Raw genomic sequence first — 72,089 nt, 5'->3', positions numbered from 1 at the left:
AATTAAATTTATAGTGACAATTTTGACATACTGAAAAGATTTTAATATAATCTTGAATTCAAATCCAGATAACTTTTTTCTAATGATGAAACAGTATTTTAATGAAATTTTAATAAAATATGGAAAGTATTTTAATGAAAGTATTTTAAGGACCAGTAAAATATATCAGAGTTTTATTTGAAGCATGAATTTTGACATAATTAAAAGATTTTAATATAATACAAAATTCAAATTCATATCACATTATGTAGACATTAATTGTAATTTAACTGAAATTTTATTAAAATCTTGAAAGTATTTTGAGATTGGAAAACTTTTAATGCGACATTTTTAACTTCAATTTGTTAAGATTTTTTTGTGTTAAATAATATTAAATCATAGTTATGCTATTATATGCATAACTATGCTTAAATTTAGCACCAGCTAGTTGTAATGAATAATTATGATTAGAATTAGAAAAAGAAAAAAATAATTACTGACATATACCAATATGTAGTTCATTTTCTGATGATTGTATAACACAAGGGCATCTAGAAAATCATTTGTGGTAGCTCTATTGGATGAAGTTTTAACTGACCATTTGTTATCACATTCACTTAAAATAAATATAGTCGATTGTTTTCGACGAACATGCAATTCAGCTAGTAGTTCAACCAATCCATTTGCAAAACATACATTTTTATCACATTTTGTTAACAAAACATTAAAAGACGATCACTTTATGATGTTGAATTCGAAGTGTTTGAGGCATCTTTAAACTTGTCACTATTACTTTCCGCAAATTCATTCAGAATTTTGTGCAAAAGTTATTATAATATAAAATATGTAAAACCTACCTAAAATATTATAATTCATTATAATACTTACCAGAATTTGAAGTTTAGGATCCTGAATTATTATGTAGAAAGAATTCATCAAATTCAAACAGTTTCAAACAACCTCTATGACAAAACACAAAAAAATTAATTAACAATGTATAAACAAAATATAGATGAAGATGATAAAAATAAAAAAAATGATTAGAGAAACGGGATTGAATGAATAAAAAATTATTGTATAAACCATAAATACTATATAAACAACAAATCGATTAAAGAAATGAGATTTAATGAAAAAAACCTAAATTATGAAGAAATAGACAATGAAAATAAAAAAAAAGCAAAATATGAAAATCTCATAATAGTGAGAAATGTTTTGATACCTGAGAAACGAGAGATGATCTTTATAATTTGATAATAGCTAATATATCCGTAAGAGAAATTGATTGACGGTAAGTTGGAGAGAGATACATGAAAGAGTTGAATGTGGATTAGGGCTTCTTAACAATAGGGTTTAAATAAGAGGAATTAAGTGAGTTGACATTTAGTAATTGGAAGATGGTGACATGGCATCTAGGTGGACATCCTAGAATGATGTCACGTGAACAATTTATGTTGCTTTAATATATTAGTAAGATACTCTTTCTAGTCGAAATATATTCGTCATAAACCATTAATGTGAGTCAATAATTGGATTTTTAAAGAGCGTACATTTATAATTGTAAACCTTGTATTAATGTCATTATTGTTAAAAAAACTCATACTCATAATAATTATGTAAATGCTAACCATTTTAGAGTGGGGTTATTACTATAGATATAAACCTTATGTAGAGGCCATGTAAAGCTATAGCTTTAGACATGTTGAAATTCAAACCTTGTTTAGATTAAACTAATACATTAAAAAAACCAGTTGTGACACTATCCGGCCTAATTAGAAAAACACAAAAGTTGAAAACACTCATACTATTGTAAAGGATGCAAGAAATATAATATAGTTTTGAGGCTCAGATATGTTGTAAGGCTGAGGGGTGTGGGGGGTTTTAATGGGGGCTTTAATGGGGGCTCCAACCAATAATATTATGACGTGTTGCAGAGAGAGAAACTGGATAAGGGGGGTGTTGGAGCCCCCGTTGGAGTCTCTGGCCCTGGTGTGGAGGGGCTCCAGCGAATTTTTTTTATTTTTTTTATAAATATATTCAAACAACGTATTATTAAAAAAACTCATAAATTATTAAAAAAACACACATTAATAAAAAAACACATTAATATCTAAAAATAAAATAAAAATTAAAGTACTAAAAAAAAACATTCTTCTTATTCTTCGGCTTGGTCTTCTTCGATCAACCTCTTTCGGATACGTTCCTTTTGCTTTTCCATTAGCATTTGATCGACCGGATTTAGGTTACTGAAGTCTCTAGTAAGAAAGTCCAAATCTCTCATTCGACTTTTTTCCTTTTTGTCATAAGAGACCACCTCCATGGTTTTGTTGAATTTATTGAGGGATTCAACAAGATTGGCGATGTTTACGGCTTCCCCCTCAGCCGGTTTTTTCCCCTTGGCGTCCCTTCCCAATGGCCACCTCCTCGGCGGTGAAGACGTTTCCTCCTCCGCAATGTTTAGGTCGAATCCAACGCGGCAATCCGACCCGGTTGAAGTGCTATACGCTCCAGACAAACTAGTTTTAGTCCGTTTCGGCCTTACTTTCGCATCAAAGTCCGGCGCCACCAGCTCAACCCACTTGGAACACCTTTTCAACCTCTCCCACAACTTTAAATCGTCCCACGTCTTCACCATCCCATACCTCCACAAACACTCCTGCTTCCACTCTTCGACCGTGAAATTGTAAACCGCCAAATCATCACTGCCACTTGGTCTCATACGACCGCTGTTCCTGTTGAAAAGATTAGTAAACAAGCCGACAAATTTTCTGATTTCGGACCACCGACCCGAAATCATATCGGCGTTCCGCTCTGTACTCCCAACGAGCATGTAGAACGTCTCCCTAACCTTTGTCCAAAAAATCTTGCTCTTTTGGTAGTCGGCTGCAAAATGACTAAATAAATTAGATTTCCATTTAACTTTTTTATTTAACTTTTTTATTAAAAATCATTTTTAAAAACGTTAAAACAATTACTGCAACGCCGATCCTCAGAAATGACTATCCAAGCCCGACACAAGGCTTCCTTCTCATCCGATGACCACGGAGTGGCTTTCCGTTTCGTCCTCAGAGTCGAAGCCGGTCCCGACCCGTCCGTTTCAACTTGTTTTTTCCGGTGGACGCGTCTTTTTGGTCCCGTAGCCTCACCGTGTGATTTTTGTGTCTCCGGAACAACAAAGTTAGGAGACGGTTGTGTGTTGGATGGTTGAAAGCCGGATGATTCTTGCGGCTCCGAATAAAACATCGGTTGGTGCGGTGACGACCATAAATCATCGTCAAGATAATCTGAATCAAGGTTTGGGAACCAATTTCCAGCCATTTTTTTTAAAAAAAAGTTGAGAAGATGAATTGATTTTGGGTGAAGGTTTGAAGTTTTGGTATAAAAATGGGTGAAATGGGGTATAATTATAGGAAAAATATTTTTTTTTTTGGTTTGTTCGGCTCCCAACGGTCAAAAAACCATCAAAAGTTGTGCAGCCCTCTCTCTTCTCCCATTAACCGGCCACGCCTGCATTGTTTTTCGCGTTAGCGCCCCGTTAGCGCCCCCGCTAGCGCCCTGGTGGTGTGGTGTTAGCGCCTGGGGGCGCGAGCGGAGGGGCTCTAGCGCCCCCGTTGAAGCCCCACACCCCTCAGTCTAATCAGAATCTATTGTCTAAATCCGGCATGGCTGCAATAGCAGTTGCCCTGCCAAGATACGGATGAGATCTGTAAATTCTGAGTTTGCTCAAATAAGTTCCATCATCACAGCCTTTTTAACAAGAACAACAACAACATAAGCTTGATGATCAATAGCATCATCTCATCATCCTCATAAAGAAGAGAGTTGTTTGTTTAATCATTTTTCGAAATCATAGGCTCATATTGTTCAATCAAATGGCAAGAGATGGGCAACTCTCCTCTTAATAAACCCATGTCTCTTGCCAGAGCCTCATTCCTCTTAGCAAATTCAACCGTTGGTGATTTGGTAAAAACAGAGGCTCAGATCTGTTGTAATCGGGTTCCACAAACCAATTTTGACTTTCGTTGACCCAACACTGGATTAGGCCAATATAAAAACTGGTTTTGTGCATCTCTTGGGTTTATTTATGAGGCCCAAATCAGCCATGGCTGCAATGACAGTTGCAATAATTTAAAATTGCCATCTGGATTGCCCAGCCAAGATACTGACCAGGTCTTCATGCTCAAAACTCATTTTATCGTCACCGCCTCGTTAACAAATTTACCAGCAAAGGCGCCAGATTAAGTAATGTGTATGTTTGGTGTGTGTGTATAAATATCAATATAAAAAGAAAGAAAGAAAGAAAGACTTGAAGGCGTCGAACATCGGCTCGTAGCTGATCGGATGATCAACCGGCAAGTAAGTAAGCTACTCTCACCCTCGCCTGAGCAAACAACAACAACATTCATTATTAACGCAGCCTCATCTTCCTTTTTCACCTAGGTTTTCTCTACTTATATTTTACACTTTAATTAATTGGGCCCGACCATGGTTTTCTTACTGGACTTTGTGTCAACAGTTGCTAAACATTACCAGGTGTCTGTCAAATGTAAATGTAAAAGGATTGATGGGTTCATATTTATTTTTTTAGTTAATTTTATCTCAACTTATTAACACACCAAACATAATGAATTATCTATCAAACCATCCTTTCATGTGTAGAGCGTGAATTGAAGAGAAATACAACGAGTTGAGCCCAACCCTTTTTGGTATCTTCTTGTTAGGTAATGTGCAAGCATTATAAACATAGAGAGCTAATATCATATCTCGAATAAAGTTCGTATCATTTGAATATGCTTTGTATGTTGATAAAATACTAGATTGGCAGCTAATAAGTACAGTAGAAACTCGATAAATTAATACTCGATTATTTAATAAACTCTCTAAGATAATATTTTTTGCCGGTCCCGACTCGGGGATAGGGTGCTAAATTAATAATTCGCTAAAATTATAAGATAATACATTTTTGATAATTTCTTTAGACCCCATATAAAATATAAATTAATAATTCCTTAAATATAGCATATTACATGAATGATTTATGAATGTTTCTTGAAAAATGACTCAATTGTCTTTTGTTTTTTGTTGAAATCAATTTCCCCTTGAATCTCGTCTCTAATTTTCCTTAGCATGGTAAGAACTTCTGGTGTTGTTTTCTCATAGCTCAACAAGAAGTTGTTCAATGTGATTGCCGCTTTAATAGCTTCGTTTCGCGAAGGGGGCTCAATTGTAGAACTTTCATCATCTTCTTCATCGATATCATCTTTATTAATTCCAATAACGCTTTCAATAATTTTTTCACCAGTCAACAACTGTGCAACTACATTTTTTTCTGGGTGAGTCAGAACATTCTACTATAAATTAATAAAATATTAACTAATATATAAATTAATAATTATTAATTTATCGATTAATTAATAACTCTTTTAATTAATAAATTTTGTTGGTCCCAAGTGTATTATTTTATAGAGTTTCTACTGTAGATTCAATACTATCATTTGAATATGCTTTTCGTTCGTGTGGTGATATGCTTCTTTTGTATATGTAATAATCCCTATTGACTGGTATTGGTCAATAATAATCCCTATTTATTTTATCATCACTGGCGGTCCCAAATTTAAAAATGTTGGCCCCCAATGGCCCACCATTAAAAATGACTTAACGACGTTATACTTTTTTCCGAATTTCAAACAAATGTTTTGGGGCTTTTGATCGGAAGGAAGATACAGGTCGATTGATGTAAAACTTCGTTCGAAACGGTGATCCAAAACGACGAAACAATGCTTTAATTTGGGTGTTTGAACTTACAATTTACAAAAATCAAGTCGTCTGGATCACCGTTTCGAGCTAAGTTTTACTTCAATCGACTCGTATCATCCTTTAGATCAAAAGCCCTAAAACATTAGTTTGAAAAAAAGTATAACGCCGTTAAGTCATTTTTTACGGCAAACCATTGGGGGCAAACTTTATTAAATTTGGGACCGCTAGTGGTGATAAAATGAATAGGGATTATTATCGGCCAATACCAATGAATAGGGATTATTAAAAGGGATTACTCCATAGAATAGTAACAAGGTTTCTAAATTGTTCCAATCAAGTCACTCATAATATCTTTTGTTCCAATCAAGTCACCAAAGTTTCATTTTTGTTCCAATCCTACATATTTTACCTGCAGCATAGTAGGTAATCTAGGTTTTTTTTCATTTTTAAATTAATTAAATAAATATAATATAGAAAAACTACTATACATCAAGAATACGTACATCGTCGTCTTCAATACACGATTACAACTTCCCCTTCAAATCCTAACAAAACTGTAGCCATCGTCTTCTTCAAGCTACCATCTTCACATACATCAAGAATACATCTTTATCAATATTGATGTCGAATGAAGAACCAGATTTAACAACTAGTGTTGAGGAGGAAGTCGACATATCCATCAACGATCACAACATGGCTTCAGTAGCAATCGGTCAACAGGTGGGTTTATTTTACCTTTACTTCTTAATATGTGCACGCCAACTGCTCGATAAAATGCCTATTTGAGAATTGTGTGAAAAAAACAAGTATATTGGAAATTTATTTTAGTTGCTAAACTATATGCTGTTATGTTTTATGAAATTGAAAGGAGACTTTCTTAATATGTGATCATGTAACGTATACACGTATGACTCGGACTGTCCTGGACCGGAACCGGAACCGTTTACATGGAATTCTGAAACCAGGAACCGAACCATTTACAAATGGGCCGGCCCGGGTTTGAAACGGGTTCTACGAGACGGGTTGGCGGTTTTCACAGGTTTTACAAATCACAAAAAACCAGGTTTTAAATGGGATTTCTAGAATCGATTTACGCCACAACCCATGTTGCATGCATTAATGGTTTATTACATAACAAAGGTATTATTAATAACAAAATGCAAACTGTATATACAATATGTTGGAAATTTTGGACTACATGATCCAAGCAAGTCAACAAAGTTGACAACAAGTAGTTTCGGGATCGGTACTTGCAGTTTTGAAATAATTAGTATTAGATCTTAATTACTTGCAGTTTTTGAAATAATTAGTTTTTGAAATAATTAGTATTAATGCAGTGCCATTTACACTCTATCAATATATATACATATATATGGCTTATAATATATGAAGAATTATTGTAAGTTACTGTGGTGGCTGACCAATCATTGCAGTGATGTTACAGTATTCTGATGGTTATATTAGATAACATTAGGTATGATATTCAACCATTTCAAATCAGTGTGTAAACCACCATTTTGTAGGTAGTGGACTGCAGTTGACCCTGTTAACTCATATAATAGAGTGTAAATAGCACTACACTAATAACAGCCATTTTTTGGTTCAAACTTTGGAGAAAAAGGAACAAACTGAAAATAAGGATGAACCTCATGTACAAACAATCAAAACTGCAAGTGACTTTCTAACTTTAAATTTATTATTAGACTAGTGACAATGATGGTTATGAAATAATATTATTAGCTTTTCAGTGAATAATTCAGTCAACGTCTTCAATCATATTTTAATTTTCTTTGTGATTCAATTTTTGAATTTTGTTTAATGGTTATAGTTTAAAAAATCAATTAATTGATTTTTAATCTAAAGATAACAATTTTATATTAGTTGTTGAGATATTTAGGGAATATGATATTTTAAAAACTTGTTTCATTCTTTTAATAACCGTAAATTTACTTCGACAGGTGAACTTAGAAGATACTATATGTGATAATGATGATGATGTTGATGTTGATGTTCATGATCCTTTCTTGGATTTACTTTGTGTTTGCCAACGATGATGGGGATGAAGTTGACCTTAGTTCTGTTGAAGATTGGAGTGGAAGTGAACAAGACTATGAAAAGGATGTTGAGGATGAAGATTATGAGGATGTAGATGTTGTGTATCCTTGTTATGTTCCTAATCTGGATTGGAAATTGGCAAAGCCTGTAGTGTCAATGAAATTTGAGAGTCCCACGCAACTGAAAGACATGCTAATTGATTATGGTGTTGCAAATGGTCACCAATTAGTGTTCACGCTAAAGGACCACAATAGGTTGTTAGTAAGACGCGGGACCAAAGAAATTGAAGACGATGTGAATGGGAGGAAAAAGAATGTGTGGAAGTGTCCATTTAGGCTTTGACCCATTTGGGCTTATCAGAATCGTTTGGATTTATTTTAGTTTATTTTGACATGCTAAGATTTTTGGTGTATTTTGATCGTTTGAGCATTTAAGATGTTTTTGTATACTTTGGTTTATTTTGACATGGTAAAGTTGAAATTTTATCATTGTTTAGTCATGTTCTTGGATAACAATATAATTAAAAGGTTCGTAATTATTCATATTTTTGTTAAAAATGTAGTATTGTTTATAAAAGGTTGTAATATTTATAGAGAAAGTGTTTTTTTTTGCCATTAAAAAAATATTTTTTGAACATTTTCGCAATTTTTAAAAAATTTCTCAATCTATTGCAATATTTCGAAATATGTTTTGCAAAATTTCAGAATTTTAAAATTATTTTTCATAATTTTTACTAATTTTCTCAACCTTTAAAAGTTATTATGCAGGTCAAATTAATTTAAAAATGAAAAAAAAACCTAGATTACCTACTATGAAGGTAAAATATCTAGGATTGAAACAAAAATGAAACTTTAGTGACCTGATTGGAACAAAAGATTTTATGAGTGACTTGATTGAAATAATTTAGAAACCTGGTTACTATTCTATGAAGTAATCTATTATTAAAATCCAATAAACCTAATAATTTTTAACTAGCATTATCATTAATAAAATGTTGTGTAGAATAGGATGAAGAATCAAAGCCTTATTTAGAATGTCTCGGTACATTTACACTGCATTCTTGAGTTTTTTATTTAAGGGTTTGGATAAGGGGAGAAAGGAAAAAAAATTATACACTTAAAAGGCATTTTCGAGTTAAAATAAAAGAAAAGAAAAAAAAGTGTTAATTACATTTTTGAGTTAGATAGGAAGGAAAAGATAGGAAAAAAAAATTGTAACTTTACAATTATACCCTCATTCTTGAGTTAGATAAGAAAGAAAAGATGGGTAAATTAGTAATATATAATCTTTTCTTCACAATCCGGCCATATTTGGCAGGAAAGTTTTGGAGAAAAAAAAGCCTAATTTTTCTTTCCATTCTCTTTCTTTTCTTTTAATAAAAAAAACTCAAGAATGAAACAAGAAAATTTTTTCTATCTTTTCTTTTCCAAACCCTTAAATAAAAAACTCAAGAATGCAGTGTAAATGTACCGAGACATTCTAAAGAAGGCTTTGATTGCAATTCTAGATTAAATTACAAACTACCATAGCCAACTATTTCTTGAGTAGATTCCGAACAATCATACTGATGCGCCATTACAATCTACTCTAATTCACAGTAGTGAAGGGTCTACTTGTGAATTAGAGTAGATTGTAATGGATACCTTATGCGCCAATGAACAAAGCAAACGAAGTTAAGTAAACGACCATAAATGAACTAATATGACGTGTTCAAATTTGTCCATTTAACTAAATGAACATAGTTTTGTCCATTTTCGCTCGCTTATTAAGTAAACAAAGGTAAACAAGCTTCTTACGGACGGTTCATCAAAACTTTTGATTCATTTACAGGCTCTATACCATGTTAGTTCTGAAGACCACATTACATGTTCAAAATAGGGCGTCAGTGTCACCCCCTATAGATACAAGTTCATACTTCTTTTAAGTTTTTTTTTCTTCTAAGGACTCCATTTAAATTCAATAAAATTCGAAATTCTTTATTGGTACATGAAAGATTGTAAAACTAGGGTGAGCAAAAAACCTAAAAAATACTGTAATAACCTTGAATCCTTGATAATTACATTGATTGAGAAAGCGAAGGATTACATCAAAATAGAGTTGAGAACGCGAAGGTACATGAAAGAATGTAAAACTAGGGTGAGCAAAAGGCCTAAAAAAAATACTGAAATAACTTTGAAAATTACATCAAAATAGATGTATTGGTTGAGAAAGCGAAGGATGGTTATCATTTTAAAACAGTTTTTTTAGTTTTTAATTTTACAAATGCAACTATGTGGGCGGGTTTGTACTTCATGGATATAGCTCCTTGCCACTATCCCATGTATTTGTAAACAGTCTCTCTAAAACTTTTGGTATGAAATATTTTCTTGTGATTATGTCAAGAATGATACAGCCAATAAATACAAAGAATTACGACAATCACTCCACTAAAATAGCTCTATACAAGGAAGGAAGTAACTATCAATTAAAAGAGAATATTGACTAAATAATTGGTTCAAAAATGATGAGGTAAATTAAACGTTAATTTAGAGTCTCAACCAACACCAAAGACCGTAAAAGAAAATTTAACTACCGTAAAATTGTTTGATAAGCTTAGACCAGTACGGTGAAAGTTCTAATGCTCTTAAAATTGTCAAAAACATAGAACCATAAACACATTACAAACGATTATACAGTTGCGGAATCATGCATGCCATCATTGCAGATGGTGTAAGTCTTAATCAAACTCATACATTTAATAAACCACGACTTAAGCGATGATCAAATTTGATGGCCTTGTTCAGACAATGTAATCATTTTAGAATAAACGGCCAACAATAAAACGTCCGGGGTGGACAAAAAAAGATAATCAAAGAGGCTCATATATGAAATTCAGGGGGGGGGGGACAAAAACCGGTTACGCCATGGCTGCACATACGTACGGTTGCGTATTAATATTATGCCATCCGGGGCTTGCCCCGCTAAGATATGACTAGGATCTTAAATGTCCCGGTCGGAATGAATACACCGATCGTCATAGCCTATGTAGAAACTACAGATAATATTAATCACCATCATCACCACCACCACCATCACCACCTTAGTATTATATGGCTGTTTAAAAAGCTCGCGGCTGTAAGCTCGGGCTTGTAGCTTGCTCGATAAAGCTTGAAAAAAACTAGATTAAAAGAAACTTGATTTGAAACGACCTGAGCTAAGTTGGCTTATTTTTGTAACCGAGCGGAGACCCAAGCTCAGCTCGTTGGCTCAATCCTAGGCTCGTTTAACTTCAAGAGTTGCCTCGTTTATTTTTCAGCTTGAGCTCGAACCCATCTGGCTCGACTCGTTAAGGCATTAAGTATGAAGAATAAGAGGAAGAAAAAGGGTTGTTAGGTTGATTATGGGTGAAATCATTGGCTCATATTGTGGCAAAGGAGGGCAACCACCCTTTTTGAAACTCCCAATTCTCTTTCGCTGGAGCTTCCTTCATTGTCATCTCCCCAATTTTGGTGTTTCTATACTTTATTGTAGGGGTGTTTAAAGTCGGATATCCGAACTTTGGATGTTGCTACGTTTCTGAAAAGAGTTCAGCAGGTCATGCACAGTTACTTATCGATGTCAAAGAACGATAACTTTGTATTTAGTAGGATCGGTTTTCTCATTCAAAAGGGGGTGGCGGCGCAGCTTGTTGCCCGCTTACCTATCTCTCTATTATAATTGGATCATTTCATTATAAATGTGGGTTGTTTATTAAAAAAAAAACTTCAGATAACGGAACCTTTCGGATAGTGGATTTCATTGTCCGAATCAGTTCGAATATCTGAAATTGACATCCATTCGGACGGTAAACCAGATATCCGAATTTCAAATATCTAAAAAAGAAAAAACAAATAGATATAACTCTTTAATATCTTAAATTTAACAAAGAAATGTGCGATACACAACACAAATGATTTCATCTTCCATGCTGTAACATTTAATTAAAGTTCATTCATCCAACATCTTATCTCTTCACCATTGTCATTAACCACCACCAGCTACCAGACATCACCGCCATGAACTACCATTTCCACAACTCCTTCATCTTCCTCTCCTTAATATATGAGTTTCAATTGCAGATGGTTCATTTTTGGAAATCGTAACATGGATCTTGGTTGCGGTGGTGACCAGAGGTGCCAAGTGGTGCGACGGTGGCCGTAAGGGATCCGCAAGGGAGGTGGTGCGATGGTGGCCGGAAGGGGTGGAGAGGGAAATATAGAGAGCGACTAGGAGTGGATGGATGTAATTGTAGGGTTTCAAAAACATGAATTGCAGATTTTTTTTAATAGCATAACTACTACACTGCCAGTGCCGAGCCAGTATAGTCAGACACGTTCGTGCAGTTTCTGAGCATGATCGTGCACTTCCGAGAAAATGGAGTCAGTGCCGCCAGTGCACCAGCTAGTGCCGAGAGTTGACCCGGCATGACCGTGCACATTGCTGGGCACGACCGTGCTAGTTCCCCAAGACGAGCAGACCATGCATGATGGTGCATCAGACAGTGCCGACCTTGCACGACCGTGCACTTTAAGTGCATGACTGTGCCAAACATTCAGAGCAACTGCAAATCTGGTGAGGCGAAAATGAAACATTGACTTACTAAATCGGTGAACGACCGTGCACTTTGTCCGGACAGCTTACAAACATTAATTTCTCTTCATTTTCAGTGTGTGGAGCCTTGGTGATTCTCTTTCAATCTCTCCAAAATTTTTAGTGTGTTTTCAAGAGAGTTTAAAGGCTTCCACCATCCTTAAGATCCTTCATTCAAATCTTCAATCCTTGTTTGATTCTAGTTTGCATTCCTTTGTTCTTGAACATGTTTAGTAGGCTTACTTCTAGTTTCATTGTAGTTGTATCAAGCCTTATAGGCTAAATACTCTTGTTACTTAGATCATGTTGAAGCTTTTACTTATGTGATAATTATCTATGCATGATTTTGACAATTTTGGTGTTCTAGTTTTTGATGAGTTCTTGAGTAGAGATTAATGGTTGAAATACTTATTATCTTTCAAAGTCTTGTTAATTTTATGGATACCTGACCATATTATGTTGGAAACCATGAGTTGAGTGCTTGTTTATAAACTTTTTTTTTTTTTTTGTATGCGTGCCTAGTTTATATCACTTTGTTAGGAATATCATTTTGTTAGGAATGACTAGTGGAAATTAACTTGGTTATGAGATTTTGCCAAGTATGAAAACCTAGCAAAGACCAACATATAACTCTGTTTAACCGACCATTCGGTTATGCTACCAATCTTCTATAACCAAAACTCGGCTATGGTTAAACCCCGTAACCGAATCGTATTGACTTTACACACCCCTGTGTCAAATATAACCCACTTTTATAGTAAATAACAACTCACTTCTCTCAATTATAGATATGTGTTCCTAACAACATATAATCAATACCCAGAAAACTTTTTTCATACAATAAATAAATACAAAAACCCATCAAAATAATCAAGATCATAAAAACATCCACGAAAATATTAAAAAAAAACTCATCATTTAAAACAAAATCATATAACGTTGAAGGAACAGAGGCTCAGATCTGTTGTAATCGGGTCTGATAAACCAACTTTGACTTTCCTGTTGACCGTAACCAAACACTGGTTTAGGCCAAATAAAAAAACCGGTTTGTGCACCTCTACGTTAAAGTTAGTTTATTTATGATGCCCAGATCCGCCATGGCTGCAATGACAGTTGCAATAATAATAATAATTTAAAATTGCCATCTGGATTGCCCAGCCAAGATACAGATCGGGTCTTCATACTCCGATTTTGCTCAAAAACTAATTTCATCATCACAGCCTCATTCGAAAACATAGAACAAGATCAAGATCAAGATCAAGCAAATGCATATGTTTTGACTTTTGAGTGTGTATGCGTGTGTGTATGAATATAAAGAGACAGTCATACAGAAGCAGAGTAACCATGGTCATGTTAGAGCGTATCGGCATCGAAATCATCGACTCGTACTTGATCGGAAGGATCAACCGGCAATAGGCACTTGCACTCACCCTTGCCTGAGCCTCATTCGCTTGAGCAAATACCAACAACATTAATGCCTCATCTGCCTATATTCACCTAGGTTTTTGTCTACTTATAATATTTTACACCTTTTTTCTATTATTTATTTTTTAAGTTTTTAAGTGAGTTTTGAAACGGGCCAAACTATGGACTTGTGTTTTCATAAAAGGAGAAAAGTTTGTATGAAAAATTGTTGCTATATATCGCCAACTAGAGGTGCACAAAAAACCTGAATCCGGACCAGAAAAAAACACTCGAAACCGGTTTTTTGATACCCGTACCCGACTCTACCCGTAGGGTACGGATAGGGTATGCATTTCAGTACCAGAAACTCGTACCCGGAGCCGGACCCAATTTATACCCGGTAATACCCGAAAACCGGAACTGGTTCCATACCCGGAATCGGGTTTCTCCAATACGCGAAACCGAGTTTTTCAAATACCCGATTTATATCCGAAATTACCCGAAAATACCTGAAAAATACCTAAAAAATACCCAAAAAACCCTAAAAAGTGCAACCTCTTAAAAAATCCAATCGATACCCGAAAAATATCCGGGAAAAAGCCCGAAAAAACCCAAAAAAAAAACCTGAAAATAGGGTTTATTCAATACCCGGAAATAGGGTATTCAAATACCTGGTTTTAGAATACCCGGTTCTATACCCGACTCGAACCCGATGCAGGGTATGGTTTTTAGAGACAATACCCTGACCCGAACCCGACCCGGGTATTGCTAATACCCGATTTTCAATACACAGTCTTACCCAAACCCGGTTCCATACCTGAACCCGGGTATTTGAAAAACCCGATTTGTGCACCTATATCGCCAACTAGAGGCGCACAAAAAACCAGAACCGGACCTGAAAGAAAACCCGAAACTGATTTTTTACACCTGGGTTTTTAATACCCGAACTCGTACCTGACCCTATCCGTAGGGTACTGATAGGTTATGCATTTCAATACCAAAACCCGTACCCAAACCGGACCCGATTTGTACCCGGTAATACCCAAAAACCGGGTACAAATCCAATCTATACCCGAAAACAATTTTTCAAAAATACCCGAAAAACCTGAAAAATTCCCAAAAAAGACCCAATAAATAGTGCAACCCCTTAAAAAATCCAATCTATATCCGTAAAAAAACCTGAAAAAACCCAAAAATAGGGTTTTTCAATACCCGTATATAGGGTATTTAGATACCCTGTTTTAAAATGCCAGGTTCTATACCCGACCCGGACCCGATACATAGAGTATGGTTTTTAGAGAGGCAAATTCTCAAAATAGGCCAAATGATGAGAGAGAAACTTATTTTAGTCCAAAATTCTAAAACTTTCAATAATGATCAATTGAAAACTCACGGAGTCGTGACATTTGGTTCGTGCCGTGAGTTTTCGCTAGCCACTAATATTATGCCACGTGTTATATGTTTGACCTCACCCGTGGGATTTCAAGCCAAATCCGTCTGGCCTGTGAGTTTTGATGCCAAAACAGTTTCCTTGCAAACCATTTCCTCTGTAATGTTTCACCATGCTTTTGTCTCCTCCGTGAGATTTGGAAAAAATTTGAATTCACCTCATTCCACCATTGATTCATCACCACCGCCACCTCTTGCCGGAAACCGGAGAAGACGACGAAGTTGATGCAGATATTAAGAGAATTAATAGCCTCGGTATCAAGAGCCCGAAGGGAAATCAAAGCGGGATATGGATCAAATCTCCCCCCTAAAAATGTATCAGACTCTGTTTGCATCCCTGAGTGGACGAAAAAAGGAAGGATTTATCGAAGCAACCCCCCATGTTCAAAACCCAGGAGTCAACTTTCCCGTAGGTCGCCGGAAAATCGGTAGGAGACAAGGGGTGAAAACGAGTGGATCGGAACAAAGATGATTAACGCAAGTGAAACGAGTGAATATGAACAAAGAAGATGATGGTGGTTGGCAGGAAATGGAGGCTAGCACGAAGACAAAGGTGGCCGGATATGGTGATGTTGGATGGTGAAGGCAACGGTGGCTGGATATGGCGAATGCGACTGTGGTCGGAGATAGTGTAGCGGACGGTGGCCGAAGATGGTGACGAAGATTAATCAGGATTATTTCAAAGAAATGAGGTGGTGGTGGTGGTGAATCAATGGTGGAATAAGGTGGATTCAAACTTTTTCCAAATCTCGCGGAGGAGATAAAAGCATGGTGAAACATCACGGAAGAGATGGTTTAGTTTTAGCATCAAAACTCACGGGTCAGACGGATTTGGCTTGAAATATCATGGGTGGGGTCAAACATATAACACGTGGCATAATATTAGTGGCTAGCGAAAACTCATGGCACGAATCCAAATGTCACGGCTCCGTGAGTTTTCAATGGATCATTATTGGAAAGTTTTAGAAATTTGGAATAAAATAGGTTTCTCTCTCATCATTTGGCTTATTTTAGGAATTTTCCCTTTTTAGAAGCAATATCTGGAACCTAACCCGACCCGGGTATTGCCAATACCCGATTTTCCAATACTAGTCATACCCGAACCCGATTTCATACCCGGAACTGGGTATTTGGAAAACCCGATTTATGTACCTTTATCGCTAAGTGTAATTGTAAAAAGATTGATAGGGTCTAGGGCCGGCCTGTATGTATATGAAGTTAAAACTAGGGCTTTAGGTAAGAAATTTTTAAGGCCAAAATTTATAAAAGTACAAAAATGACAAAGTGATATATAATATGTATATAAGTTTTAAGTTGTTTTTGATAACAATGAAGGATGCTATGGTCTAGTGGTTGGGCCGTCACTGTTACGTCACTGTTAGGGTCATATTTTTTTATATATCAATTAGATAATTAAATGTGTTTATTTCTAATAATGTTGTTTGTTTTGTGTTTAGTGTTAATTAATGTTTTAGTAAGTTTTGCGGATTTGTCTTGAGTGTTAAACAAGGGTTAGAATGTGATATTCGTCATTTTCATTTTAATAAATGTATTTGCTTAATACCCGTCTTGTAATCGGATCTTATTTATTACGTCAAAGTATTAATTATGTCACACGATTTTGTCTTTATTATGTTTTACGCGTTAACGTTTTCATATATCGTTAGAGTATCAAATAAATGCATTTTTGACCCTAAACTAAGGTTTAATCAGTTGGAATAACAAATTCAGGCTTCAAGATCAGGTAGTGTTCATCATTGAAAGCCACTTTGTATCCTTTATCACAGACTTGAGAAATGCTGAGCAAGTTGTATTGTAGTTCTTCAACATGCAGCACATTCTCAAAGGATACTTTGCCATTTGTGAGTGTTCCTCTTCCAACAATCTTTCCTCCAAATTCATCACTCCCAAAGGCAACTGGCCCTTCATATTTCTTTTCATAGTTTATTAACACACCCTTATCACAGGTCATGTGCCTGGAACATCCACTGTCCATATACCATGAGTCATTTTTGTTCAAGGACTGTTCCTGCACATACACATAAAACAGAATTAGTTTGAATCTGATTTACAAACTGCATCAGTTTGTAATTCAGTGTCCGTGGAAGATTCATCAGGAGTTGGAGTTGGAACTGGAGGTGGGTCTTCATACACAATTTCACTATCTTCTTCTGTGTCAGAATCTGCCCCATCCTTCACAACTTGTGTTTTGAATACTTCTTCTGTCTGCTCAATCACATAGTTCTTCTTTTTAGTCACCTCCTTCTTAGTCTTCCATTGGAACCCTCTTGGTTCAAAGCCCTGCTTCATCAGAAATTTCTCATCTCCATTAAGAACACCAGGTCTAATTTTCTCTTTTCCTTTATCACTTGACCTTTTGTTCTTTGCAGGTTTGCTAGACACACTTGGTTCATCTTTGATCTTTAAGACTTGTTTCAGTCTCTTTTCAAGCACTGACATTTTCTTTTCATCATCTGAACTGCCTTTTTCTTCATTTAAATATCTTTGATACATTTTCTTGTATCCTTTCATATCAAACCCAAAAATCACATCAGGAACTTCAAATTCTCCCTCTTCAAACCAACAAGAGTCAGTGTGATGACCATATGCATCACATTTCTTGCACCAGATCTTTGCATAGCTTCCCATGTCTTCAAGCAATTGCTTGTCTTTAATTTTGTCACTGGGTTTGGGAAAATCAAAGCCTAGGGAGGTTTTAGGACATAGTGAATTGCTGACGTCCATCCTAATTGGTTTGTTCAGATCAGGCTCCAGATGATATTTTTCTTTGACAAATACAACAGGCTTGAACTTGGAATGGGTTCTTAAACTGCTTCATTTTTCATTTCCAACAGATCTTCTCATTTGAACATATTCCACATCTCCAATGTCAAAAAGTTCATGGTTTGAGAAGACTGGATAGATTGGAGGATGCGACTGATCATAGGAAGATTTCACATTTTCTTCTGTTCTTATCTTGATTTCAGTATGTGGTCTTGCACAGATGTCAAACACCACATGTTCTCTTCTAATATTCTCATAATGCCTTTTCATCTTTGGAGTCATTTTTGGCAGAAGAGGAATCTTTTCACTTTTCTTTTTGCTTGATCCTTTTCTCTTCTTGCCCTTAGATGACTTTGAGCTTCCACAGATGCAGTTACTATCTTCACTGGAGTACTCACTCCACTTCTTTTTCTCACCTTCCTTGTTTTTAGTCTTCTCAGTCTCTAGTTCCTCAATCTGCTTTACTGCAAACTCTCCATTCTGGTCTACATACACATCAACATATTGCTTTACAAACTCTTCTTTGTCATCAAAAACATTCTTGAACTGCTTAAGGTATTCACTTCTACTCTCCTTGTCTACTTTCAGTGGGTAGCTGTCGCAAAAAGGCGGTGGTACATTTTTGTACTTCTATTCTTCAGTCATTTTATCAACATATCCCACAATATTGCCAGTAGAAACAAGGTTCTTCAAGAAATCCATTTGAATTAGCAATTCAGCATTCTTCATCTTTTCTTCTGCATACATCTTTTTCAACCCTTCAATTTCAATGGTCATTCTTGATTGGGTCTGGTATGCCATCATCCAGTCATCCTCAAGTCCTTTGATTTGACTTTCATAGGTTGCCTCACTTGTTTCATACACATTCAAAAAGGCTTCCTTCCTCCCACACTCAGTTTTCCATTTTCCAATCTCCTGATTAAGTTGATCAATAGTAATAAGAAGATCAGAAATTGAGATATCAGTTTGTACCTGAGTATTCGAAGAATCAGCCTGGTTATGCACCTTTGCCATAAATGCAACATTTTCCCTCTCAATTTCAGCAGCATGATTGCTCCAATCAAATTCCCCATCATGTGGCACCCTGGTAACAGCAACATTTCCTTGGTCTCTCTGCTGGTTCACATTGTTCTGATTTGATCTGTTCTGGTTTGTGTGAGCCTGCAAATTATTGTTTCTTTAAGGTTGAAATGTTTGTTGTTGGGGTCTGTTCGGATTTTGGTAGGGGTTCTGGTTGGTAATCTGATTTCTTTGCTGCTGGAAATTTTGATTCTGGTTTTGGTAGAATTGATTTTGATTCAATTGATTTCCAGCTTTCCTTGGCATGTTACATTCTCTTGCAAAGTGTCCAGGTTGTTGACAGTTATAACAGATGGCCTTTGATTTGTCAAATCCAATTCTTTCAGTTGGACCATTGAAGCTTGTTCTACCTGTCCTGTTGTACAATCTTTTGCTCCTCATTGCTAGCATAGCTGCTTACCATTTAATGGCTATATCTTCTAAATCATCAGCATCTATCTGTTCTAGGTCTTTTTGCACAATGCTTGTATTTATCAGATTCTTGGCCACAAAGGCATGGTATGACTCAGTGAACATGGAGAACAAGGCCTGGTAGTCTGTTCCTTGAGTTGGGTTGTGATTCATGAAACTAGTTTGCCCATTTGCTGGAGATGGTGTCATCTTCAATCAGCTGAACATTAAATCTTGATTGACTACTGCAAGATGAGTTGGTTTCTGATGGTTCCTCAACAATCGGCTGTTGATTCTTGATTGAGAGGCTGCCCATGGGTGCCACAAGAGCATTGTTCATTTGAAAGCTTGGCTTGTCCTCTCGAATCATATGGTTTTCAATCATTTCATGTTCTGTAGCCTTGAGGAAGGCTATCACATCATCTAATTTGAAATTAGGAAAGCCGGTCTTCTCTTTGATGAACTTGCTGGCAGTGTACCACTCACCAGACAGAGATGATAGAAGTTTCTTGTTCAGGTCAAAATCAGATATCTGAAGGTCTGTTTTTCTAATTTCATTCACAATCATCATGAACCTTTGCAGCACTGACTTTAGTCTTTCTCCTTCCTTGGTGAATCTGTCAAGCTGCTGTTTCAATTTGTCTTTCTTGATGTCTCTCAATTCTGTATTCCCCTCAAACATTTCAATGACTGCATCATACATGCCCTTTGCAGTCTTGTGATGATTTACGGTTGTCAGAATTTCCCAAGAAAGCCCTAATTTCAGCATAGACAGAGCTTTATCATCCCTCTTCTTCATTTTCAGTTCAACAGTTGCGTTGTTGTTTGGAGCTGTTGAAGGAACGTAGTTTCCTTCAATGATAGACATCCACAGCTCTGGGTCATTGTAGTTCACAGCCGCTTCAAACAGCACTTTCCATTTTATGAAGTTTTCTTGTCCGAGTAGCCTTGGAATCTTGTTTGTTGAAACGTCTTCCATATCATTAGATCTGGAGTTTGCAGTAGTGAAGACGGAGTAAAGCTTCAAGCTTCTTCACAACCTTCTGTCCCATGGCCTTCTAGAGGTTGACAAGAACACACCGACTCGATTACCCAAAAGGCCTGTTGAATATCCCGGCGGAATCAGGATATCCAACAAGTGGGAACGAAGGAGTGAAAGAATAACAAACACAAAACAGTAAAAAATGGTCAATAAACGCTCATTCAATAGACAAAGATTCACTGTAATAAATACATCATTAATGGAACAGTTAAAGGAATGTCTAGGGTTTTGTGTGACGGTGGCGGCGATTGTACGAGAAAACAAAGAGAATATTCTTTGGAATGTTTTTCGTATTCAGTGCGTGCCAGCCTGTATTCCGTCTGGAAATCCGTGTCTAAAAGGTATCCTAGGACCCCTATTTATAGACCCTGATATTCCTTCTAGAAGTTCCTAATCATTACATAATGAAATAAAAAATAATACAAGTGTTGAGTCCTCGAGCAAGATAACAATCTTGCTCGAGCAAGCTCACTTGGTATGCTCGATGAGTATCCTCGAGCATACTTTACTTAGAATATATTCTCTTTCAGAGAATCTATTCTCTTCCAGTAGTCTTCATCCTTCTTGACTAGTCCAAGCTTTGCTCGAACCAATCCATCGAGCAAGCTCATTCTTCTTGATGTCTTCAGTTTTTCTTATTCAGCAATCTTTATCATGCTCGGATGTAAATCTTGCTCGGGAACTGAACTATGCTCGAAGTCCTTGCTTCATCTTCTTATTGCATCCATACTTGTCCCCATGTGCTCGATCATCATGTGCTCGTAACACTTGGTTAAAACTTGTATGATCAAGCTATTTGCTCGATTGGCAATCCATGCTCGATAGAAGAATACTCTTGCTCGTTGAAGTGTAGCTTGCTCGAAGCCTTAACACTTAGAAGAATCAACCATTTAAGGTTCAGAAGACCTTGCTCGAAGTAGTAAAACCATGCTCGATCGTCTAGGCTTGCTCGAAGTCCATACTTAGCCGTTTTCTGAGGAGGTTGAGAAGATTCCAATCTTCCTTATCAAAAATCCGACCCAACACGGTTTTATTTATTTTTGTAGTTAATTTGTTTTTCTTGCTTTAATTAAAATTATTAACTAAATTATATGAAAACCCTATATTGTTTACACTCGTTAAAGCGAACCGAACCCTGATAAGTTTCTAAAATAAAATTTCAAATTCATATATATAAACATATATAATCTTTTATATCTATACCCTTTTTTACCTATTCTGTGTCAACTACAGACTGACTAACCGGTTAAACCTTAGGCATCCACGCTCGCTAACACACGGCACTGGTTATCAAACGGTCCCTGCCAGTGTGACTCAACTAAGGGCAAACGTATGCTTTCTTGCAATTAACAGGTCAAAACAATCCTAAAAGCAATTATCATAACAACTGGCACACTAATCGTTCTGATCGAAATAAACCTAAACTTACGTTGTGCACAATCATACTAGACATAAATACTCATAGATTAACATCAACGATAGCTACAATCAATTCGTTCTTAATACATGAGAAAAAATGAAAGATACAATACTCTACATCCCGGGTATGACTCGAAAGGATTAGTCGTGATTCGTCATCTCTCGGTCTTCAATCTTGATGTTATAGATCATATAAGTGAAGTAGAGATGATTGGAATTGATGGTTTTGTCATTTTCTTCTCTCCAAATGGTCTGGTAACTGCTTCCAAAAAGATCCCCTCTCAAACCCTAACTTTTTCCTTATATAGGGTTTTAAATTTGCGATCACATTGTTTTATTTGGTCTAGCATATGGTGCTCTAGTTTCAGCAAATGGTACTCTGGCTTAGCAAATGGTACTCTAACTTTAGAGTATGATACTCTAAATCAACAAACCATACTTTAAAACTTCCTGATATGCGTCCCTTCCCTACATAGCATAAGATACTCTGATTTCAGCAAATGATATGCTAAGCCAACTTTTACCCAGATTCTTCAGTTTTGATCATACACTATCACACATCATCCGGGTCTTCATTCCATGCTCGTACAGGTCCAAATTAAGCGCGTTAAGTACCTGTGACCTGAAACACAATAAACATGTATGGAGTACCAAAGTTCCTAAACTAAACGAGTAAAACGACTAAGTTAACAGAACATCAACTGATACATATTATTTTAAATCCCGACTCGTCCTCGAGTCTTCACTAGTACTAATTCATATACATATATATATACATATACATACGCATCCCCATTATTTCATATCAACTCATTTCCACAACTTACCCATCATCTTATAGGGTTTCATCTTTGGTCCTCATAGAATGTCTTTCCCTAAGAATCCATCGTCATAATCAACGTCGTTCATTTGCTTCTCACGCTCGCCGTTCGACTACTAGAATCAACAAGGAGTTGCTATTGTATACCATTAACCGACCAAACGACCGTCAACCTCAACAAAACTAAAATACACCGAACAAGAAATCTTATACTAACTCATATCCGTTAAAATATTAGTTAAATTATATTTTCTTATTTATATCCATTTCCTCAAACTATAAATTTCTAAGTACATTTAAAACCTTATCCTCAACTTTAAACTATAAATATTTTATTATTTCTTGTTTTTCCACATGTTACTTTTCACAACTTACTTTCCATAAGTCTTTATTATTAAAATTCAAATATTACAAATTTTATCAATATTAAACTAAATTTTTCATCATCCAAATTTTCAAATTAAATTTTTCATTAATTAAATTTTTACCATTAAAATTGAATTTTTGACAAATCTTCATTAAAAACTCATCACTCACTTTGTTTATTGATTAAGTTCGTTATTTAAAACAAAACGTTTGTTCAGAATTATTTCAACTCCCTACTTTGACTTTTGATACATTTCGAAAATTTTGAATGTTTTAATGATAAATTCGTAGTGTTAGAATAGTCATGGTGGTTCATGCATTTCTAGCCTCGCGTTTATCTTATATACTTCACGTCTTATTTTTTGAATCTCGATTAATTTAAAAATTGTTATTTACTTGAATTTCCATTTTAAACATCAATAACTCAATTTACTTATTTCCTACTATTTATAACGATTTTGTAAAAAAATAAATAATAATAATATAATAATAAAATAAATAAATAAATAAATTCACGAATTCCAAATTTAATCTAATTTAATATCTTCAATTACCTACTTTATATTTTATCTTATTTTAAAGGTTTAATTGGAATAGGACTATCTCGGTGATTCGGGAATATCCGTTTCCCAGTTTAATCTATTAACAATTTAATTCAAATACGTATATTTTCGCATTATCATTAATATTTAAATTATTAATTACCAACTGTTATAATATTTTAAGAATATCTTAATCGAATTAATCTCATCTCAAAATCACAACTTGAAAAGCTATAACTTTATATTAATTTCTCTTTAAATCTCATAAGTTCTCAACTAGCTAAGCTTTACTCACCAAAATCTTCGTTTAAATTTATACTCTCGATCTTAAGAATTGTTATGAATTAAACTTTTGCGCATATCATCTCGTAAATCAAGTTCCTTTATCTATCACGGTTAACTTTATATTCCACTCTTAGCTAATTCTCAATCATCATAATTCACTTCAAATGTCTGCTTCAAGAAATTCATTTCAATCTCCAAAATTTGTAACTTTCCTAATCAAAAGATATAATAGAAATCACCTGGTTTTATTAATCAAATCCGAACGTTTAATAAGTATCTCTTGAATTTATATTTAAAGTTATCAAAACGTCTGTTTCTTACAAAATGATGATTTTAAATGTTTTATAACCGTATGATGGAACGAATTATGCGGACCATCCGATGATCTAAGTAATTATGTGTAACAGCCCAGCTACCGCCGTATCATAATATTGTCCGGTTTGGCCAGGACGTACCACCATCGCTTCACGGATATGCTTTTGGTTGCCCAGGTGAAGACTTCCCAGTAGGTCACCCATCATGATACTGCTCTCACCTGAGCACGCTTAACTGTGGAGTTCTCCTCTCATCCACTAGCATTAAGCGCCCAAAACGGGTTATGATGGGGAAGGTATCCATCTCCTTATAAAGAAGACTTCGTTCTCCTCCCCAACTGATGTGAGATATCACAATCCATCCCGTTAGGGGTCCAGAGTCCTCACGGGACCTGGCACCACCGGTCCGGCCCTGGCTCTGAACCATTTGTAACACTCATAAATTTCATTAATCGGCTTGATCGTTTATGAATGTTTGTTTAAAAGCCGGGGTTTCATCTTTCTAATTTAGAACCTTGTAGTATGTTGTAAAAGTCCATTTGTCAATCCTTTTGCTCAAGACATCACCTCTAGTAACTTAAATGACTAGATTAGTTTGTAGCACCCGCTAATTTTCGTTTAACGGCATGCACGTGTGTAGAGTTTGTATGTTAAACGGGATTTGATCTTTCAACTTGAGGGGTCTCCTGGTAGTTCTTTAAAAGTCCATCCTTTAAGCCTTGGGAACAAGTCATTACTTTTGCAATTAGAGGGACTACTTTTGTGAACTATCTAAAGATGATAAACTTTGGCCGCCTCCCTTTTTTATTACGATCGAAAATCCCAAGCAGGCCCAACCACGTTTTACCTTTCCAAGCAATCCAAACATGGTTCCAATCAATTGAAGGTTAGTATGATGCCAAGGAACTTCTTTTTCACCATTAAATCGTTTATTGAACCCTAGAGATGTCATAAACATGTTAGGGTTTGAGTTTTGATTAAAACAGTTTCTGACAGATTCGTACTCATTTATTGTTCGGTCTGCAAATCGATGAAAATTTATTGTTTTTGATCGATTCTAGTTTCCATGACGTTCTACTTTGAGTCTAGTTTCCAGAAAGGTATAATATGTAATTTTTGGACGAGATTTGAATGGTTTTTATGATTTTATAAGATCGTGTGTCAAAGCTGATGCGAGGTGATGGATTCTGGTCTATCTTCCCGACATCATAACTCTTTTTTGACACGTCCAAATTGGTTTATTCCACATCTAAAAGTTCATATTTTGAGTTGATATTATAACCCAATTAGAATCGTATAATTTGGTTTGGTAATGATTTTTAAACAAATAAAACACTTTTCCTGCTCACTGTAATAGCTGCACGTACTTTTCTGTATTGGAGAAATTTTTATGATTTTTGTGTGAATTAGAAAAATATAATAAAAATATTTTTAGATGCCCAAGGCATTTATACAACTCTAGTAAAAATTTCATAATTTATTCCTTCGATTTTACGATGTAATAAAATACATCTTCGCATGCTAAAATCGGCATATTAAACTCGTTATTGATCGATAAGTTCGTTTTAGGCTTAACCGGTGGCTGCCCTTTCGTGCACCTTTCGGGGTTGTTTTGTTTAAGGTTCTTGCTCCATCATCTTCTTAGGCGTTCAAGTCGTGGGAATACTTAGGGACTCTCTAACTCGTTGTGATTGTGTGCCTCGTATCAGGTGTGTTCATGATGCCCCCCTTTTTAACTCTTTTTATGTTTTGGGCTAGCATACACACCTCCGTACGATTTTATCCGTTTAAACGTTCTGGACGATATTGTGCAGTTTCAATGGTATTTGTATATTTCTAGAATTATGTTTAGATTATACTATGCCGTAGGATATTTTTAAACCCGTTTATGATCTTATAATCCTGAAACTTATATATATTACCTATAGTCTAGGCTTGAGGATATTATTGGGCCTTGTAATAGTTCCTAGACTACTCATTATTTATAGTTTACACGTGGTGATGGTGTTTGGTTGATCGATTGGCAAAGGTTTACATTATTGATAGTCCATGCTTAAGGGCATTATTGGACTCGTTTATTGTTTTATATATTCCTGAAAAACTATATATTATTGATAGCCTATGCTAGAGGGTATCATTAGATTTGTTTATAATTATATATTTCTGAAAATTATATATTAATTATATTCTATGCCTTAAGATATTTTAGACTCGTTTTGGTCATAAACTCCTTAAAGTTATATATATTGTTTATGGTCTAGACTCGATGATGTTATTAGGCTTGGTGTTAATTGAATACGAGTAGACCTACTTACTTTGGTTCTTATTTTGGACTGTCTTATATATATTACCTTATAGCCTACGTTGTTGATATTATTTAGTTCTTTGTGACTAAGATTTATGTGAGTAGGCCTATTGATGTGCGTGTGCATGATAATTTTGGCCGGGCCAAACTTACGATTCAGGTTCTTAAATCCTATGGCAGGTTCTTAAATCTCGTGGGGGGGGAGGCTCGTGTGGCATAATCATCATTATAATAAATTCTTTGTGTGCATGATGATTTTGGTCGAGCCAAACTATACGACTCAGGTTCTTAAATCCTGTGGCGGGTTCTTAAATCCCGTGGGGGGAGGCTCGTGTGGCATAATCATCATTATAATAAATTCTTTGTGTGCATGATGATTTTGGCCGGGCCAAACTATACAACTCAGGATCTTAAATCCTGTAGCGGGTTCTTAAATCCCGTGGGGGGAGGCTCGTGTGGCATAATCATCATTATAATAAATTCTTTGTATGCATGATGATTTTGGCCGGACCAAACTATACGACTCATGCTCTTAAGCCCTGCGGCGGGTTCTTAAATCCCGTGGGGGGGAGGCTCGTGTGGCATAATCATCATTATAATAAATTATTTGTGTGCATGATAATTTTGGTCGGGCCAAACTACATAACTCAGGTTCTTAAATCCTGTGGCGGGTTCTAAAATCCCGTGGGGGGGAGGCTCGTGTGGCATAATCATCATTCTAATAAATTCTTTGTGTACATGATGATTTTGGTCGGGCCAGACTATACAACTCAGGTTATTAAATCCTGTGGCGGGTTCTTAAATCCCGTGGGGGGAGGCTCGTGTGGCATAATCATCATTATAATAAATTCTTTGTGTGCACGATGATTTTGGCCGGGCCAAACTATACGACTCGGGTTCTTAAATCCTGAGGCGGGTTCTTAAATCCCGTGGGGGGAGGCTCGTGTGGCATAATCATCATTTAGGTGGGTCAAATATATTATTCGGGTTTTTAAATCCCGTGGTGGAGAGGCCCGTCGTTTGTTAAACCGTGATCGGGTCAAATATATTACTCAGGTTATACTCATGGTGGAGAGGCTCGTATCACGTGTTTAGGTTTGTAAGCCATGAACGAGTCAAATATATTACTCGGGTTTGACTCATGGTGGAGAGACTCGTGTCACGTGCTTATGTCTTACCGTGTCCGGGTCAAATATATTACTCGAGTTTTGACTCGTGGTGGAGAGGCCCATGTACGCGCGTTCGACCGATGATATCTTATTTGGAATTTGTGTATTTAATTATTATTATTTCCCATAATGTTTTATACCTAGAACTTTTGAAATGAATTATAAATGTTGTTTATGAAAACTTGAACTCACTCAGCTCTAGCTGACTTTGTGTGTATGTTAGATTGATTTTCAGGTTGAGAAGTAAGGAACTATCGCTTGGACGTGCTCGAGACTACTCGGACAGTTGAAGGCATATCTAGTCGAAGAATAATAACGCAAACTTTTTCTTTTCATTTATTACTTTAAGCATTTGAATTTTGGTTTTGGGCACTCTTCCCAGTTTTTGGGGATTTTGATATTTACTATTCCGCTGTTTATTACTCTGAATTGATTTGAATAAGTTGAACTTGTTTGGTTTTAAATTTTTATGAATTTTGGGCATGATTACCAACTGTAGGATTTCCGGGATTTCGGGGTCTTACATTATGGGTCGACACGTAATTACCAAAGTCCTCGCATGGAAAGCATAATACGTACAATTATGTGTCATGATTTAGAACCTAAGGTAGCTTGGGTAACTGTACAAATGATGAGATGAAAAGGACATAGTGGATACGCCGCTGGTACATCCTATATATAAGTGTCCTTATCGGATTGCCATTTGAAGCGTTGCTTCGGTTATTAGAAGTTCTATGTTATGATATTCCTTAAAAGTGTAAATTGTTTTCAAAACGATGATGTTTTCGTTTTCCTTAATTTCGAGACGAAATTCCCTAAAGTAGAGGAGACTGTAAGATTTCGGATTTATTAAACCTGTATTCGTGTACATTTAACCCGACTGAAACATTTTTAGATCTTTGTTGATAATCAAAAATCAAATAATTATAAATATTTAAGTTTCTAATGTTCACCTTTGACCCCTCATACTCTATATAAATGTCCATTCCTTAAATATAACATAAAAGATTCAACACTTGTCCAATTCTCAAACAACAAGGTCCTATTTTGTCAAAATTAAAACTTGTACTCCTTGTAGGCTGGAGCGCCGCGTGACCAGGCCCTCCTCTTGCCGTCGCGCGCCGCTATGGGCTAACTGGTCAGATCGCTTAAGTTTGTTTACTTCCTAGTTCGTTTTAGCATGTAAATCGCTTATTTTAGGACATAATCGAGTGAATTAAGGTCCAAGAAAATGATAATAACTAAAATACAAGTCTTAATTCATTTCTTACAGCCCAAGATCAAATCTTATTGATTATTTCATTGATTCTCTCATTAAAACCATATTTACTTGCCTAAACGAGTTATATGTCCAAATATAGTTCTTTCTTGCTATTCCTATATAAACACATCATAATTCCCTGCTGTAAACTTTAATCTAACCCTAATACACCTCCTCCAGCCATCACCTACCTCTGGTCATCCCCAAACCCTTCGGTTTTTGCATGTTCGTTGAAGATACAAGACTTGTTCGTTGACTTTGCTTGCTTTAGGACATTTGACTTCCGTTTCTCATCAATCATTTCACTTTCCGGGTAAGTTGTAAACTGTAAAATCGTTCATACATATTCCCTAGTCGATAACCTTCAATCAATTTCTGAGATTGAAGGGTATTGACTGGTCAATTGCTTTAAAACCCGATAAAGGGTAAAACAGTCAACAACTTTGACTTATATTTTCTCATACTTCTGGCCGGATTCAACGTTCGGCCAGAAGACTTTTATTCTCTAAACGAAATTTTAAGGCTACTGACCAAAACCCGACTTCCGAATCTCTATTCGGATTTTGGTCAGTACTGGCTCGCTTAAACTTTTAATTCAACATAACTAGAGTTCTACCCATCCGTTTGGATTGATTCCAGAGGCATTAAGTTCGTTTTTATTTATAGTTTCATATCTCAAATTTTCAGGTTCCGATCATTAATCTCATTTGACGCGTAGCGGACGATTCTCTTATTCGTTAACTCGTTTATCGTATTTATTAATCACTTGCCTTCCATCTAAGGTGAGTTTTATCATTCCTCTATTTTACTTAATTTTCTAAATGTTTTAGGGACATATGCGTATATCGTACTATACATACATATATATATATATATATATATCAAAAATAACAAACGTGTAATTGTGTGTGATTAATCAAATCTACTTATTATATGCTTATTTGTCTTTGTATTCAATCGTTTGACATATCCCCTTGGAGAGGGTTCTCATTGACCACCGCCCGATTCCTTTAGCAATGGTTTAGTCGACAACTTATTTGCTTATGGTTTGATTTCATTACCGCATTTATTACGTTTTGCTTATTTATTATATTAACATTATTTTTGGTAACAAAATTGGTGATAAACTCACTCAACATGTTTGTTGACAAAACTCCATTTACTACGCATATGCAAGTTGCTTGTATTGAAGACTGAAGTTTGGACATTTAGAAAGACCTTAGGGTTATAATGAAGACAAACATGGATTTAAACTTGTTATATTTATTTTTTGAATTGTTTTGTTATATTTGGATATTGTGTGTATTATTTGAACAAAATAATTAATTAGATATTGTCATTTATATTTATGATAGTATCTTCGAGCTGTGAGCAATCAGATCACGCTCCGGCATTTCCGCCTTAGGTTGGGTGTGAAAATTGGCACCACCGACTTGGTCACCCGAGACAAGATTTATTGAATTCTCTTAAACGTTCTTGTTCTATTATTTATAAGACAATGAATAAAAATGTTTGTTCTTCACGTGTGTTTGGTAAAAGTACCCGTTTACCGTATGTTGATTCTAATAATTACACACATTTTCCCTTTGATATTATGCATGGTGATTCATGGACATCACCCATTTTAGTGCCAGCGGTCATCGATATTATATATTATTTTTGGATGATCACACCAATTTTTTGTGGACCTATCCCCTCCCCAAGAAATCTCAAGTCTATTTGGTTTTCTGTACCTTCTATAGACTAATCGAAACACAATTTGAGCGTAAAATAAAAACCCTACAGTGTGACAACGGTAACGAGTATGTTAACAACCCGTTTAAACAATTTTCTGCCGCCAATGGCATGCTCTTTCGCCTTTCGTGTCCACACACGTCATCCCAAAATGGCAAGGCGGAGCGTAAAATTCACTCAATCAACAATATTATCTGTGCCTTGTTAACCCATGCTTCTCTTCCACCCCACTTTTGGCCCCATGCCCTCGACATGGCCACCTACATCATGAATATCCTATCTAGCAAACTCTTAAATTATTCCAACCCCACTCAACTTCTCTATAACTGTTCACCACTTCATGACCACCTTCGAGTCTTCGGTTGTTTATGTTACCCCTTAACTCCTTCCATTCATAAACTTGAAAATAGGTCCACACCCTATGTCTTTCTTGGATACCCCTCCAAGCACCGGGGGTATAAATGTCTTAATCTTTAAATCAATCAAATAATTATATCACACCACGTTGTTTTATATGAAACAATATTTCTGTTTGCCAATAATAGCACACAATCCCTATCTTATGAATTTTGATCAACATCCACTCATCCTCTAATTTGGTCCCACATTGACCTGAGCCCCTCTACACCATCCACCTCCCTTTCCACACAACCCACACAAACGCATCCACTTCACCTTCGTCCTGTGAGCCCAATCTCGTCCCATCTCATCCTACCACTCCAGCCCACTCATCCTCCCACACAATCTCCCTTAGCCCACCTCACAATCCAATTACCTCACCACTTCACAATACTAATTCAAAACAAACACAACCACCTACCTTCGAACCTACTATCTCACTCGATCCCACCTCTCATGTCCAAATTATGAACCTATCTCACATTCCACCACCCACTGTTACAACCCCCGCCTCTACCCATCCACCCACCTCGACCACTATATCACTACTACCACCTATTCGCACCATGTGTACTTCCGGCATGGATAGAATCTCCAAACCAAAACGTTTCCTTAATCTCCACACGTCCACCATCATGCCCATCCCTAAAAACCCAATCCACGCCTTATCCATACCAAAATGGTCGAACGCCATGACTAACGAGTTTAATGCTCTTATTAAAAATGAGACTTGGGAATTGGTCCCTCGCCAACCATATATGAACATTATACGTAGCATGTGGCAATTTAAACATAAATTGCATTCGGATGATAGTTTGGAAAGGTGCAAAGCTCTACTAGTTCGTGAAGGGCGCTTACAACAGGTGGGCGTGGGCTGTGGGGAAACTTTCAGTCCCATAGTCAAACCCACCATGATTCGCACAGTTTTATCTATCACCCTTTCTAAATCGTGGTCGGTACATCAGTTGGACGTTACCAATGCGTTCTTGCATGGCAAGCTACATGAAACTGCTTATATGTATCAGCTCGTGGGTTTCCGTGACATTTCCCAACCATGTATGCTCTCTAAAGAAGTCTCTTTATGGCCTTAAGCAATCCCCTAGAGCGTGGTACCAACGATTCACTGACTACGTGCTCACGTTGGGTTTTACAAAAAGTCGGTGTGATACATCTCTTTTCAAATTCCAAAAAGGGAATCAAACCGCTTACATGCTACTGTATGTAGATGACATAGTTATAATCACATCCACTGATTCACTTCGACAACGCCTCATGCATTGTCTTTCCACGGAGTTGCCCATGAAAGATCTTAGGTCGTTAAGTTACTTCTTGGGGATATCGGTTCACCGAACAGGGGATATTATGTTTCTACATCAAAAAAATGTATGCAAAGGACATCATAAAGCGAGTTGGTATGGAAACTTGCAAACCGGTTGCCACTCCGGTTGACACACATTCTATACTGAGTGTAACTTCGGGAGACTTGTTTGATAATCTGACTTTGTACAGTAGTATCGCGGGAGCACTAAAATATTTAACTTTCACACGACCCGACATAACGTATGCTGTACAGCAGGTTTGCATGCATATGCATGCACCTCGATCCGATCATTGGGACGCATTGAAACAGATTCTTTGTTACATTCAAGGGACATGTGACTATGGCCTCACTCTTGGTCCCTCCTCCACTCCTTCATTACTCGCTTATACAAATGCTGATTGGGCAGGTTATCCGGACACCCATCGCTCTACGTCGGGCTACTGTGTGTACTTCAGGAATAGCCTCATTTCTTGGTCTTCAAAGCGGCAAGCCATCATCTCCCGGTCTAGTGCCACAGCCAAGTATCGTGGTGTTGCGAATGTTGTAGCTGAAATTTGCTGGCTCCGAAACCTCCTTCTTGAACTTCATCATCCCCTCTCCCTTGCCACACTTATATATTGTGACAATGTGAGCGCTATTTATTTAACGGGCAATCCCGTTCAGCACCAGCGTAGAAAACATATTGAACTCGACATTCACTTCGTGCGTGAGTAGGTTCAGCGGGGACGCGTTCGGGTCTTACATGTTCCATCACGGTACCAGGTTGCGGATATCTTCACGAACGGCTTACCGCGTGCACTCTTTAAAGACTTTCGTTCCAATCTAAGCATACGGTCCCCTCCCGCTTCGACTGCGGGGGTATAATAGAATGGAAATCATATCAGTCAAATGCATAGATTATTCTCTAGTTAAATATAAAATACTAGGCCAAAAATAGTTGGCAATGTAATTATTTAACCAACGCTTGTAATGAAAATATGGCAAGGGATTGTGATCATTCTTTCATAAATATCCATCCAAAATGACACAAGTGAGGATCAAAATTTGGTCTCCACTGAAGAACCTAGGTCTTCCTTCCACTTAGCCACAAATAGGAGATATTCAATTTATTTCCTAATTGCAATATTGTATTTAGTATATAAGTAAATACAGTAATAACTATGATTAATATGTCCTTTAAAAATACTTTACCTTAATAGTAATATATATTTTTTGATTTAAAAAACATAAAAAAGAAAAAGGCTTGTATTACTGGCTAGGGTTGTTTTAGTTGTGTTTAATTACATATTAAGATGAAGATGTGGAGACAAGACATAATTCAAAAACAACATCACAATCAAATAATCAGTCATATGAACGTTAAAGAAACCCTATGATCATTACAACCAAGAGAATGAAAAAAACAAATGAAGGTTCACTTGTTTTGGCAGGAAAGGAACGTTGCCTTGCCATGCCATGATGCCAACCTCAACATTTTCCACATATTCATACTCTATATATACAGACCACATTCCTAAATTGGAGAGTACCTCCACATCCACCAACGTATTAAGAATCATAGTCCTCTTCTCGGCAACAAAAGAAAAACATGGGTTTGTCGCATAATACATTAATCATAGTAGCAACAATGCTTGTTTTTTGTATGTGGGGAGGGCATGTCACATCTCGAACACTAAATGATCAAGAGAATATGATACAAAGGCACGAACAATGGATGGCTCGTTATGGACGTGTGTATAAAGATGATTTGGAGAAAGAAACACGTTTCAAGGTATTCAAGAATAATGTTGCGTACATAGAAGCATTCAACAATGCTAGCAACCATGCTTACAAGTTGAGTGTCAATGAATTTGCAGACCAAACAAACCACGAGTTTAAGGCTATTCGTAACGGGTTCAAGTTTCCATCTACACCAAGATCAGGTCAAACCACGCCATTCAGGTATGAAAACGTGACCACGGTTCCGTCTAGCATTGACTGGAGGAAGAAAGGAGCCGTTACCCCGATCAAGGATCAAGGTCAATGCGGTAAGCCCACCACAAATTCCAAATTTAAAACACTTTTTTTTGTTACACTTTATGTTTTTTTAAGTATTATATGTTTTAAAATCAACAGGGAGTTGTTGGGCATTTTCAACAATTGCTGCTACCGAAGGAATTACAGGAATAACCACAGGGAAATTGATTTCACTGTCTGAGCAAGAACTTATGGATTGTGACAGGAGTGGTGAAGACCAAGGGTGTGAAGGGGGATACATGGATGATGGGTTTGAATTTATTGTTAAAAACAAAGGGATCAACACGGAGGCTGCGTATCCTTACAAAGCAGTAGATGCCACTTGCAATACAAAGAAAGAAGGGGTTGCTGCAGCCAAGATCACCGGACATGAGGATGTGCCCGTCAATAGTGAGTCAGCACTGCTGAAGGCTGTGGCTATGCAGCCTGTTTCGGTTGCCATTGATGCTGGGGAGTCTGACTTTCAGTTTTACTCAAGTGGTGTTTTTAACGGAAGTTGTGGTACTGAACTGGACCATGGGGTTACTGCTGTTGGGTATGGAACCAGTGACGAGGGCATCAAATACTGGCTCGTGAAGAACTCATGGGGTACAGTTTGGGGTGAAGAAGGTTACATTAGGATGCAGAGAGATGTTGAAGCTAAGGAAGGGTTGTGTGGTATTGCTATGATGGCTTCTTATCCAACTGCTTGATACTTGTTAATATAATTATACATGTGCCCAAAGCAAGATGTTGAATATATGCAACTCGTCCCCTTTCATCATAATGTAGTCATGTACATATGTTTTCTGTTATGAAATACTAATATGTCTAAAAAACATCAAATTACCGAGGAATAGCTAAATTGGAATAGTTTATGCACATCATTAGTTACAGTTACAAGCACCTATTCACATCAAACCTGTTCAAAAAGCTCGAATAAAGTTAGCTGAAAAAAACTTGATTTCAAACGGCCTGAGCCGCGTCGGCCCATTTTTGTAACCGAGCCGAGCTCGGCTCGTTGGCTCGTTTAACTTCAGGCTCGAGATGAGCCGAGTTGCCTCGTTTAACTTCGATCTCGAACCCATGCTGGCTCGACTCAGCTCAACTCGTTAAAACCATTACACAGTACGCATTAGTATAATCACACAAACATTCTAGATTAGACTAAGGTTTAAACACGACATTGTTTGCATAAAAACATGACACGGCGTGGCCTACGCCAACCTTGGTGTAGTACTCTACGCCGTCCGACGCATGCGGTAGCGTACGTAGCCCAGAAAACGAATGGTGTGGCATAACCATGCCGGAATAAGCTACACTCGTATTGGTGTAGCCAAGGGCGAAGCTTTATAGTGACCAGGGTGACCCCGATCACTGCCGTTTTTTCGGCTAATAGGTAAATTTCACGTTTTTTGTCCGAAAATTTTTATAGGTATTAAGCGTGGTCACCCCGAGGTATTTCTCCAAAAAGCTACCGGTCGCCACTGAACTTTTTTTTTATAATGTCCAATCGTTTGATTTATATATATATATATATATGTGTGTGTGTGTGTGTATATATGTATAAAACCTCGCATTTTTATAAACAAATACTAGTCGAATACTAAAAGCTTTGTTTTTATAAAACTCATTGAAGGGGGCTATTAATACTAGTCGAATAATGATATACTTGTTTAAACAAAAAAAAAAGGATTTTTATGGGGTTAAGGTTTAGAAACCATCTACCATTCATTCGGTTCATAACTCAAAGTCACTGCATTACCGAGTCACTGGAGACCACTGTCCACCACTAAGCACACACCGTCGTCCGCCATTGTCGCCCACCATCCTGGAGACCACTAGCCACCACACACAGGACAACACCTTCAACCTTGGAGACACCACACACGCTGCAACATTGAGTAACCGCACCATTCCTCTCGTATTATCATAAATATTTTAGGTCTTTGTTGGTTAAAAAAATTATCTAGTTTTTATTATTATTATTATTTATTATAAGAACAATCAATTCAGATGAATGAAGAAAAATTAGATATTTGGATATCATATTGTTTGACCTAGCCCAAACCAGATCGGCGACCCGAACCGAAAATTTTTAGGTCCTTAACTTCGGTCACCGCTGTGACTAAGCTCAAGCTTCACCATTGGGTGTAGCTTACGCCATTCCGTACACAGACCTGGACATTTGATCTTTTTGCAACTGTTTTGACCAGTTACCATGTTTTCCTTGCGCCAAACATTACATGGGTTGTTTAAACCATTCCCGATCGTGTTAAATCATCGATCCTTATCTTTTTTATCCCAATTAAATGAAGTACTCATACCTCCCTTATAGCAAATTTGAGACTTATAGCACACACATGACACATATTACATATGTAATGATTTTCTAAAGGAAGAGTTACCACACAAGTATTAAGTATACATTATGTTACGAACTTCTTAAATTCAACAACTCAATTGCACATATTAGTTACATTATATAAAAAAAGAAAAAAAAAAGAATATGTGCTAGAATCAATAGCTTAAATTGTATGTAACAATCCCGAGCACGATGCTCACCTATCAAGCTTGAGTAAGCTCGCGAGTCTAAACCAACCACTCATATATATAAATTTATTTAATGCTTAAAAATTATATTGCATAATAATAAATAGACAAAATGTCAAAAGACGTCCTTTATGTTTGACCTGATTTTCATTAAACGTCCTTAATGAAAGAAATAGCAAAGGCATACATCATGTTCAAATTCCTTTCACGTTATGTCCTTTGGCACTAACCAAGTTAATTTTTTTCGTTAAATATAGTCATGTGCAAGGCACACGAGGGTAAATTTGTCTTTGTACTATTGAGGGACTATTTGTGTAGATTGTTTAAAGTTTGGGGAAAAAAATTAATAAAGATATTTGTGTATATATATTTCTATCTCTCTCTCATACTCTCTCTCTCACACACACACACACTCTCTCATCCCTCTCTCTCTCTCTCACTGATTCATCCCACCATCCACCACCAGCTCACTCCAAAACACCCCGTCGCAACCACCACCTGTAACCAGCCACCCGTCGCCACCACTCGCCGCCAACACCCCGCCGCCACCACTTGCCACCAACACCCCGTCACCCAATTTCAGTCGTCGTCGGAGGGATTGCCGAAGAAGCTGATGTCGAACCCCCAATTTCAGGTTCGATTTTGGATCTAGGGTTAGACATATACGACGGTTCAGTTTATTTGCTTCATAAAAAGATGGTCCGATTCATCCTTCTAGATCTAGGGTTTTTAATTTTGCTTCATCTTCATTTTTTATCTGAACCGATGATTCAGTTTCGTTGCCCCCTGATAGTGGTTGTGGTGTTGGCGGCGAGTGGTGGCGACTAGGTGTGGAGGACTGCGACTGGTTGTGGTGTTGGCGGCGAGTGGTGGTGTTTGGGTTTGGTGTGGTGGCCGACGGTGGTGGCGTTGGGAGTTGATCGGAGTGGTTGACGGTGGTGGAGTGAGCCGGAGAGTGGTGGCAACGGGGTGATTGAAAAAAGAAGAAGATGAAGAGAGAAAAGAAGATGATGAAGAGAGTGAGAGAGAGAGAGAGAGAGAGAGTATTTTTTTTCTTTTTAAGTTTCAATTATTAACTATTAAATAATTATATAAAATTACAAAAATACCCTCAGGTGCCTTGCACATGATCATATTTAACGTGAAAAATTAACTGGGTTAGAGTCAAAGGACTTAACGTGAAAAGGATTTGATACATAAGTATGTTTTCTGATATTTTTTTTTGCTAAAGGACGTCTACTGAATAAACGATCAAACGTAAATGACGTCTTTTGTCATTTTGTCTAATAAATACTTACTATCACGTGATAAACCCATTTACATTTGTAACGGGTCGAAACGGCTCGTTCTTGCTTTGTGCTTTTAAAATAATCAAAATACTTTTTAAGGGGTTGAAACGACCCGTATCCCCAATTTTAAAATATGCTTAGCAAAATAATCTTTAGTCCGGTTATAATGACCCGTTTCCACTATCTAGAGTGATACTTGTAAAATACTCCAAAACTTGGGACTTGCAATTCTACAATCAAGTATATCTATAATAATTTAACCCACTAATTAATGGATTTAAATGTGAAGGTATTACTTTTACCCGTAGGAACTTGATGACACTTTGATCGTTTGACCCGGTGACTTTCAAGTTTCATCATACCTAGCTTTTTAATAAGTCAGCATTCAAGTATTTAGAATGCATAACGTGGATACTCAAATCACGCAACAACAATATTCTATCATAAGAAATCCAACATACTTAGCTTATAAAGTTCATCGTTCGATATTCAGCCCATTTGATCCATTTGTACAAATCAAGTATGCTATCATATTTGAAATAAGTTCAACACTTCGAGCACACTTCAATAGGTACAAATGTATAGTAGAACATTAAAAATCAATATTCCAAGTTTAACCCAAAGGTGTACGACCATTCATCATTAGTTGCTGTTTTATAAAACTTATTTTTGTGCATCGCGTAGTTGTTGTAAATGGTTGATTTGACCCGCTTAACGACAATATTTTTCTCTTTTCTAATATTCTGTAGAAACTAGACACATAGGGTTTTCCAACCATATACGATACACCTTCAGCAGAGCCACGGTTGATTTTATACAATTATTAGAAAAACAGGACAGAAGTAAAAATTATCCCTATCAACTTTCAGCGAAAACTGAATAGTCAGTTTATCCTACTATTTTAACCCACTTCCAATCCAAATTGTCTTATTAAGTTCAAAGAGGAAGCCACGTATATCCGAAAAGCTTTTCGGTTTATAATACATGCACCTTAAACGGAGAAACTATTGTTTTATATAACTGAAAAACAGGTCTACAACAATAATTTTACATTCATCGGCTTTGTTATATTATATATATGAAGATCAAAACTTCGTTTCACATCCAATGACAGCCATTATAACTTGATCCATTTCTTCTATTCATATTAGGTACACTTGGAGCAATTTATAACCTACCAAACACTCATAGCCAATTTACTAAACCAAGCACATAGATAGATTTTTTGACATTTGTAAATTCCTTTTTGATTTAAGGCATGACAACAAACACGTATACAAATTAGATACTTAATTCTCTTTATTGTAAAAATTATATATATAAAAAACTTTCATAGTTTGAAAACATGTTTACTTGTACTTATATGGTTTTATACAGTGTTAAAAAGATGAGCATGCTTAACTTTCATAGTTTGAAAACATGTTTGCTTGTACTTCTTTGGTTTAAAACGATGTTTGTAAGACCATGGCTGTAAAACAGGTTTGCTTGTACTCCTTTGCTAAATAGGTTGTTCTAGACAAACATAAATTGTATATTGGCTAATATGAGTCACCTTAAATTAGACAATGGCTCAAAATGGACAGTCATAAAAATTTCTTGACATAAAAAGAAGTTCAAATGGGTTAGCACAATCTCAGTAGTACGAGATTTCATGCCCTCCATCATCTCAGTAAAACTCGGTTCTTTAAACAACATTTCCAATTCCTCTTCTTCTTCAAAAGATTCCCTAGGCTGAAACGATATAAAATTATAAAATAATACCAACCAACCAATCGAGTTTCTTAAACAGGTTAAACTAAAACATCGATCACCTTGAAGACTTGTGAGTGAATTAACGGAATAGCCTTGATTACATGTGCTTTGGGACCATATATGTACACTATTCTCTCATGTTTTGAGCCACCGGGAGGAGCTTGATCATTCAGCTTAAAATTCACACATGCGCATTTTAACAACCAAATTTGGACTTGTTTAACTGTTATAAGTCAATATGTGCAAATAGAAACGGACCTGCAACCAAGCACTACTTCGAGTGTCAGGGCATTTTGGCCATTTTCCCCCAACTAGACACGCAACATATATATATATATATACACACACACACACACACATGAAAGCAACTTAATCAAATAACAGACTATGTTTAGTTCTTGTCTAATAGCGTGTAGATTTGTCACCTGGTCCATGTTGAGTCTAATTTCATGCCTATGGACAGTCGATGGCACCAGAATAACTGGAAAACTGGGCCTTCATATGTCTGCATACAATGCTACAATGTGTGATCATGAGTCAGTGGCCAATAAATATGTCAACTTGACATGTATAATGGCTAACTGGCCTCTTAGGATTTTGTCTGAATGAGCTCTTCAGCCATTTTAACTTGTTCCTCAGTGCCCATTAAGTCAAGAAACGAACGAAAATTAGGATCAGGCTCAGAATCAACTACTAGCCCAATTGTGGCTTTGTGAATTTGATGCATATCTGCATAATCATCTCCAGCAGCTTTGGAAAGCTGTGAACAGATAATACAATGAATCAGTAAAACAAGGAAAACTGGGTATCTTATCAGGAAATTTGTGATGCAAGTATGCAACATACTTCTATATTATATTACAAATTCGGTATACTCTCCTGTCTAGTTTCGCTCCTGCAGCCATTGCCTCAGCTATATGCTTAGGTTTCTTAGTGTCATCTTCTGATCATGAGGGAAAAAAACTGTTATAATATGCTCATAAATCATAATGTTTTCATGTTTCACAACTAACATGAGAAGCCATCACTATAACTAAGAGGGTGTTTGTGATTGTTTATTTAACTCTAAAAGTGTTTTTTGTCAAAAGAGCTTATTGGCTTCTGGCTTTTTGAAAAGGAGTTTTTAAAAAAAGTGTTTGGATTAGCTTATGTGGTTGGAAAAGCCATAAGCACTTTTTAAAAAATGTTTGGCTTAACTTATTTACATAAAATGACCAAAAAAGGTAAAGGGTGGGTAGATTAGTAAAAATCCAATCAAAAAGCCAAAAGCATTTTTGAAAAGCCTCAAATTGGGGCTTTTGGAAAAGTGTTTTTTCAAGCCAATCAAAAAGCCAAAACAAAAGGGGCTTTTACATTTGCCAAACACCTTTTTTGCTTACTGGCTTCTTGAAAAAGCCAATAAGCCAATAAGCATTTTTCAAACTCAATCCCAAACTACCCTCTAACATTATTCAGTTGACTTCTTAGTACTTACTACTTTTTGGTCAAAAATAAAATAGCAATACAACAATAGATATTGATGCAAAAACTGCAGCAATATAGAACTGACTTAACTGTTGATTACAACTTTTTAGGTGACAAAATTAAACAAATAGCTAACAAACAAATGCTTTCTTGAGAATAGTGATCCAATACAAACAAGGAATCCAAGAGAAGCAAAGATCCATTTTTATAATCTGAGTGGGTTGTATTTGATATCCAACACATTAGAAACATAATATGATGCTCATAGTATGTTGGTTATGAATATATAAAAATATAATTTTGACTATAACTGACAAATATTTGTTCAAATCGGGCACTCACGTCTTTGGTCTGACCATTTTGTTACCAACACTACCATGCACATGAACTCACACCTGCTTGTTACGGGCATACACCACCCAGCATAGCTTATTACCTACACAACACCCCGGGTGGTGTAGTTACTCGGGAAGATCTTCACCTGGACACACCAATTATTTGAATTACGCCTTCTGTAATTCTCATCTCTTGTTTGATTAATATGAATTTGTGTTAGCGATTGATTGCCCTAATCTCCATTGTTGATTATGTCGGTTCACTTCATCCGGTGGAGTTGAAAATGAGCAATTCTGTCGTGGGTGCCAACCCTTTCAATGGATCTTAATCAAAATACATCAATATCATGCTTGAGTTGACTAAAATTTTGTATTGGTTTTACTTGTCAACAAAGATACGAATTCTTTCACTTGTTTACACGAGCCTCTTGTCTCCCTGGACATTCAATACATATTTAAACATTTTTATCTGTCATAAACCATTGGCCATTTTGGAATCATCAGTGATATGACAAGCTAATTCCATTTTTAAAGAGTGTACATGAAAACCTTATACTTGAAAAGGTATATACAGCATACACATTTAGTTTTTGATCATAATCAACAATCGTAATCCAAAAAGTTATACAGTTAAAAGAAACCAATTAATGATCAAAAAGGCCAAAACAATTAGCTTAAACAAACATGGTTAAAATAACAGTGTCAAAAATACTCATGTTTTGAAGGCTCAGATATGTTATAATCAGAATTTGTCGTCCAAATCCGCAATGGCTGCAATCACAGTTGCATTTGTCAAACGCATACAGACAGAATTGCCTAGCCAATGAGATCAATAAACTTCGATTTTGCTCGCATAATTTCCATCGTCATAGCCTTTTCAAAAAAACAACACCACACAGCATAAGCTTCATCGTCATCATACAGACAGAGTTATTTGTTTAATTATGCAACGAAATCATAGGCTCATATTCAATCAATAGATCAAATGGCAAGAGATGGGCAAAACATATTCATATAACGTTGAAGGAACAGAGGCTCAGATCTGTTGTAATCGGTCTAACAAACCAACTTTGACTTTTGTTGACCGTAACCGAACACTGGTTTAGGTCAATAAAAAAACCGGTTTGTGCACCTCTAGGGTTTATTTATGATGCCCAGATCCGCCATGGCTGCAATGAGAGTTGCAATAATTTAAAATTGCCATCTGGATTGCCCAGCCAAGATGCAGATCGGGTCTTCATACCCGATTTTGCTCAAAAATTAATTTCATCGTCATCGCCTCGTTAATAATATAGAAAGAGGGTGTTTGGGAATTTGGTATATAAAAAGAAAGTAAGAAAAGAAAAGAAAGCAATGTGGAAAGAGTTGAGGTTTCGGCATCGAAATCATCGACTCGTAGTTGACCGAAAGGATCAACCGGCACTAGGTAAGTTACTCTCACCCTCACCTGAGCCTCATTCGCTTGAGCAAACAACAACGCAGCCTCCTCATCTCCCATTCTCACCTAGGTTTTCTCTACTTATATTTTATACCTTTTTCCTATTCTCTGTTTTTTAACTGGGTTTTTAAATGGGGCCCAACCATGGGTCTGTTAGTGTTATTGGACTTGTAAAGATTTATCTAATCTAAACGTGTTTGTTAAATGGTTGAAACTAGAGGTGTACAAAACCAGTTTGAGACCCAACCGAACCAGTTTGGTAAACGGCTGGTTAAACCGGTTTGATTCAAACTGGTTCGGTTTATAAACTGGTTTAAAGGCAATATAGGCCGGTCTGGTCATGTCGGTTCGGTTCGGTTTATAAACCAGTTTTCCTCAAACCAGTTCAGTTTTTAAACCAGTTTGGTAGATTTTAAAGGGAACCGGTCCTGAAACTAAATGTTTGGGTTGGTTTGGGTGAAACCGGTTTTAAACTCAAATCGGTTCGGTTCGGTTTGCCTAAAACTGGTCCTAAACTGGTTTTTTTGTACACCTCTATTTGGAAGGGATGCTTAAATTTGTTTAGAATCAAACCAATCAAAAATTCAGCTAAACCATTAAACCGGATTAGAAGTAAAAATGTTCGAACATACTAAATCAATTCAGCCCGGTTTATAAAACCGGGATTTTTCATATTGGGCCAGGTCTTAAACCGGTTTGATTCTCCGAAGGGCAAAGTGGTATACAAACCCATGGGTTGGTCAGTTTGAAAAGCGGTTTGGCCCAAACTGGTTGGTGTGTTATCGGGTCGGTTTAAAAACTGGTTTACCGGTCTGAAACCAATTTTCAATGAGCACCTTTACTCACCATCACAAGTTTTTGTTTTTATTTGGGTTTCAAAGTTTTAGTTTTTAATTTTGTTTTTAGGCCCTCCCCTTCTAAATAGATTTTCTTTTCCACACCATCATCCATGCTTCCCCTCTTCCATGATCCATCTCTAGTTTTGTTTATGTAGTTTCTAGTGTGACTACATGTTGTTCTCTTGATTATGGATTTTGGTTTTTAATCCAAGGGTGTTGTCACGAAAAAAATCATAAAATTACTAGAGGTTGACCAATTCTTGTTTCAGGTTGACAATTTTTCAAATTTATTGGCACAAAAAGAGAACGACTGAAGACGATTGTTGCAGGCAGGTGAGGTATTGCAACCAATGGTTGATATCATCGTTGTCGATAATGGTAAAGCAGATTTGTATACAACCCCACTTCTATGATGATCCAGTCCACCCACCCTCCTTGAAACTCTGCCAATGACCTCAAGTGATCTTTGTTTCATCACTACAGCCTTACTTCCAACAATCCTAATCTCTTTTTATATATTTAACCTACCATTGAGTTAACCTGAATCTGATTCAATTAATAATCACGGATATGCACTTGAACATTATCAAGAATATTCGTACGGATATTTTGTTTCCATTTCATATTGAGCAGCATATTTACAGTCCAAAACACCCGTGACTGTTATCAACTGTTAAGCACTTAAGCTCCATTAAATCAATCCAAAACACCCGTGGCTATTATCAATTGTTAGCTCCATTAAATCAATTAAACAGGCGCTCAAAATACATATTTCCAGTATAAAAATAACTTGAAACTTCTAGTCAAAGGCTGGTTGGTTACCTCTATCAGGAAAGAGAATCGATGGTAGCTTGAACAAAACAAGACCGGTAATTATGTTACTATAACTAATTTGCTATAAGAACAAAAACAAAAACAAAAACAAATACTTTCTTTCTCTATCTGAAAATAGAGGAGGGTTGTTGGTTGATTAGGAGGTAATCACCGGCCGGAGAGTATTGTTACGGCCTCATACCCAGATCCAAGTTAGCCCTAATTTTACCCCCCATTAGTTTATACAAGTGTGGAAAACGGTGCACCCAACCCCTTTACCCGACTCTAAATTTTGATGCTACTTTAAATACTAAGTTAGAGCATTCTAGCCCGTTTACTACCTACCATGTATCTATATATATCATATAATTACACTAAAAAATATTATATTTTATTTTCATGTTTAATTAAATAATATTTTTATACACTTATTATCATATTTTTTCATTCTTCTATTTACAATTACTTTATGAAAATATTAAAAAATTATACCGTATCTACAATGAGGGTTGGGTTATAATAGGAAGTATAGTTTTTGTAGGAAGAATAAGAAATAATTTTGGTCATTGATTTTGAACATGGAGGGTTAAGATTAGTTTTGGAGGAAATCAAGTGTGAACATAAAAGGAAGGGTATAAAAAGAATAACACATTTGTTGACTTTCTCTCTTCACATGCAAGGCACATGCCAAATTCCCCCATCATTTTAAAACGTCCATAATTTTTTATTACTACGTTTTTATTGAAAAACAAGTTCACCATAATAACGAGTGTCTTTTTATCTTTAATATGAGTATCATATTGTAATATAAAAATAAAAAAAAATTGGTGGGTTTTTTACAAATTGTGTTTTACAAAATTGTGTTATACAATAGTATTTTTCATTGTGTGTTTTTTTTCATTGTGTCATATAATTGTGTTTTTTTTGTAGTGTTTTTTTCCATTGTGTTTTTTACATTGTGTTTTCCATTTTGTTTTTTCAGACTTTTTCGGCGAGGTGGTGGCGGTGGGTGACGGGTGTGGTGGCGGTGAAGTAGTGGTGGATGTAGGAGATGAGTGAAGATGTAAGTGGGTTTTTGAAATTAATGTAAGTGGATTTTGAGATTAAAATAAGTGGGTTTTGATATAAAAATGTTAAAACAAAATACCATCCTTCCTAGCCTTCTTAGGAAAATCAAACTTTTTATTTGAACCTAACCCTCTACAATGAAACCGCAAATTTAACTTTCTCATATATTTTTTCTCTCTCTTCTACTCACAACCACTCATAACCATACCATATAATTTGCAAATCCTTCTCACTTAATTTTAGGGAATGGATTGAGAATGCTCTTAGAGCATTCCCAATGGATTATCCAAATTATGTGAGGGGGTTCTCCAATTTTTAGAGATGGTTAAAAATGGTTGTGAGATGAGGAGAGAGAAAATGTTACTGTTTATGGTTAAATTTGGAGAAGCGCACTGTTCATCTCTATAATTTTTTAATGTTTTTTAAAGTGGTTGTGAGTGAATGAGAGAGAAAAGATAATGATAAAAGTATAAAAAAAGTATTATTTAATTGAAAATGAGAGATAAAATATAGTGTTTTTAATATAATTATAGAGATGGAGATGAAGAATTGAATGGGAATGCTCTTATACTTAAAAAAAATACTACTTTTTTACATCTTTATCGTTATCTTCTCTTTCTCTCTATTTCACTCAGAACCACTATCAAATATATTAAAATATAAATAGAGAACGAGCAGTTCTTTCCCAAATTTACTCATTTCTTAAAAATTTTCTATCTCCTTCACTTACAACCCTCTAAAAAAATTTGGAGAACTCTCTCACATAATTATAGAGAAGTTGTTGTAAATGTTATATATATATATATATATCAAAGAACAGTAATTAAGTTTTAAAAATGTTTCAATTAGGTTACTCATACAGTTTTCTTAAATCGGATTACTAAATCTTAAAATCGAGCATCATTGGATTTTTGTGCGTCAAGTAAACATTGGAGGAGACGTGGAGGTCGAGATTTGAAATATATGTAGTCATATTTAAAAAATTAAAAAAAACATTAATAATATTAAAAATTAAAAATAAAATCCTTGTCATCACTCGACATCAGCATAAAACATAAGGATAAAAAAATTTCATCATTGAAACAACAAAAAAAAACATGTTCAAACCTATAATCTAAGCAAAATATAAAAGATCGTGACTTGATTGGAACAACTTTTAAACTTAATTTACCTAATTGAAACACTTTTAAAACTCAGAAAGTTTCATGTTTATATTTGAGTTATAATTGGCATATCATAATAAGAATGCTCGTTATCAGACATATAATTAATTAATAATAAATATTTTAAAATATCCTTTAAACAAATTACTCTATATATTAAAGAAAGTGGGGAGTGCTAGCCTGGGGTGTTTTGGGAATTTCGCCTGAGATTTACCTGGTGGAAATTGCCATTTTAAGGGTTTACCACATGTTCCCAGCATATTTTGAAACGATCTTCAAGTCATTCTCAATGATGTCTACGATTCCGATTTGTCTTCTTCGTTGAACAACCACAAAGCTATATTCGGCAGCGGTAATTCAATTTTCTTAATTTCACGATTTCAAACTAAACTTGATTATCACTTGCTCTGGTTTGAACCCAAATACATGAAATTAGGTTTTTATTTTATAATCTGAATTAGCATGTGTGTTTGAGTAATTTATTGAGTTGTTTATTTTGTTTTATTAAGTTAGAAATTTAGGATTTTATGAATTTGTTGTGTTAAGAGCAGTGACTGATAAACAGGATGTATCTATGATTTAGTAACACATAGTAATTTGTTTGGTCGTTTTGGGATATGTTTTGTATCTATGGGGTACCGGGGGTTATATTTTTATTTCTAACGGGTCGAACTGGGGTGTAGGTTATCTAGCGGGCCATTTTGGTTTAGTTTTATCTCTAACGGGATTATTTGAGTTAACCATGTTTTATTTCTAACTGGTCGATCCGGGTTATGTTTTATCTCTAACGAGTTGAAGTAAGGTCATTTGTTTTCTCTTAACAAGTCAAACTTACATTACGTTTTATGTTCAACAAACACTGACATATTTCCCGCCACGTCGATGCCGCAACGGTGGGCTATAGGACCCTTTACGGACTTTATAATTTACTCCACATTCAACTTATCAGAAATGTTCAGTGGCCAGTAACCAAAATAACCTAAACTAAATTGTAGTGCTTAGTTGTTCTATTATATATAGCATAACCGAAGACTATGGTTATGAATTTTATTTTTTGCAATTGTTGTTTTGGCATGACAACTGTGATCATGAGGTAAAGGATTATGCACTTTTGATCATATCAATCATTTAACCTGTATACAAATATTTAACCCATAAAGATTTTTGTGTATCACTATCACCATTTAACCCACAATGAGCGCGTGCAATCGGTACCTTTCGCATCTATAATGACTTTACTTCTAAACTTTAAAATCATATGGTTATGTAGAGTAAATGGATGCTATTGTTGGACTGATGTTAAGTTACTTTGATGATAAAATAGGACTATATTTTACATGTGTAGCTATATGAATGTGTTTTGATGGTGACCACCTGCTGTATAAGGAAGCTGTAATAAAGGTCATGCTATCTACTTTCAGTCTCTTTACTTTGCTCGGTCCAACAATAGCATCCATTTACTCTACATAATGCCAGTTTTTCCCCCTCTAATGTTGTTTCATTTGTTTTTAGTATTCTTTAATCGTTTGTATATGGTATATAGTAATGTGAATATACCTTGATTTTATGTTTACTTTTTTAGAATATATTTTTTTTATTAATGTTGGTAATTACTTTGTATTCATATAACTGAACGGAATCTAAAAACTTTCATGTGCATAAAATTTGCGACGGATGTGAATCTTGCTAAACTATAATGTGCAGATCATTAGTTTAAGCTAATAGGAATCTAAGTAAAAGCTGACGGTCAAAAAAGGTTTGGGTGGTGGCGACTAACACCAGGCATGAGTCTTGCTAGGTGTGCTCATTCACTCATTTGTACCCGTTTTAAGCTAGCAGTTCTACAAAAGTGGCTTATTTGACCCGTTTTTGTCCAACTTTTGACTCAGGCTGTCGTTTTAGTGCGCTAAACTCATCAATTAGAAAAAAAATGGATTTCTATGCTCAATAATCTAGGGCGAAAGGCATGCCAACTGCTCAATAAATTTGTTTTTGTAGCTGTAAGCAAATTTTTGTTTTTAACGAGGGTTTGGTATTAGTTGCGTTTAATAAAACTAGAAATTAAAACAAATGGAGTGAACATACTTATCATCTGTCGTTTATTCCCAGAGGGTGTCTGCACTTAACCATAACTATGCTCTCCATGTGACCCAAATTATTACATAATGGATACCATTAAAACTTTGAAATTGCATAAGAGGTAAAAAAAAAAAAAGGTTTCTTTTGATGTTTATTTTTTTTGTTAGCCCTTCTTAATTTTTAAATACGAATTCCTAATAGCCTAAATTACTAATATGCACATTATATACGTGCAAATGTTTCTTATTAAAGATTTTTAAAAAGTTAGAATCTTTGAGTGCAGGATCATGCGGAAGTCAATTGCTTTCTTCACTATACAAATACTGCATTGGTATACTACTGGGCAAAGGCCATGTGTCTTCTGTAAGTGTGGTGTTACGCCCTTGAGGTCACGAGCTCGAGCCCTGCCAAAGGCGGATTTGGTGTAATTTAGTTATTCAAAAACAATAAATAAATAACAAAGGAAAGCATTTTCGGTACCATCAACAACGATATCTTTTAGAATGCGCAAGACGCAGGTTATTTAAATATAACACTACCTATGAACAACTGAAAATAAATATGTAATAACTACTAAAAATTGTTATGCGTATTCAACCTTCTACTAAACCAAGAGAAAAGTGTATGAAAACTCAAAAAGAAAATGCATACAAAACATGATGCGACGGAATTTTTACTAATGATAGAAATATGAGTAATTGAATCAGGAAAATAATTATTTTTTATATGGCATACGTAATACATCTATGTTATTTTATAACAATTTAACATATATAATAACAGTGACGGATCCAGGAATTTTTACTAACGGGGTCCCATTTTTTTGATGTTCGGATTTTCGGGTGGTCTCCGTTTGGGTCGGGGCGGGATAAGGAACATATAAAAAAACAATATCATAATAAAAAAAAATATGATCATTACTTATTAGAAAACACACAAAATATGATCATTACTCATTAGAAAATACACAAAATAAGATATCTTTCTTTATAAGTAAAATCACATGAATAAAACTCGGACAACCTTAATATCTTTTGAACATCAAATGCACTAACGGTTGTTGCAATGTGAGTTTGTGTTAGAGGATTCGAGATAGTCAATTTCCTGATTTAGCTTGTGTAATAGGCAAACACTCCTAAAAAAATTAAGACAATAAGACTATAACCTTTGTTTCAATTTTCTGCTTGTTTTATTTATAAAAACAAAGTTTTTTAAAGGCATTTTTTTTAATTGAACAGTTTGAATTTCTCGTTAAACTCAAAACGATTACAATAAAGTAGCAGATAAACGGGCAACAAGCTGCGCCGCAACCCCTTTTGAATAGTAAAGTTAGTCCTACTAAAAACGAAGCTTTGGGATTTAGGAGCCGAAAAAGTAGAATGCACGACACACTGAACTCTGCTTAGAAAATTCACAGCCTCTAGGGCCAGAAAACCAAATGTATCAAAAGCAAATGGGAGAAACACATGTTAATTCTCTAAACAAGCTTTCCCGTGTTTAATAATTTTGCCCGATCAGCAAAATAAGCATGGACCAACCACCTACTCATCTAACGGCATTTAGTAGATTTAAAGGGAAACGGAAAAAAAAAATGGGACTTGGATGGAGTTGAACCAGCGAGCTTACTGACATAAACAAGGGAATTTTCCACCAGACTAGAGTTGTTTTGTTAATATGGGTTCCATCAAATAATTTTTACGGGGTCCGTAAAAAATTTAACATACGATCTCTAAGAAAATTTTAAAAAACACTGGTGTCTCGGGACCCCGCCCACTTAATGCGTTATGTCGGTCCACCTGGAAACAGGTTTGCAAGTTGGAATAGGAGGGTTTGAATAGGCTCATTGATGCAACGGATAGGATAAAGGTCCAGCTTGGAATGGGGATAAAATTTTATTTTGGCTGGACATTTGGGTGGGTGATGAATCGCTAAAAGATTGATTTCCTTTACTCTTTTCTTTGGAAACTCAAAAGGACATATTGGTTAAAGATTGCTATGGATTGAAGAGGTAAATGAGAGCAAAAATTGGCTATGGAGATGGACCAAGCCTCCACGCTCGGTTCAACCAGAAAAAAGAGTTACAGGAGTGTGTGTTGTTATTAACGAATGCGTTGCTTATCGAATGACAAGATTGTCGGCTTTGGAACGGGGTGAATGGCTCTTTAAATGGTTATTTGGTGAAAGCTTTAAGGTGGTAATTGGACAACTCAAACCAACATGGAATTTCTCTTTTGTCTAAATTGAGTTCTACTCAAGGTTAACCATTTCATTTACATGTTACTTCTAAATTGGATCTTGACCAAAGAAGCATTATCGTTTAGAGGGATTGATATCATAGACGGAAGGTAGAGATGGTCAAAAAAACCGGTTGGGGAACCGGTTTGCCGGTTTAAACCGGAAACCGGTTTTTACGAAAACCGGTTTTTTAAAAACCGGTTTGACCGGTTTACAAACCGCCGGTTCGTATTTCGGTTACAAGTTTTAGATCCAAAACCGGTTAACGAACCGGTTAATGGAAAAACCGGTTTTTTTTTATTAACCGGTTATGGAAAAACCGGTTAACCGGTTTATAAAAAAACCGGTTTTTGACCGTTGTGGAAAAACCGGTTAACCGGTTTCTCCATAACCGGTTAACCGGTTAAAAACCGGTTTTTGAACGTTGTATAACGGCTATATGCCCGTTTTTTTTTTGACCGTTTTTTTTTTTTACCATTTTACCCCCACAAACATCTATATATAGTTTAGGTTGGGTATTGGTTAGATCACACTCGATTATACAACTCCAAACGCTCTAAACGTTTATTTCATACGCGATTATTTTGTTATCTCACGCTCAATTATACCACATTACCACTCCATACGCTCTTATTTCGTAGTCGATTATCATGGCCTCCCAAAGTGCTGCTTCATCCGTCAACATGGGTGCCTCGAACACGGGAGAAACGGTCGTTCGGGTCATCCCCACGAAACGAAACCATGATGTTTGGCAACATTTCGACCTATGCGAAATGTCTAACGGTAGCCAAAAAGCTCGATGCAAACATTGTTTGAAGTTTTATGGCAAAGATGCAAACTCCACTTTAAAAAGCGCATGTACAAAGGCCCTTTTGCAAGGCCTTGAAGGACGAATCGGGAAGTAGTTCGCAGCCGGAGATGACGAATCAAGGAGCGGTGTTTACGTACGACCTTGAAGCGGTACGTCAAAAGTTTTCAAACTTTGTGATTCAACAAACACTTCCTTTCAACCACTTCGACAACCCTCAATTCACGGAGATGATGCAAAACTATGTTCAACCACGCTACCAACACGTAAGTCGTTCGACCCTTAGAAGAGATTGTCTTAAAGCATGGAAAAAAAGCTAAATCCGAACTAATTTCATACTTTTCAAACTTACAAACTGGTGTAAACTTAACAACGGATGTGTGGTCGGTACCTCATGGTTCGCCCGACTCATACATTTGTGTGACGGCTCATTGGGTTGACCCCGAGTCGTGGCAAATGATGAAACGAACCGTTGCGTTTCAATTGTTTGATTACCCGCACACGGGTAGAAATATTTTTAAAATCTTGGATAAAGTCATTCGACAATACAAGATTGAACATAAAATCTTTTCAATTTCGTTTGATAACGCTTCCAACAATACGGCCGCGGTTGGCCATTTAAAATTAAAGTATAAACCTATTTGTGATGGAGTGTTTTTTCATAGCCGATGCATTGCACATATTATCAACTTGGCCGTGCAAGATGGGTTAAACGTGATCGAAACGCAAAGAAACAATTTTAAAAGAATGTTACGAGATGTTTTTAGCAACAATAAAACATTTTCAAGATACAAAAAATTTTGTGTAGAAGCTAATTGTCAATGGTTGGGGCCAAATTGGGATTGTCCAACAAGATGGAACTCGACTTGTAATATGTTTGAGAAAGCCATCCAACAAAAAGAATCATTAATTGCGTTTCATCAAATTTTGTCAAGTAGGGGTAAATGTGCACCGTACGATCCTAGAAACTGGTTATTGATTGAGATCGTTACGGAGGTCCTTCAAATTTTTAAATCTTGCACAACTAGTTTATCCGGGGTTTACTATCCAACAAGCCCCATTGCTTTACCAAAAATTGCTGTCATGTGCACAAAGTTGAGTGAACTTCATTGTAGGGGTGCACCTTATTTTGATATGGGTGTAAAAATGAAAGAAAAATTTAGAAAATATTTTCAAGAACTACCCGCTGTTTTGACATGTGCTGCTGCGTTAAACCCTTGCATCAATGTTGGTGGTGTTGAAGCTTTAATAGAAAAAATTTGTGATGAGCTAGAGTTAAACGACGATCAAAACCCCTATTATAGCCAAACTTTAAAGAATGCTTTCAACACCACCTTGTCAAACATGTATGATGTCTACCTTACAAAATACGGGTCGTCTTCCCAAATTCATGACTCGTTAAGAGCTGTTGCCCAATCCCAATCCCAAACCGACCTTGAAATGGGGATGTACTACATGATTTGGGAAGACGCCGGTAAACGTCAAAAGGTAAACACCCCAAGCAGTGAACTTGGAAGGTATGGTGGTACCAACTTTGTGAAACACATGACTCCGGATGAATTTAGAAGTCTTGATTTGCTGGCTTGGTGGAGAGGTAAGGAGGATGAGTTTCCGATCCTCGCCGCCATGGCCAAAGATTTACTAACGGTCCAAGCTTCCACGGTAGCTTCGGAGTCTGCTTTTTCTGTTTCTGGCAGGGTTATATCGATTAGGAGGACTCGACTCACTCCACCAGCTATAGAGATGTCGATTTGCTACAAGGATTGCTTGGACTCTTTAGATAGGGCACAACATCAACGCTCACTCGAGGGGGAAATGGAGTATGAAGCGGGCTTGTACGAAGACGAGGTCAATGAAGGACACACTCAACCAATGACCGATGAAGAAGCTGCGTACGACGATTACCTAAGAAATAGCTCGGGATCGGGTAGCGAAGAAAATTAGTTAAAGAAACAGCAAACATGGAGGCAAATAATGAGTAAGAAACAGCAAGTTGTTCATGTAATCGTGTCTAAGCATTCTTTAATGTTTGTATTTTTAAGTTACGAATATGCGATAACGATTTAATGTTTGTATTTTTAATGTAAAAACTATAAATGAAAGTTATGTGTTTTTAATCTTTGGTTTGTTGAAAACACATTCACCAACACACACTCATACTCATCTTCCAAGCAAAGAACCCTAACAACGAAAGCAAAGAATGGCTTCGGTCAGTCCGTTTTGCCTTGTAGTTACCGGTTTGCCTTGTAGTTACCGGTTTGTTTATACTGTGAAAAAATAATGGTTATTAAAAAAAAAAAAAAAAAAAAAACCGGTTAACCTAAAAACCGGTTATTAAAAAACCGGTTAATAAAAAAACCGGTTTATTAACCGGTTCTAACCGGTTTCTAAACCGGTCCTAACCGGTTAGACCGGTTAGGGTTTTGACAGACAAAAACCGGTTATTAACCGGTCCGGTTATTAACCGAACCGGTTTTTTTCCGGGCCAAAAAAAACCGGTCCGGTTAATAACCAAACCGGTTTTTTTAAAAAAACCGGTTTGTGCACCTCTAACGGAAGGTGTGGATTATGTGGTCTAAACTCTAAATCATCGCTACACTTGATGGTAAAATGTAGGATAGTTTAGAGGGTAAAATCTTGGACAAGTCAATATGGTAAATACTTAAAAGAGTTCCCAAGCAAACACAAAAGCAACTCAGATGAATGTCATGCGATTCAAGCTATATTGGTTAAACTTTATATGGGTCACGACTCACGACCTTACTCCCAAGTCCCAGCAATCCCAATCTTTTAGTTTTCCTCGACACCATTAAAAGTTATATGGGTTTAAACTATAAACAAATATAAAATGGATTCATGTTAAAGCAAAGCTAAACATCAGCGGAAGCACATGGAGAGATAAACGGGTGTCAATGGACCGAATATTGATGTGGGGGGTGGGCCGCAAAACAGCAGCCAAAGTTAAAACGTTCAGGCTCAATCGTTCAAAACTTTCATTCTAAATTGAGTGAGCTATTCGTCCTAAATTCATCATACTAGAATCATGCATATATCTTGGTTTAGGAGGGTCCAAACCTATAATCAAACACAACCCAACACCAACAAACCTTAAAAGAAAACAAATGCATGAGACGTTAAACCATGTTTTTAACACATAACATCTTGGTTTAGTAGGGTCCAAACCCTAAAATGCATTAAATCCAACAACTCTCATGATTAAGTAAAACACCACGAGACCGTCAATCTACCTGAAGTATACCGAGACCTGAGGGATGTCAACTTCATTATCCTCTTCATCCTCACAAGCAACCACCACATCGATATGGCGGCGATATGGGGGCACCTCCGCCTTAGCCACTTCTTTTGCCAAATTCACCATCTTTTTATCCATCCTATCCTTATGCCTCGGGAACATGCTGTTATAAAGCAAGCAGCTTCCATAAGATATGCTGTAAGCGTTCAGTCCTTTGTTTTTAAGCCACTGAAGAAGCTCTCTTAGAGTCGGGTTATCTCTAATGATCCAACGGTCCCAAACAGTCCAGCTCAAGTCTTGGTGTTTAATCACTTTTGGCGGGACTGGTTCAGCCATGGAGAATAGAGGCAGTGCCAGGTTGGCAAACGTGTTTCTGTAGTCTTCCACTTTGTGACCACCACTAAGGACCTTGTAAAGCTCCAGACATACAAAACCGGTCGCCATGGCAGTGGCGGTTGCTATGGCAGGAATAATCCTTCCAGCGATGAATTTGGCCTTCAGCTTATCGACTTCCAGAATGCTGTAGCTTCTAGCTCTCATATTAGCAAGTCCGGCTATTAAGTCCATATGATAATTGGTGTCATCATCCTACGCATTCAAAATTAACAATTAGGTTAGGTATGCTTTCGGGTTTTTTCGGTTTTACCATTGAGCCATGAAACTTTTGGGACAGAAAATTTTGGCCCAAATGCATCCTTCTTGTTAGAGTTACATTCGGGTCTACAAGTTTTGGGTTACAATATTTATTAATTAAGTTGTTATAAATTAGTTGATACTTGGCTTAAAAAATGCAAAATCCACAAATTTGGTTCAGTTCAGCCTTTTCGGTTTTTACAGAAACATAAAAACAAACCTTCAGGTTTTATGTCGTTTCGATTATTTCGGTTTGATTCGGCTTTTCCAGTACTAATTGCATGCAAAACCGAAAATTTGGTTTTACGAAACGTAAAACGAAAACCAAAACGTTGATTTTTGCCTGAATTGGATTATTCTAGTTTGGTTCGGCCTTTCCAGCTTTAATTGCATGCAAAACCAAAACCAAACCAAAAACTCAGTTTTACAAAAACCATAAAAACAAACTGTCATTTAAGATTCGCTTATTTCGGTTTGGTTTTTCGGTTTCATGCACACCCCTAGATCGCCTCAGGCACGCCTTTTGGTACCAAGATCAAATATGATTACAAAACTTCTATCATTTAAATAGCAATACAACTTGAGTGTGCGCGCACACACATGCACAGACACACACACACACACACACATATAGAGAGAGAGAGAGAGAGGAACCTTTTCAAACTGAATGGGGTTCATCCGGAAACCAGGTGGAAGGTTCATGTAACACACATTTAACTTGTTGACCAGTTCATAGATCACAACAGAATCATCAATGGAAGCAGTTGACATACTAGTAGCCTTTTCATCCGTTACAATTTTAACATCCTTCTTGGGCTCAAAATCAGGAACCATCACATTACCGACAGCTTCAGCACACCTTGCAGAAGATTTGACCCACTCGGGAATCGGTATACCATAAGTTTCTGCTCTTAATATAGATGCTGCAATAACAAATCCAAGGTGACTTTGATCTTCAACAGAAAACTGCAACGGGCGCGGAAATCGTTTCGGAGCAGACCAAAATGGGGTCCCACTGCTGTTCACAGAATCTTCAGGGAAAGTGAAGGTTAGCTGTTTCACACGGTTAGCAAAGTAGTCTTCAAACCTGATCACATATAGAAAAAGCATAAGAACATGTTTTAAGTGTTAAAATAAGTAGTAATGTAAAGAGAGAAACATTACTTCAAGCGAGCCCAAGTTATGCAGTCTTGAAATGATTCACACCGCTCCTTCTCGAGGCATTCAAGAACGCGTTCCAAGTTATCTCTCGCTTGTGCATCACCGGCTTTTTCCATTGCAGAAGCATATTCACTTGGATTTGAGAGGTAAGCATTGGCTTCAGCTGGTGTCTTTTCAAGCAACCCTTCAAATTCTGACCGAGCCCAAGTCAAACAGTGATCAATGTTGTGTGGGAATGAATGGACAGTACACATGGGCGCTTGTTTCTCGGGTGGGTCCCGTGAAGCACCATAATTTTCAGTCAAATGAGGGATGACCATCTGTGTGTTACACTTGGCACCTAAAGTTCCTGACTCTAGAAGCGGTTTCTGAAAGTACAAACACCTCTGGTCAATATAAAGCCGTGCGTTCACGTTATCGAGAGCATTGACCACAACACTAAGATTCTCCCAAAAGGTGTCATCAAACACGTTTTCGGAATCTGGGCTAGCGCGATTTTGAAGTGCTTCAATTTTGAAACTAGGGTTGATCAAGGTGGCAGCGGTTGCGGCGACCGTTGACTTAGCTTGACCAATGTTCCAGTCTCGAAAGAGAAATTGTCTGCTAAGGTTGCTTTTTTCAATGACATCATCATCAGTGATTGTTAGTTTTCCTCCATTACCGCAGGAAACACCCATTAATGCTAGATTTTTCAAAAACTCACAGCCGAGTGCACCTGATCCCACAACAAAAACCTTGGCTTCCTCTAATTGTTTCTGAAGTTTAGCCCCAAAGACTGAGATCTGAGCATCATAACGGCTGTTCAAGGGCTTTAAGTCATTGGGATCCAAAGGCTCAACAGGAAGGGACTCTAGTGAGTCAAAATAGAAGAACTGTCCAACAGAAAGAAAGAAAAAGTGGGTCCCGTTAGATGAATTGCACACACTAATCAAAAAAAAGTTGAACATGTAAAAGGGTGTTTACATGTGTTTGAAAAGTGATTTAAGTGATAATGAGTAACCGGAATTAGATAATTATGTGTAAGAAAACATGTTATAGAAAGTAATGTTTCAAGGTGCTTCACTGCTTAAAGTTGCAATGATCAAATAATCATATGTAGTGTGTTTGGAAATTTCCGATTATTTAAAAGGATAATCGATAAGGTGAACCAAAAAAGGCAGTTTTCAGGCCTGTAAACAAACAGAACGTTCAGTGAACCGCTGGGCAAGAAGTTAGTTTATGTTTGTTTAATTGTAAAACGAACTGCAAGGACAAGTTTTTGACTAAACAAACGAACTTAAACACATGGCTCATTCATTGTGCTCGTGAAAGTATGTTTATGTTCGTTCATTTGAACTCTTTTATGTTTGCATTCATTTATGTTCGTAAATATACTCATTTAAATTTTTAGGCACATAACAATTTGGTCTATACTTCTAATTGGTTTTAGCTCAATCATGCCCATTTATCTATGTTCAGTAATGTTCATTCATTTAAATTCATGAACCATTTGTTTATAATTTAATGAACATAAACAAACACAAACACAAACACATTCATTTTGTTAACTAACAAACACGAACAAGAAAACCCAGTTCGCTTTGTTGTTCATGTTCAATCGTTTGATCAGTTAAAGTTAAACAAACAAACACAAGCATGATCTGTTTGTGTTCTTTTCAGTTTGTTTGCAAACCTATCGGGGGCGTTTGTTTACAAACCTATCAGGTTTATGAAAGAGACGGTTTATGAAATAGAAATAGAAGTCACTCAATTTAAATTAAAAGGGGTATATTTGTAAACTTTCTTTACACTCATAAAATAGAATTTGTTGCGGACACATAGAAATAGAAGTATTAACAATAAGATGATACAGCAGTAGAATTTGTTTAAAAATCAATAAACTAACATTAATAAACTGATTATCGCAAGTTCAAATCTCAATATTCAGATAATCAATATCAAATTGCAAATCCAAACACCCTCATAAAACAATATGTAGAAAACTAACCTGAAGTAGAGGATGGAACTTTCCAGAACAAGCCTTAACAACTTCCTGTCCGACAATACCACCAAACATAGCAGCCATGGGGTTCAAAACAGCCCGTGCACCAAAAGCAAAGTTCCTAATAATCTTCTCATCAAGCTCATCAATCTTTCCATCTTTAAGTTCATCGTTCATATTAACAACCACGGAAAGAAACTTCCGAGCATCTTCTTCAGATCCAGCAACAGGATACCGTCCCAATTCAGACACATACTTATCCAAAGCTTGAAATAAAAGATGCAAAAGTGGAGGCCGGTCAAATTTAGAGAAATCACTAAGAAGAAATTCACCAGGGTCTTTAATAGCTTCTTCCAATGGCTTAAATTTCAACACTTTTGGTTGTTTCAATTGAGTTACAATTCCACCCTTTGTATATTGACCATATTTTGTAGTGTCTTCTTCAATACTGAATGAAAATGGTTTTGCATTAATAACCTTTCTTGGTTTTCCATCATTTAGTTCTGTCATTCCATGGACTTCAGAGAACACAACTAGATCTCCATCTTGAAACTCGAGGCGTTCATCATCAACACATGTGACAAGTGGCGGATTGTCATTGCTTATGGATGCAATGATGCCTGTGTGTGGGTCCTCCCCGTCAACATCTGAGACAGTGAATTTGGAGCCAAAATCGCAAAACACGCTACCAAAAAGACCACGTACTTCGGATCTTATAAAAGCGATTGAAGGCTCGTGGTTATGGCAAAAGTTGTCAAATTCAATTGCTTTTTCCAAAGAGATATCTGTGAACACTACAGCCTGCATAAAAAATTTCAATGTTACGATGTAATTAGCAAGTGAAATACATAAGGCATAACTGCAAGCAGTGAGATTTGAGATGACACATGCACAGATAGAATATAAAATGCCAACAAGATATAGAAAAGCATGCTTTTGAGTGACACTCATATCTCAAAATGCCACATCCCAATGCTGATATCAACAGATACTAAATCATGCATTATGAACCGCATTTAATCATTTTTATTAAAAAAGCCACCTAGCTATGGATTTAATATAGTTATTGCATTATCATAACTTTGTTGGCATACATTCAGGCTTTCTTTTTCCAAAATGTTTGTTCCCTATGTTATGACTTATTAAGATTGTTTGCATTTATCTAGTTCGGTTTTCAGTGCTAAAAAAAATAAGCTTTTTGATCAAACATCTTACAGGTTGTGTTTAAACAGATTTCAGAAATCATCATCATCATCATCATCATTGTACTCCGTATATCCCACCAATAGCAAAGCTATGGTAGAGTATGAGGAGGGTAAGATGTAGACAGCCTTACCTCTACCCCGTAGGAATAGATTTCAGAAATCAAAGGCATGTAAATATCAAGAATAAAAACTTCTACACATTAACTCAAAAAATTTATGACTATGAGCAAAAATACAGGGAAAATAGCGTAGAACCATATTATTGTTGATCGTGCAACTCATGACGAGAGAGAGAAAAATAATTGAATTAAAACTGTAACACATGTTATGGTGACAAAGAGAAATACATGGTTCAAAAAAAATGTTCAAAGTACGCTGACGTGATCAGTGGCGGATCCAGAAATTTTTTCCAGTGGGTTCACTGTTACATAATAAATTTTCGGCTTGGTTCCGACGGTTCGGGTCAGATATAAAACCAAGACCAGTACGCACGAGATAAGGTTTAGTGGAGACAACAAGTATTAGTGACCTATAAGTCATGCCTATTGGTGGCAAAATGAGTTGGTCGGGTTGTCTAACGGACTAATGGATTCGGGTCATAATAAGATTAAAACAGGTCAAATGTGTTCAATTGGTACATTTGTCATTTGTTTTATTACGTTTATGATGATGGTGAGTGACGACAACCGGTATTCACGTCCATACCAACCGTCTGTTATATGATTAGGTGCTATAAAAAAACAAGATATCATTTAGTTACAGAAATAAGCTTAGTGATTTATGCTAGCCTATTCTATTAGCTACAGTTTTATTCCCATTTATACAGTATGAGGTTCAAATATGAGTGTGTGATTGAATAGAAAAGATCTTTAATTCCGCCCATATGATAAGTAACCACCTTGACCATTTGACTTATATAAATTGATAAATGATAACTAAACAAAAAGGAACACCAAAGAAAATTAAATGTTAGATGATGATCTTTCATTACCATCACAGTAGCTTGCATCTCAAGGATGAATTGCAGCTAGCATGATAATTGTGGGCTACTCCCACCTTTTCCTAACCCGAACAATAACTTTATTGATGGTTTCAACAAATCAAATCAACAAATTTCAGCGTAATCATTCTAGTTTCAGCAATAAACAAAAAATATTCGATCAAAAACATCAAATTTAAATGAAAAATAAGCATATACCGGAACAGGTTAATGGATTAAAATCTATTACATAAAAGTCATGAAGGGGAGCTGGGGAGAAAAGCAGGCAAGCAGCGTTGTTGGAAGGCGACAGGCGGTAGCTGCACTGGTTTGGCCTAAGGTTCAATGGAATTTTGTCAAGTAAAGTGGTGGCTGTGTGTCTGCTTAATGGGATTAAAAAAATTATGTGTGCAAGTACAGGAGTCGAACCCGGATTCTCACGGTATATGGGCGGAGTACTTACCACTAGACCATTACCTCTATTTGTAAATGGATTTACTAAAATTTTATATGTGGGTTCACTCAAGTATTTTATATAAACGTTCTATTAAAATTCCGAAACTCAGTGGCTTCCGGTGAACCCACAGCCAACATAGTAGATCCGCCCCTGGACGTGATTAAAATATAAACTAGCAAGTACAAAAGTTGTTGCTACACAGTTTGGCATGCCTACATATTTCATGATGTGCATGCTTTCCTTAGAATCAAGAAAAAGGTCATTTGACTTGCTTCAAATTTTACAGTGGAGGTATGGAACGTTATCTAGGTTATGATATTTATTTAACAGCTATAATGCCAATTCTAAAAAACTTGTTACGATATGTCTAGCAGCATATGCTAACAGAAACTAATTGCAAAAACGACTGGCACATGAGAATCAGTACACCATGTCTCATGATTTCTTAGTTGGTTTCTAGACTTCATTTGTTCTTTCACAATATACTTTTGTCCACGGTTGTTTTATGTGACCTATATGTTTGTATATGTTTTGTTCTAGATTTTGCATTCACATTTTATAAGATAACGCAGCGTATACCTTTTTTATGGAATTCTTGAATCTGTACATAAAATTTTAAAATTAGGATATCACTCAGTATGTGCACCCATTACTCCTGTATTATACTTTGAGAAAGCCAAAACTGGTGCATTTCAATCTTTGGGTATCCCGAAGTGTTGGGTTATGTAGATACCGACACTTAAGATGACTCATGATGTTTACAGTAAACTGATAGTAACTGTGGCTCTAAACATGTAATTACTGAAAGATAATTTTGAACCGTTACTCATTTTCTCTGTTTAGGGTAAACTGATAGTAATTGTGGCTCTAAATATGTAATTACTGAAAGATAAATTTTGGACCGTTACTCATTTTCTCTTGTTCTTTAGCTGACACAAGGGAATGCTTACATTGAACTACTTTAGATATCAAATATCTAACAAATGCTACAAGCAGAAGTTACCAAATGCTACAAGCTAACTAAGAGAGATACCCACACCATTTAACTACAAAACATCAGGTTAGGACTTAGGACAATAGCGACAGAACGGATTAGGACAATAGCAATACCTATAAGTAATCCAAATTTGCCGCATCTCCAAATGGCTTCCATGAAATAGTGACCGCCTATAACCACCCTAAATATAATCAGAAGTACAACAGCCATAATACTTCTAATCTTATTTTGGGGGGGGGGGGGGGGGGGGCAAGATTGTTCGCCATTGCACCCGATCAGTCTCATACTGGAAGGTCATTTGGAGATGTGGCAAATTGAATACCATACGGGTGTCGTAATTGTCCTAATTTATTCTATTGATATTGTCCAAACATGTTTTAATACATGTTTTGTAGTTGAATGATGCAGACATCTCCTAATTAGTTTTGAGTATTTGGAAACTTTAGCATGCAGCATTTGTTCAATATTTGACTGCAAAAATAGTTCAACAAAAACAATCTATTGTGTCAACAAAAAAAAAACTAGAGAAAGTAACTAACTGTTCACAAATTATCTACCAATTATACTACACATTGAGAGCTACAGTTAACCCTATACTTGTAAACATCATTAGCCATCTTAATGTACCAGAATCTAAGCCACGCTTAAGGATACCCAAAGAATGGTATGTATCTTGGCTTTCCCAAATATAATTCAACGCAATATCCAAATTTTATAATATTATGTATAGATTCAAAAATGCCAACAAAACAAAAATATCACATAAAACAATTGTGAATAAAAGTGTGCTCATGAAAGAAAAAACAAAAGAAACTTAGAAACAAGTAAACAATCATGAGACGTGGCATTGCATCTAAAATGTACAGCATGCTTCAAAGCGAATGTAAAAGAAACAAAGAATAAACATAAACGACACAAACATATCCCAAAAAATGATCATAAATGATAAAATCATGACTGTGAACAAAGAAAAACAAATAGAACATAGTAAAAAAAATACTAAAATCATCAAACATGGCACTTTTGGATCATAAAATGCACAAAACTACCAACATTTAAAACCAGCTAAAAGCCACATACTGAATTACCTGAAACTCAGACAGCTGCGCAGTAGTTAATTCAGTTGTTAATGTCGAAATAACAACAGAATTGTTCAGTTCTTGCAATTTGTTAAGGGAAGCAAGAGCTCTGTTCCTTCCAAGATCATCTTCCGTGAAAATAAAATTGCTGGATAAATCCCACAACTCAACAACTCCCTCATCATGCAATGTCACAGACTTCACACCAGCAAGAATAAGATTCTTCGCTGTACAGAGTGTATATAAATGTTTCAATACAACATAACAGAAGAATACAAAAAATATATGATAAAATAAACATTTTCAATAGCAACTTCTTAATAAGAACAGAGGCATCCCATCTCATTATAAAAGATAATCAAAACACAAATGTGCAATCATAAACTCACCAATTTCAGCACCAAGTCCCTGCATCCCAGAGACTAGAACATTAGAAGCAAATAAGCGCCTCATAGTCTCACGACCATACACTGCAAGCTGTCGGCTATGAAGATCCTCATCAATATCCGACTGGTTTGATTCACCACCACCACCAATGGGCAGTTTCCCGTTAGTGGTACCGTTAGAGTTGTTGTTTCCTCCTCCCATGGTTACAACAAATGAAGAAGTGTCTGTGCTTGTGCTGGCGGTAGCGGCTGATGAAATCAGGTTGTCAATCTTAGTCCTCTTGATCAAAGACTCATCTACTACTTCCTCTCCTCCAGCTGATCTCTTTCCAGGAAGCATAAAGTCCGACGGTGAACTGATCAAACCCAATTTCAGTCAGTCAAATGCAACAACAAAACACAAACCCTAAGTAACTAAACAAAGTTGAATCAAAACCAACCTACAGAAACAAATTAATCACATCTCATCTCCTTGTTTATAATTCATACAGTTTCAACTTCGAACAAAATCACTCATGCATCAACCCTAAGAACACAAAAATATTTTGACTGCAGTCAATGCGGAAAAATATTGGATGTTGGTCAAGGATCGATGATTTATCGGTTACCGCGGTAAGATATCGGTGGAATATCAGCAATTTTAATATCATGCAGATATATATAATTATATATATACACACACACACACATATAGCAATTTAACACTAACAATTCAGTATACTCTCCTACCATTAACAAATTAACCTTTTACAACTTAGAAAAACACTAACAATTGTCACAAGTAGAAACTGATTTAAGACTTCAAACACTAACATTAAACACTAAAAATTGACAATTAAGACTTAAAAAACTGATATCGGGAAAATCAGCGATATGTTGGTCGAATATAATAACGGGACCGATATTTAACCAAGGAACCGATAACCGATAATATATCTATCGACTGCATAAAATCCAAATACACAATAACGCTATAATCTCTTTCCAGGAAGCATTAAGTCCGATGGTGAAAAACAATACACACAGAAACCCTAATTGAATCAAAATCTGTCAACAGATACAAATTGAAGCAAATACATCATCATTTACAGTTCAAAAACATAGCTACATGATTTCGATCTGGATCGTTCGTACGAAAACGATCCTGGTACATCGCAATTCGGATGATGCAAATGGGGCTTGAGAAAATCAGGTGGACGAACGAGTATTTTAAGTATTATTACCTCAATTCGAAGGACAAAAATGAAACCAAATTGGAGCTAGGGTTTGCGTCGCTTGATGAACGATGGAGAAGGAGAAGCGTAGGATGAACGTGGAGGTGGGGCTAGGGTTTAGTTAAGTTTGCCTATATTATCATTTTACTGCCTCTATCTTCACTACTTTATATTTGCTCCCCAAACTTATATCTTCACTTCTTCGGGTTATTTATTCGGGTTTCGGGTTGTTTGGGTCAGTTTGTTTGGGTTTAAGCTCAAAACAAATTGACCCAAGAACCGGCCCAAATAAATTCGGTTTGTTCGGGTTTCGAGTTGAACGGGCCGAGTTAATTCGGGTCGGGTTTCGGGTTTAACAAATTAAAAATATATACCCACCTTTGACAATATTATAAATTAAAAAACAGTATTCCAAGCCGTTATAAAACCATAGTATACAACCACATTCAACAAATAACATATATTATTTAGCAAAACATGAAATTTATCATATACAAGCATGCATTAGACCGTATGAAAGAGTGTTGTAGTATGTGAATCAGTACTTGTGTAGATTGAAGAAACATGCTCAATACATATTGGTTTAAATACTATACTATTTAAGTTTTTGAACTGAATATACATTCTTAACATGCTTTATGGTCATTAATGCATTGGGATGTGATAAATCCAGTATTATCGGAGTATTGAGGACAATCGAACAAGAATACATGAGGTCAATGTGTTACTTCACCGCTAAACTACCCTATAAAAATTAGGGATACATGCATCGATGTATTATACTTCAGGTTATTCGGATCAACCCGAATTTGGGTATTTCAATCCAAATACCGACCCAATTATTTTATCTCGGATTCGGGTTAGGAGCTTAATCGGTTCGGGTTATTCGGGTCTCGGGTCGCTTCGATTCGGGTTCGTTATTCGGGTACGGTTAAAAAGCACACCTATAACTTACACGAAGAACTCGGCTTGTGTAGCTTACACAAATGATACTACTTTATATTTGCTCCTTAAATTTATAACTTACACGGAGAACTCAGCTTGTTTAATTTACACAAAGCTTGAGCTCGGGTATTTATTATTTCTTAATTTATTTTTTTTTTGGAACGAGCAACTAAATAACGCCGAGTACTCCGTACGTGGTCCCCAATGGCTAAAGGTAGCCCGAGCCGGCCACGAGTCCGGACGGACGGAGCCCCTAGCGGTCCATCTATTGAGGGATTCCCCGAATAAAACCCGACCCCCACTACCGCCAAACAACACGACAGCGAGGAGCCGGTAAAACCGGGTGAGATCAGGACTCGAACCCTAGCAAGCCAGGATCATCCTTCATATCTCCCATATAAATTGGTGATAGTGAGGTTTGAACCTCTGACCTCTCACTAATAAAGTGAGTGCTCTACCATTGAGCCACATCCAACTTATTATTTCTTAATTAATATTGATAAATTTATAATTATTTTTTAATATTTTAATTTCTTCATTCTACATTTTTATATATAGCATAATATATATTATTTAGTTATTTTTTCACAACATTATATAGATTAGTTAATATTTATTAAATATGTATAGGTGCATATTATAAAAGTTATATTAATGACAGGTTCTTTTAGGCTCATGAGGCCGCTCAAGCTCAATAAGTAAAGTTCCGACTCGGGCTCGTTTATTAAATGAGCTTACCTTTAGGCTCAGCTCGGGCTCGTTTAAGCTCAGCTCGATCGAGCTTTTTCATGAGCTGATCTCGAGCAGCTTATGAGTAGCTCGACTCGTTTTCACCGTACCGTACATCATACCGGAGCGATCCGAAATTAGCTACACCCATTGTACCGAATTCTAGAGACTTGGAGAATTGCAATCCCGTACAGGAGTGTTGCACTAGTTATCTTGATATTTGACTTCAAAGATTTTCTTTATTTTTCAATGGTCATTAAATTTTGTTTCGCCTTTATTCCAAATTTTTTCTTGATTTTCAAAAATATTTTTCTAAAATGTGTATGTATGATTTTAACCCACCCAACGAAACGAACCATGCGGACCATGCGACGAAATAAGTAATTACGAGTGCACGCTGATGTTCGGTTTATTTGTACATATATTAGTATGTTAACTTAGTCGTTTTACTTGTTTAGTTTAGGAACTTTGGTACTTCATACATGTTTATTGTGTTTCAGGTCACAGGTACTTAACGCGTTTAATTTGGACCTGTACGAGCATGGAATGAAGACACGGGATGTCCAACACGCGAATCGAGACAGTTTTATGGACTTGCTGACTGAAGCCACCCATCACGTAGCGCGATGGGTGTGGAAGACAGGTAGCGCGATGCCCTTCATTATTGACTGCGTTGACTTTGGTCCATCGCGCTAAGAGAGGAGACCATTGCGCTACGCGATGGTCCCCAGAATCGTGAAAGTTAGGTTTTGAGTTTATATTACGTTTTGACGACCCTAGACGCCATTCTTCACCTTCCAGGCGATTTTCAGAGCAATAAGGAAAGCCACCATCACTTCCAATCATCTCCAAGCATCATACATGTCATACCAGATCATAACTGAAGCCCGAGAGATGCCGATGCGCGGCTAGTTCCTTTGAGTCATGCCCGGGATGTAGAGTATTGTATCTTTCAATTTTTCTCATGTATTAAGAACGAATTGATTGTAACTATCGTTGATGTTAATCTATGAGTATTGATGTCTAGTATGATTGTGCACAACGTTAGTTTAGGTTTATTTCGATCAGAACGATTAGTGTGCCAGTTGCTATGATAATTACTTGTAGGATTGTTTTGACCTGTTAATTGCAAGAAAGCATACGTTTGCCCTTATTTGAGTCACACTGGCAAGGACCGTTTGATAACCAGTATCGTGTGTTAGCGAGCGTGGATGCCTAAGGTTTAACCGGTTAGTCAGTCTGTAGTTGACACAGGATAGTTTATCTGTTAAGTTGCATGAGTTTGCTGTTAGGTTACGTACTTGGATTCCCGGGTGTGATTTGTCTTTGTTAATTGTTTGAAAGTTGTTTAATTGCTTGATCAGTATTAAAACCCAACTGTTTGCTAGTGTGATCAGCACTTTAATTGAATTACTTCATAATGTTATGAATCATTTTCACTTTACATTGACCACATACTCCTCGTGGTTCGACACCCTACTTATCCTGACTAGCTTAGGTGATTAGGACCTTGATTTAATTGTTTTTTACTAGATAGCGACAGCCAAGCATCAAAATGGCGCCGTTGCCGGGGAGTTGGCGCGCTTAGTGTTTTTGTGTTAATTGAGTTCTTTGTTAATTTAGTTTAACTTAGTTTTTGTTTTTATTTTAGTTTAGTTTTATTTTCCCATTTTACGCGGGGTGTGTTATTTGTGCAGGTAACAGGTTTATGCACACCCGCTATTCAAGAAGAAATTCTCCGCTGATTTACGAGCCAGAAATCGAACGGGCAGCTCGGCAGAACCGAGCTCAGATCGGACAGCCAGACATGGAAGGTCAGAACCAGAACCAAAATCAAAACCAACACCCACCACCCGAAATTAAACACCAATCAACAACCCCAAAATTCAGCAAGACAATCCAGAAACCGAAACCGAAACTTTGACAGACCCGGGCCATCAGCCCCGAACAATACCCCTCGTCACCGACAGCCGATTATTCAAGATTATGATCATGTTAGTATTCATACTGAAGACGAAGAAGAGGGAAATGAGTCAGATCAGGGGCACGATGGTAGTAATGAGGGTGACTGGAGAGTCAAACAGAATGATGGGTTCGAGCCGGTTAATGAAGTAGATATGGGTTACGATGAGGAAGTTGAGGAACCGGTTATTAGGAGAGGTGGCGGTCGAAGTGGTCGAGGCAGGGGTAGAATGGGAATTGGCAGATTTTGGGAGGAACGAAGACAGCCGATACAGGTTAACTGGGGAGGTTTTGAGGAACCGAGGGCTGGACGAAGGCTTTATGGGCTCCCGGCTCAGGGTGTTAACAGTCGGTTTAGACCGGCTATTTAATATGGTGCCTCACCGATTGTCCCATAGGTTCATGTACCGGGACGACCGACATTCAAATCCTGTCCGCCTTACATCAACATAGTTCCTCATTGTCACGGACTAGGATCGGTAGACCCATACTCACATTTGTCAGATTTTTCAACTATCTGCGAGTCTATCGATGACGATACGTATGATCAGGATGAGGTTCGGTTGCGGTTGTTCCAGTTTTCACTAAAAGACAAATCCAAACACTGGTTCAACTCGATACCGATGCACAATATTGAGAACTGGGGTGAGATGCAGCAAGTTTTCCTTAACGAGTATTATTCACAGTCGAAGACCATTGAGGCCCGAATGAGATTAGACACTTTTGACAGTTACCGGGTGAGTTGTTTCACGAGGCCTTTACTCGTTATAAGGAAATGATCAGGAAGTGCCCGCACCATCAGATTGAGTTGTGGGAATTGGGTAAGACATTCATGGATGGGTTGACATACGAGGACAGTAAGCTTCGTGTAATGGGCAGTTGTTGAATCAACCCGAGGAGGATGATTGGGAATTTTTGGAGTTTATGTGTGAAGATTCCAAGGTAGAGGCAGCTGCAGATCGAAGGCACGGGGCACCCCGAACAGTTAAATCAGCCTCGAGCGAGTCAGACAGAATTGCAGAATTAGAACGAGAACTCGCGGGATATCGAAAAGAGAAGAAGAAAGAGGTTGGTAAGTCGGGGTGAAATTCCCGGTTTGTTCAGATTATGGAGAGTTAGAGCATAAGGTTGAAGATTTCCCGGGTATGATGATGATGACGAGTACCCCGACTAGGAGGAAATCAGTTACGCGTACGGGGATTCTAAGGGCCAAGGGTTTAATTCAAATACTTATCACCCGGGCCTAAGGAATCACCCAAATTTCAGATACGGGAACGCGTCAAATCAGTCGAACCCGAACTTTCAGGGGTCCAGTCAGAACCGACAGCAGAACAACTACCGACAGGGTGGTTCGAACAGTTGGGGTTATAACAGAGATGGTTACCGGGGTAGCAGCTCGTTAGGTAATCAGAATCAGGATCAGCAGAAGGGTAGTTCGGGAAATTCAGATGAGTCAATTCATTCAAAGTTAGATGCGTTGTTGAAGGTCGTGACTGATAATCAGAAGGAAACACAAAGACAGTTCGAGTTGAGAGATAAGTCATCAAAAGCAATGTCGAAACAGATTGGTCAGCTCGCAGCAGACATGGCAAAGTTGCAGAAAAATGCGGGTCAGTTACCGAGTGATACCACAGTGAACCCGCAGCATCACAGTTCGAGTTCGAGTTCGAAGAAGCACGTCAATCAGGTAAGTATTTTAAGAAATGGGAAAAAGTGTGATAATAAGGTTGGGGGTCCACCATCTCGGGTCTATGGGGTGGTGGAAGATGTTGATGAAATAGCTGTCAGTGACGACGAACCAGAACCGGTTGTAATTGAAAATAATAAAAGTAAAATTGAAATAAACGAACCGGTTCTGAAGGATGGTAACAACAATTCTAAGGAAACGGGGAAGGCTAAAACCGTCCCCTATCCCGATGCCTTGTTGTCGCCATCAAAGGCGAAGATGGCATCTAAATGGGGCCCACAGCAGGAAGAAATGTGGGAAACGTTTAGACAGGTTAAAATTAATATTCCTCTTTTAGATGCCATAAAACAAGTTCCCGCCTATGCGAAGTACTTGAAAGAGTTGTGCAGACAGAAACAGAACAGAAAGATCCCTAAACAGATTGATTTAACAGATAATGTGAGTGCAATCCTTTCGGGTGCTCTTCCACCTAAGCTACAAGATGCGGGAACACCCATTATATCCATTCAGGTGGGTGATTTTAAAATGACACGGGCACTCCTAGATCTTAGAGCTAGCATTAGCATCCTCCCGGGAAGTCTGTACGATCAGTATGACTTCGATCTGCTTCGGGCAGCCGCGACTACGGTTGTTCTCGCGGACCAGACACCGAAATTTCCCCGGGGAATGTTACATGACGTGATCGTTAAGGTGGAAGATTTTTACTATCCAGTTGACTTTTTGGTTCTCGATTATGTTTCGGGTGAGCGAACCAAACAGCCCACGGTTATCCTCGGTAGGCCATTTTTGGCCACCGTAAATGCCAAAATCGATTGTCGAACCGGTACTGTAGACGTGGCATTTGGTAACCATAAGCTTAGACTTAATGTTTTCACATATGTAAATAATTCTCCGGTTGATGATGAATGCTTTATGGCGGACATTATTGACGAGTGCATTCTGTTATACGACTCAGTCGTGGATCCGGATGGTACAACGGAGACGTGCTTTATGTTTGACAGGTTACAGATGGAGACTGATAAGCAGCTGGAAGAGGAGGAAAAGAAGCTGAAGGTTGCAGCTTTACGGGGAGATCGACCCCCGTGGTCAGTTCAGGTGGAACTGCAT

The 72,089-nt window shown here is 36.8% G+C and overlaps 2 protein-coding genes across 2 annotated transcripts; one reads left to right on the top strand and one right to left on the bottom strand.

The window, feature by feature from the left end:
- Positions 1–34,039: 34,039 nt before the first annotated feature.
- Positions 34,040–35,260, top strand: LOC143570741 (senescence-specific cysteine protease SAG39-like). The gene is made up of 2 exons (XM_077056315.1): positions 34,040–34,510; positions 34,599–35,260. The coding sequence occupies exons 1-2, from the start codon at positions 34,072–34,074 to the stop codon at positions 35,189–35,191; spliced, it is 1,032 nt and encodes a 343-aa protein (XP_076912430.1). The 5' UTR covers positions 34,040–34,071; the 3' UTR covers positions 35,192–35,260.
- A 20,164-nt stretch (positions 35,261–55,424) lies between these two features.
- Positions 55,425–65,759, bottom strand: LOC143570743 (ubiquitin-activating enzyme E1 1-like). Its single transcript, XM_077056318.1, has 7 exons — positions 65,669–65,759; positions 64,449–64,801; positions 64,069–64,286; positions 59,349–60,143; positions 57,365–58,233; positions 56,855–57,287; positions 55,425–56,155 (listed from the first exon to the last, which is right to left on the bottom strand). Exons 2-7 carry the CDS (start codon positions 64,783–64,785, stop codon positions 55,559–55,561), a joined length of 3,249 nt encoding a protein of 1,082 aa, XP_076912433.1. The 5' UTR covers positions 64,786–64,801; positions 65,669–65,759; the 3' UTR covers positions 55,425–55,558.
- Between the last annotated feature and the right edge of the window lie 6,330 nt (positions 65,760–72,089).

The sequence above is a fragment of the Bidens hawaiensis genome, unplaced genomic scaffold, assembly GCF_021521415.1.
Source record: "Bidens hawaiensis isolate Kalapana, Puna unplaced genomic scaffold, B.hawaiensis_p1.1 tig00025023_1, whole genome shotgun sequence".
NCBI classification, from domain to species: domain Eukaryota; kingdom Viridiplantae; phylum Streptophyta; class Magnoliopsida; order Asterales; family Asteraceae; genus Bidens; species Bidens hawaiensis.
The sequence above is the reverse complement of the archived record's forward strand: the minus strand, read 5'-3'. Positions and strand labels throughout refer to the sequence as shown.

What these genes read in the sequence shown, in the direction of transcription:
- LOC143570741 (XM_077056315.1), top strand. Translation starts at nt 34,072, where the DNA reads ATGGGTTTGTCGCATAATACATTAATCATAGTAGCAACAATGCTTGTT. An exon ending in CAAGGATCAAGGTCAATGCG is followed by an intron (nt 34,511 to 34,598) that starts GTAAGCCCACCA and finishes TAAAATCAACAG; the next exon opens with GGAGTTGTTGGGCATTTTCA.
- LOC143570743 (XM_077056318.1), bottom strand. Translation starts at nt 64,785, where the DNA reads ATGCTTCCTGGAAAGAGATCAGCTGGAGGAGAGGAAGTAGTAGATGAG. An exon ending in GGGACTTGGTGCTGAAATTG is followed by an intron (nt 64,287 to 64,448) that starts GTGAGTTTATGA and finishes CACTCTGTACAG; the next exon opens with CGAAGAATCTTATTCTTGCT. An exon ending in ACCCCATTCAGTTTGAAAAG is followed by an intron (nt 56,156 to 56,854) that starts GTTCCTCTCTCT and finishes TTGAATGCGTAG; the next exon opens with GATGATGACACCAATTATCA.